This window comes from Xenopus laevis, chromosome 2L, assembly GCF_017654675.1.
Source record: "Xenopus laevis strain J_2021 chromosome 2L, Xenopus_laevis_v10.1, whole genome shotgun sequence".
Classification (NCBI taxonomy): Eukaryota; Metazoa; Chordata; class Amphibia; order Anura; family Pipidae; genus Xenopus; species Xenopus laevis.
This window is the reverse complement of record NC_054373.1, coordinates 139,237,019-139,297,966: the sequence shown is the minus strand read 5'-3', so window position 1 is coordinate 139,297,966 and position 60,948 is coordinate 139,237,019. Positions and strand designations below refer to the sequence as shown.

Here is a 60,948-nt window from a genome sequence, read left to right as displayed (position 1 = left end):
TGCCACTGTCCAGGTCGTTGCACCCTTTAAACAACTTTAAAATCATTTTTCTGGCCAGAAATGTCTTTTCTAGATGTTAAAGTTCGCCTTCCCATTGAAGTCTATGGGGTTCGCGAACCGTTCGCGAACCGCTCGCGTTTTTGCGCAAGTTCGCGAATATGTTCGCGAACTTTTTTTCCGACGTTCGCTACATCCCTATGTACCACTGTAGTTACCCATCAGCTCTTTGCATTAATTTGCTAAGCTGTAATTGGACTTATTAAAACTAGTTGCTGGTAACTGCACTGGCGCAATATAGCACCTTTGTTAGCTAATAAACATAGCAGTAGCGTAACTAGAGGGGGCCCCGCCCCCTCCGTATGGCCCGCATTTTGAGCAGGCCTGGATTTGTGGAAAGGCCACCTAGGCCCGGGCCTAGGGTGCCAGGATTTTAGGGGGGCGGCATGGTGCCCAACCACACCCACATTAGTTCAAAAACACTAGGGATGCGCTGGAGATACAATAATTTTTTACATTTCCCATGCGCTAATCCCCATTGCTCCGGTCCAGATGATGAAAATATGCACAAATAAAGGGGAGGGGACAGGGGTGACGAACAGCAGTGGGCCTAGGGGCGCCCACTATGTAAATCCAGCCCTGATTTTGAGTGGCGCACGTGCTACCGGGGGCCCTGAAGGGGTGCGGGCCCTGGCCTGCTCGCACCCCCTGCTCCCCCGGTAGTTCCGCCACTGAAAAATAGTATAAAACAGTTGGGTTTTGTACTATTGTTCACCTTCCAAACACTTTTTTTTCAGTTCAATTGTTTTCAGATTGTTCCCCAAAAATAATGACTTTTTTCAATTACAGTTCAATTTTTTTTTTGTATCAACTCTATAATTCAGCGCAGACTCTAAACCGCATTTCCTTCGTTCGAACGTTCAAAGAAAAAATCGGTCAAACGTTTAAATTCTTTGAATCAAATGTTTTTCCTTCGATCAAAAAAAGCTTGGAAAGCCTATGAGGAGCTTCCCCATAGGCTAACATTGGTGCTCGGTAGGTTTTAGGTGGCGAAGTAGGTGGTCGAAGTTTTTTTTAAAGAGACAGTACTTCGACTATCGAATGGTCGAATAGTTGAATGATTTTTAGTTTGAATCATTCGATTCGAGGTCGACGACGTAGTTGAAGGTCGAAGTAGCCAATTCGATGGCCGAAGTAGCCAAAAAAATACTTCGAAATTCGAAGTATTTTTTATTCTAATCCTTCACTCGAGCTAAGTAAATGTGCCCCATAGAATATTGAAAGTAATTGGAAAAAGTCAGTGTCGTAACTACCAGGGGAGCAGGGGGTGTGATTGGGCCAGGGTCCGCACCCCCTCAGGGCCCCGGGCAGCTTGTGCCGCCACTGATTTTGGGGGATTCCGGCCGAATAGAGGGGGCGGGGGCAGGGGTGCTTCGCCAATGAGGCGAGTTGAGGCTGTCGCCTCAGGCAGCAGCACCCCACTAGGTACCAGGGGCAGCAAAAATGCTGCTCCTGGTACTTTAAGAGCGAATTTCTGGGGTAGGGGGGCAGTCCAGCGCGAGGGCCCGTCCCCCTCTAGTTACGTTGCTGGAAAAAGTCTTTATTTCTGGTGATCTATTTAAAACCAACTGAACTGGAAAAAAGTGTTAAAAGGTGAACAAACCCTTTAACTAATACCATTGGCTGAGACAGCACATTTCTAGGGTGGGAGTGAGTGGTGCACTATGTCCACTGTGGGCTCCTGCTAAATTTTATACTTGTGAATAGAAGAAAAGGAACTAGGAAGACATTCCCTTATTAAAGGCACGGACGACAGACGACAGGTGAGGGGTGCCACTCCTATACACGTATCGCAGGCGGGACATTCCATTCAGCATAGACCCGACGCCACCCCGTTTGCGGAAAACTTGCCCGTGGGCGGAGTTTATCAACACTATCACAGACTTTCGCTTTGACTAAACAGCAAGTGCAAGATGTACGGACAGGGTGCTGCTGGGGCTGGACGCGGAGCGGAGAAGGACCGCAGATTGGACAATGGCTACCTACATGGCACCCCGCGGAACCATCCAGATGAAGGGAGGTGGGGCTCTGAGAGAATGGGGGAGCAGAATATCCCTGACACTGCTCAGCAGCCATGTCAAGATACCTCCAGGGATCCGCAGTAGTAAGTGAAGCTGTACAGAGGCCAACGATGCATAGATAATTATATAGACAGATACATGGACCACAGCTGCGCCAATAGACAGCGTTTCACATTAAAAGATCTATTTTATTATCCCTAAAGCTAAAGGACTAGTGCTGTACAGAACCCATAGACATTGCTGACTAAATCCGACTTCCACTTTCTCAGAGCTCTTCTAGTTTCGTTTCTTGAGAGCGGACTTTTCTCTCTAGCAGCACAAGCAGGCGGGGGGCGGAGTCACATGAATTGGCAGAGAACTGTATCCCTGCGCATTAAATGCCACCACATTGTTCTTCTTACTATTTATATTTATTTATATAATAATACACAAAAGCCATGAATATCTTGTAAATGATGTCCTTATAAATGGTGAGTTCTGATGTCATCAGTTATAAACAGTGAGTTCTGATGTCATCAGTTATAAACTGTGAGTTCTGATGTCATTTCTGTCACATGACTCACTGAAACTTGTGTATTATAATAAATAAAGTACCCCCAGTTGCAAAATATGAGGATATTAGAAGTTACCTCGGAGTTTCATGACCTGTATAAAAACACTCGGCCTTTGGCATCATGTTTTTATATGGTCATGAAACTCCTCAGTAACTTATAATATCCTTATATTTTACACGAGGGGGTACTTTATTCACTATATATATTTGCACCCTTGGAAACCCCCAGGGAAATGTTTGCGCCTAGATTTACGAGTGCCCGTCTGCAACTTCACTGTCTACAGTGCTGCTTTGAATATGAATCAGTTATTGTATAGAGATACACATGGGATAGTATGCAAGGAGCTCATTTAAAATAAATAAAGTACACATAAACAAGACTTAAATGCTCTGCAATAGTGGCAGATATGCTATATGCCAATAACACAAATACAGCAGAACCCCCATTTTACATTTTTCAAGGGACCAGAATAAAATCATGTAAAATCAGTGAAATGTATTATGCATAATATACAGGAGGGGCCACTAAAAAACAATGTAAACTGAGGGAAAACTTAAAATCAGGGGATGTAGTATTGAGGTTTCAATGTATGTAACTGAAGTAGAATTGCCAGCCCTCTTTCAAATCATTTGTATCTTACCCCAATTCCAATGAAACAAAACACCTTTTAACTGCAACAATACTTTTTTGTTTGGCGGGGGAGCAGTTTGGAAGGTGTGTAGGCAGTGGCGTAACTTAAAGGCGCTGGGAGCCCAACAAAAAAATCTTTGGTGGGGCCCCACGTGCACAGCGCCCCTGTATCGCCTCTCATGTGACCTGCCCACGTGCATCCCCACCTGTTGTCAGTCTTGGCAAGGGCTTTTTTGTTAGGTTTCATATGGAATTGGCATGTGTATGGCTGTCTTAAAATGCTGAGTAGTGCTAAGAGAACTGAATATACTGTATGCTTACACAATTTAGTATTTGCTTCATCCACCACCAAATAGGCACATCCCAGCACGTATATTGTTTTTTCAGCCAAATAAAAGTTGCCATTATTTAGAGTTTATGGATAATATTTCTTCCAGACTGGTGAGCGTCTGTTAAGTATTGGCAGCATAGGTGTTTTCACAGGCTTAGAGCTGGGCATACATGTTCCAATAAAATTGGTAGTGCCACTTGTATGATATCTGTCTGTTTGGTCTGCAGGCAAAAATGTCAGTTAATAACTTATCAGCCAGCACATGCTGTCTTAAATGCATATTCTTAGCCCACAACTGACCTAGCTTTCACAACCCTTTTTGACCCATTATTTATTCGGTAAACCTTCTACCACTTTAACCAACAAATGAAAAGTGAAAATATATTATTTACCTTATGCTTAAGTAAAGTGAAACTTAAAAGGGGAACTCCAGCTTCCAAGGTTCCAAAATTTGATAAAGAGGCCCACATAACATAGAAACCCCTAGTATACTCATAACAGTTACCTGTTTTTTCAAAAAGTATGAATAAATGCCATTTTCTATGCTGCAATCCAGCTGGTTAACAGTTCTTTTCTTTTTGCATCATTTAAAAATTCTGGCAGGAAAGGTGGGACTAAAACACTGATGTTACAAATTGTAACAACTTCTCCACAGCTTACAGAGAGCATACAGGAACTACATAACCCAGAATGCATTGCAGGGAATTGTGGGGGTTGGAGGATGCAGTCTAAGGACAACTGGCTGTTGATACAAAGTAACAGTAGTCAGTCAGCTCAGCAAAGTAGTCAGTCAGATTAGCAGAAGAGCATGTGGCTAGGCTTAGGGAACTGTCAGAAACCATTAAAAATCATGAAAAGTCTGCATATTTTTTAATTGATATATATTTCAAAGTTACTTGAAATTATGTTTACTTTTCAAAAAGCGTAAGTTATGTTTTTGTGGAGTTCCCCTTTAAGTACCTATGCCTACAGGGATAATGTTGATACAAAGTAACAGTAGTCAGTCAGCTCAGAAAAGCAGTCAGACAGATTAGCAGAAGAGCAGGGGGCTAGGCTTAGGGAACTGTCAGAAACTATTAAAAATCATGAAAAGTCTGCATATTTTTTAATTGATGTATATTGCAAAGTTGCTTGAAATTATGTTTGCTTTTTAAAAAGCGTAAGTTAAGTTTTTGTGGAAATCCCCTTTAAGTACCTATGCCTACTGCATTGTTTGATTAGCTTTAGGTGTTAAAAATGCTGAAAGGTAAAGGTTACATGTGTCCATACTTTTGTCTTTTAAATTATTAAAATAATATATGTAATAATATTTTTTTTTTTTGTAGCATGGGAGGCTTCAGTATGATTTTGCCAAATCAATCCAAAAGAGAAAAAACTCAGACAAGTAAGACCTATTTACATGTATTTGCTATTTACTCACAGTAAGGGGAAGTGTGTTCACAAAAGATTTAAAACATGTTTTCATTTGCCCACCACTCTCCCAAATGGAATAGAGTTTACAGAAAACAATAGGACTCATCTCGTCTGCAAATACTCAGCCTGCTAGCTTCTCTAAAACATTTTTTATTAGAGTGAAAGCCTTTCCTCGGACGGCAGTGAGCGGGCAGTTACCAGGGGCAGAAATAACCCGCCTCTGTTAAATTAAAGAGCTGTATTTAGTTTTTTAGGACTCTTACAGGACTCTTACAGACAAGCGTTTTTACCTGCACTCCCCTGCGTCCGTTTTTCTGCATTCAGCTGCAGGGGAGCGCAGGAATAGACGCATTACATTTTTTCCAATGGGGCTGTACTCACACAGGCGCGTGTAGGCGCCGAACGCAGGAAAAATGCAGCATGTTGCGTCTCAACCTGCGTTCGGCGCCTAAACGCACCTGTGTGAGTACAGCCCCATTGGAAAAAATGTAATGCGTCTATTCCTGCGCTCCCCTGTGGCTGAACGCAGAAAAACGGAACGCAGGGGAGCGCAGGTAAAAACGCTCGTCTGTAAGAGCCCTTAAAACAGAAATTCAGCTGTTTAAGTTAACAAAGCACAATAGCATTCTTTGCACTAGCGGCTCCTCTTCAACCAGCTCTGCTGCCACCTACAAAAACGCTGTTGAGAGTGAAGTGCGGGAGGGAGAGGAGCAGAGGTTTTCGTCTGAAATATGCACTTTGTACCATTGCTCTGCATTTGTAAATGAGGCTTATAGTTCTTAAATTACTGTGCTATTATGTTTGCAGGTGGTATCTGGCCTAAATCAATGAGGCTTTAATGCTGATATGTCTTTTGTAGTTGCAAAGCAAGAGCTAGAAAACTGGGAGCGTTTTAAAGAGGCTAGAAAACCAGGCCCAATTAAATTGACCCCAAAGAACCTAGGTAAGTAAAGTCATGGTTCATAACAAATCGCCATACTGTTCTGATTGAAGTTTTTGAGCTTACAGATTGCATTCCAGCCAACACTGTAGCAGAGAAAATGTCACATTATTAACATTTAGAGGTACATGTATCAAGGGTTGAAACTTGCATAAACTCCTATCAAATTCTACTAGTTGAAATGTATTAATAAAATCACATTTTTAATATTCAGATGAATGTAAATGTCCCAAAAACTCAATTTGAGTTTTTTCTCTGAAAAAAACTTGAACGTCAGGAAGGCTGCAAACATCTCCAAATTGATCCCCGCCCCTCTCCCATTGACTTAAACAGTAATTTTGCAAGTCGAATTCTAATTCTTAAAGGGCCAGCATGTGATAAATCTCGTAAATAGAATTTTTAACTCCCTAGTCGAATTTTGCAGTTTTGACCATAATACAAAATTAATTTTCAATTCAACCCTTGATAAATCTGCCCCTTAGTCTTTTAAACAAAACATTATACCAAAAATGAATAAAATTCAAGTTCAGAATAATAACTGTATGAAAATGATTCCATTTATATTTAAAATAAGAATAATGTATATGTACCTCATGAAATGTCATTGAAATTGTCTACAAATGTTTCAGCAATTTTCTTAGAGACAGTTTCAATTTAACTATAAGAGTCATTGCCATAATTTTAGTCCCAGTAGAAAGTACTGGCAAGATAGACACTTGTATATAGGTCTCTCTTTCACCAGTACTGATAAAGGAAAGAATATATGGATGCATTTCTCCATTGTTTTTATACTTTTTGTAGGTGGTGGAATAACGGAAGGTGAAGCAAGATGGAACCAACAATTGACACAGTCTCAATCCAGATACCAAAAAATGGTTTGCTATTGTTTCTTAACATTGTATGAACATTTATAAACACAGAAGGTGCATTGAACTTGCTTGTAAGGGCATATAGTTTTCAAAAGAATATAAAAAAAATGAATTTGTGACAGATTAGGATTTATGATTTGCCTGCTTGCTTTCCTGTGCACCAAGAAACAAGTATATCAAAAGAAACAAGTATAAACAAAAATAATATTTTCAGAAATGTCCTTGAAAGCAAAAGGCATGGATCAAGCAGTGTTCTTAAAGCATTTTCCTTGTTGTAGTCTGTTCTGACTTTTGGTGGCATCACTGAAACAATGCAGTTCCTTTATACATATACAGGCTTACTGGTGATGTGGCCAAACCCTGGCATTAATCTCCCAATTGCCCCAAATAAAAATAGTGGCTGGTACACTCAGCCCTGAGGCACTCAACCCAGTCCATTTTTTTACATTAGTCATATTTCGGTATCACATAGTTTCGACAGTTGGAGGTAACCTTTAGCAATTCTATGAGCAGCCTATCTGAAATCATCGAGTGGGGTTCATGAATTTTTTATATGTAGGGAACTGGAAACATTTTCATAATCCGTTATTTGGAAACCCGTTTTTCAGAAAGCTTCATATTGTGAAAATAATCCAAATTTTTAAAAATGATTTTCTTTTTCTTTGTATTAATAGAAAAGTACCTTGTACTTTATCCAAACTAGAATATAATTAAACCTTATTAGAATCAAACCCAGACTATTGGGTTTATTTAATGTTTACATGTTTTTCTACTACACTTAGAGGCCTATTTATTAAACTAATTTTTTCTTGTCGACTTTTTGAAGGGCAAAACTCAAGTTTTTAGAGGAAAAAATAGCAAAAGTTTTTGGGATTTATTAAACCCTCAGTGGTGAACTCCACGGCGTGTTGAGGACCCGATTCATCGACATCCAACTGTCGGGTAAAGACGCAGCGTACATCGTTCACATCCGACAATCGGATACATGTAGTTTGTACCTGCGACTTCTAGATCAGTCCCATTATATCCTGGACGTCCTGACACGTTGCATGTCATCTCCTGGCCATTAATCATTCCTCAACGCACCGTGGAGTTCAGCCCTAAAGCTGCTAAAAATCTGAATCCAAAATACTCCAGCTAAAACTGTCAAGGTCATGTAGAAGTCAATGGCAGATGTCCCTTTTACAATTTGAAGATGTTGTGATCTGTGCTGGTTTTCATACGACAATCTGAAAAAGTCGGGGGTTTTGAGCAACAACTTGATTCAGGTGTCAAACTTGAAAAATTTGTATGATTAGAATTGTCACAATATTTTGTTGAGACTTTTCCTTCACCCTGGATGGGAGTTAGGTCGACTTTGTTAAAATAAAAAAAATTGATAAATCTGAGTTTTACTAAATACCCCCTTAGTGTATGAATATCCAAATTATGGAAAACTCAATTATCTGGAAAACCCTAGGTCCCAAGCATTCTAGATTACAGGTCCCATACCTGTATTGTGAATACTGCATTTCTTTACTTGCAGGTGTCATTATGTCCTTGCTGATATAACAAATATTTATTTTGTTGATAATCAGATTTGTTTGAATCATACTGTCAAATCTACAGATTGTAGTCTCATAAGAAAACATTTCTTTCCTTGCAGCTCAAGAGGGAAGAGTATAAGACGAAACAAAGAGAAGAAGAAGAAGCTCAAATACAGAAAATGAAGAACATCCAAAGACAAAAGGTATTATTTATTACTGGCAAATATTACACTGGCTCACCGCTAATCATGTTTAAATGATTAGGTAGGGTTGCAATTAGGGTGTCCTCACAAAATTCATACAGACAGAAACATGAGATTCTCTGCACTGACCCCTATCAATATAATAGGGACATTTTGTGCATAAAGCTACTGAAACAAAACAGGGAAAATACAGTATATTGCAATATATTCAAGATGACCTAGGGGCAGATTTATCAAGGGTCGAAATTTAAATTGAATTTAAAAAAAAATAGATTTTCGAATTATTTTTAGTGTACTTTCAAATATCAAATAGTCCAAATTTTTGATTTGAAGTTGAAAAAAATGTGACTATCATGTATTGTCTCTTTAAAACTTCGACCAGTCGCCATCCAAAACCTGCCGACTTGCTGTTTTAGCCTATGGGGACCTCCTAGAACCTATTTGGAGTCATTTGGTGGACTTTTAAAAATCTAAGTTTTTTTGGGCAAATCCTTTGATTTAGTGATTTAGTTGGTGCTGCCTTATTTTTACAGAGAAAAGGGAAATAATTTTTGAAAATGTGAATTATTTTATTAAATGGAGTCTATGGTAGATGGCTTTCCTGGAATACAGAGCTTTCTGCATAGTGGGTTCCATATCTATATATACCATTATAGATTCTGGAGGATGGCAGTGGCATTGCAGAAGCTGAATGATAGGGTGGAGTTCTTGTGGCCATTCATAATTCTGAATAGCATTTTTTTAAAAAGTATGATTTCTCTTATATGAATGACATTTACTTACTGTATAGGTAAAACTGTTTTTAACTGCTTCCTTTCCACCAATTAGAAACCATTTAAGGAATGCTTACTTTTTATTAGACCAATATCTTTTGTTCAAAGGAGACATAACAGTATGTAAAATGTGCCTCATACTCTTTTAAATATTAAAATAATGTGCTTAAAAAAAGTGGTGTTTCTGGTTGCTTTATTGAAAATTTCTGCAAAAACTCTACTATTTCTACCCATCTGTTCCACTTCCCGCTGCCTCCTTTCCTAGGCTGTGCAGGAGAGCCGGCAGCACTCAGCACTCTAGGATAGAAACCAATCAGCAGCTAAACTGAAGCCTGCCTTTGCTTGTGTTACTGCAGGGCTGTGATTGGCTGTCCCCCTCCTACTGTGCTTCTGGCAGGAACTGTTAGGACACACCCACCTTTTAATTCAAACAGGGACAGAGACCATAGTAGATCTATAGGGAGCTCCAATGAAAGGGCCATTTTGAATTTTTAGCCCAACATAAACCAGCACCATATATTATTCATTATTGCCTACAACAATAATTTTCATGTATCCTATATGTCCCATTTCAAAAGAGACTAGATCTTTTGAAGGTAAACGCATGACTTTTAAAGAAACCTAGCTCTGGTAAAGATGGACTTTTGCATTTGCAGAGCAGATAAGCAAAGACAATTCCATAAAATCCAGGATTTCCACATTACATATACGTTTACAAATAGATAGATATTTTGATTTTACATGAAAATAACTTTTAACTGTTGTAAAGATACTAACTAGGGTTGCACCTTTATGGGTTTAAATTGGCTTTGACACTGGCTGTCTAGTTCAAACTGCCTGTCCAGATAGGACTGTCCGGATGTCCTGATTGACCCACCTTAACCTTACTGGCCTAACATCATTGTCCCAATCCCAATCCAGTGTCACCCACTCAGCCTCCTACTTCACTGCCAAACCCCACCACCCCCTGTCCCAAACATCTACTTATAAAAGGGGGCAACCATTATAGTAATAGTCAGTAACTCAAATGCAATGGACATTTGTAAAAAAAAACATTTCATTTTATTAATTAGTTATCCTGTATTATCATTCAAATATTATTGTAATTAAAATGATATGATAAAAACATTAATTTGAAATAAACAAAAGCAGGTGCATACATGTGTATTACAATATTAAAATAATTAAAAACTGTATTTTTATGTGGGATGATTAGGCTGAGAAACTTGAAGAAAAAAAGCGCCAGCAAGAGGCTCAAAGACAAATCGAATATAGTGGAGACAGGTACAGGTAAGATAAACAATGAACTAAAATACATTATTACATCACATTAAACTACATTACGGCATTACATTACATTGTTATTATTTTTTTCTAAAGTGCAAACTACAACATAATTGTTCTGAATTCTTGCACATATTCTCTGTGCTGACTCAGCAATAAATTATGAAGGAACTTGAATGTTGAATTCAGTTCAAGTTAATTGCCGGATATTCCTTAGAATGTTCAGTATTTCTGCAAATACAGTACCATTTATCTTGTTATCCTTGAATCTTGCAAACCTTTTCCTTGTATATAGTTGCTTATATAATTATGTATTATGCATTAGTGAATACTTTACAAGCTGAAAATATTTTGTTCTTGGTAAGAATTACTTCCTAATAAAATCAATAAGGATTTTAGGCAGTAATGTCCAACCTGGAATCCTTCAGCAAATGTTACATTTATTTATCAGCATTGTCTGATATCCAAAAGATGTTTACAGATTCTGGGAGTTGGAGTTCAGCAGTAGGCAGAAAGTTTCACATTGGGGTTCCCTGACATTAAGGGGCAAAATTTATCAAGGGTCAAATTGAGATTTTTTTATGGTCAAAACTGTCAAATTCGACTAGGGAGTTATCCAAATTTTATTTAGAGTTTTATTAAAAAATTTTTATTAGATTTTTGAGATTTATCATACTCTGGCCCTTTAAAAATTCAAATTTGACTATTCGCCACCTAAAACCTGCCAAATTACTGTTTAAGTCAACGGGAGAGAAACAGGGATCAATTTGGAGATGTTTGCAGCCTTCCTGACCTTCGAGTTTTTTTCGGAGAAAAAACTTGAATCGAGTTTGAACGAATTCTATTTGAATTTTCGGGTCGTTAAAATTTGTGAAAGTTGATTGATTAATACATTTCGACGAGTCGAATTTATGGGAGTTTTAAAAAACTCAGGAATTCTAAATCCGACCGTTGATGAATATGAGGGCATTTTGTACCGGATAATATATCCCCACTAACATTTACAAAATAATTAGAAATTACCTCAGAGTCCTGTGACCTTTAAAAAAGCACTCTGAGACTTCTAATAGCCTTATAAATCCATTGTATAATGCACACTCGGGGATACATTATCCCTCATACACCGTAATTAATCAAAGAAATCATCTGCTAACTGCTTTAATCCAGAATACTATTTTCCAGAGACTGATGCAATGCTTTTTTTTGTGGAAAAGCACTAGAAATGTTGTTAGATTTTTGGCATTCAAGGACTTCTACTTTGCTATATTCCATTTGACGGTATAATAAAGTTTCTCTGAATAGATATATTGCTACACTGAGACTCTTCGCCAAAACTTTTCTTAGAGCAAATAACCATGCAGTATATGTTGTAACTTGCAACATGTGAGACGGGGTTGCTTATCTGATATGGCTGGGTAAATACAGTCATATGAAAAACTTTGGGAACCCCTCTCTATGGGGTGCCGTTTGTCCAAAATACATTCTGTATACAAAACTATCCCTAATACACATAATGAATGTCTCTCATGTTATATAAGTATTTGTGACCATACACAGATAAAAAAATATACAAAAGACTTATTTCTATTAAAGAATGAGAACAAAATCTGGTTAGTGCACAAAAGGATGTCATTATATCACAAACTCCATTCTGTACAGTTTAACAAGCAAATGTATAACCTCCATGTAACGGACTCACTTGTGTGCAAAGTTATTTACAGAATGAATTATGTAAAAACAAAGTTGGACATAATATATAATAGTGTAACTAACTAGTGCTTGTCAAGCTAGATTTGACTGACAAAATAGATATCTGTGACAGAAAGCAAGATTTTATAGTACAGGATTCATTCTTTCCACAAAATGACAGTTTTGTTTCACAAAACAGATAAAATAACCATTCTGTGAAGCAACACTGTCAGTCACATTCCTGAACCAATAAGAACAAAGCTTATTACCATATACAAACAAGATGAGAAGTGGCCAGCTCTGCTCCACATGGTTAAGGCAAAGTATCTGGCATGCTATAGAGGGCGCCCTCTAATGTCCCCTGTGCTGCATAGTAATAAACATGAACAAACCTTTCCTAAAAGAGCTGCTGTTAAACACTACAGGTTCATAAATGGAAGTTTTTACAAATGGCTGAGAAATATAATGCTGCACTTATAATGATTGTAGAGAAAGAAAAGTATGCAAAACATAAATATGATCATTTTAGCTGATATGGCTATTCTTATTGTAGTAACCTGCTTGTGTGGCGATTTTGGTTAAGGGCATTCCTGCTGTTTTGCCATTATCTTATGACTTACTCCTATTCCTCTTCCTGTCTAAGCTGAACGGTTATTTTATCTGTTTTGTGAAACAAAATTGTCATTTTGTGGAAAGAATGAATCCTGTACTATAAAATCTTGCTTTCTGTCACAGATATCTACAGTATTTTGTCAGTCAAATCTAGCTTGACAAGCACTAGTTAGTTACAGTATTATATATTATGTCCAACTTTGTTTTTACATAATTCATTCTGTAAGTAACTTTGCACACAAGTGAGTCCGTTACATGGAGGTTATACATTTGTGAGACAGATTGCTTGTTAAACTGTACAGAATGGAGTTTGTGATATAATGACATCCTTTTGTACACTAACCAGATTTTGTTTTCATTCTTTAATAGAAATAAGTGTTTTGTGTATTTTTTTTTATCTGTGTATGGTCACAAATACTTATATAACATGAGAGACATTCATTCTGTGTATTAGGGATAGTTTTGTATACAGAATGTATTTGGGACAAACGGCACCCCATACCTCTCAGCCTGCATAATATTTTACTCCACTTTCAACAAAAAAACAGTGGTATGTCTTTTATTTCACAGTAACATATGAGTACTGGCGTGTTTTCTGAACAAAGATTTTTAGTGAAGCAGTATTCAGTTGTATGAAATTAAATCAAATGTGAAAAACTGGCTGTGCAAAAATTTGGGCAAAAAAATTTGTAATTTTGCTAATTTGAATGTATGTAACTGCTCAATACTGATTACTGCCAACACCAAATTGGTTGGATTAGCTTTTTAAGCCTTGAACTTCATAGGCAGGTGTTTCCAACCATGAGGTATTTAAGGTGACCAATTGCAAGTTGTGCTTCTGTTTGACTCTTTTCTAAAGAGTGACAGCATGGGATCCTCAAAGCAACTCTCAAAAGATCTGAAAACAAAGATTGTTCAGTTTTATGGTTTAGGAGAACTGTAAAGAATGTAATCAGGAAATGGAAGGCTACAGACACAGTTGCTGTAAAACCCAGGTCTGGAGGCCAAGAAAAATACTGGAGCGGCATATGCAGAGGATTGTGAGAATGGTTACAGACAACTCAAAGATCACCTCCAAAGACCTGCAAGAACATCTTGCTGCAGATGGTGTATCTGTACATCATTCTACAATTCAGCGCAATTTACACCAAGAAAATCTGTATGGCAGGGTGTTGAGAAAGAAACCCTTTCTGAACTCACGCCACAAACAGTCGCTTGTTGTATGCAAAAGCTCATTTAGACAAGCCACGTTCATTTTGGAACAAAGTGCTTTGGGCTGATGAGACAAAAATCTAGTTATTTGGCCATAACAAAAAGTTATTAGCTTGGTGGAAGAAGAACACCACATTCCAAGAAAAACATTTGCTACCACTGTCAAATTTGATGGAGGTTCCATCATGCTGTAGGGCTGTTTGGCTAATTCAGGGACTGGGAACCTTATTAAAGTCGAGGGTCGGATGACTTCAACCCGATATCAACAAATTCTTCAGGATAATGTTCAAGCATCAGTCACAAAGTTGAAGTTACACAGGGGTTGGATATTCCAACAAGACAATGACTCTAAATGCACTTCTACAAAGGCATTTATGCAGAGGGAAATATACAATATTCTGGAATGGGCGTCACAGTCCCCCGACTTGAATATCATCGAAAATCTATGGGATTATTTGAAGCAGACTGTCCATGCTCGGCAGCAATCACATTTAACTGAACTGGAGAGATTTTGTGTGGACGAATAGTCAAAAATACCACCATCCAGAATCCAGACACTCATGAAAGGCTATAGGAGACGTCTAGAGGCTGTTACATTTGCAAAAGGAGGCTCAACTAAGTATTGATGTAATATCTTTGTTGGGATGGCCTAATTTATGCACCAGTCTAATTTTGTTATAATGCATATTTTCTGTTAATCCAATAAATTTTGTCACTGCTGAAATACTACTGCTTCCATAAGGCATGTTATATATTAAAAGGAAGTTGCTACTTTGAAAGTTTAGCCAATGAGAAACAAAACTCCAAAGAATTAAGAGGGGTTCCCAAACTTTTTCTTATGACTGTACTGATATTGCCAGCTCTGGCTTTACATTTTAGGTGCTACATTAGAATTTCAGCAGGGGGACTTGGGCGGTTTGCTCCAGGGATAGGGGAATACTGATATTTTCGGAGACTTAGGGGGTTATTTACTAAAACTCAAATTTATCTCATATTTTGATTAAAACCACGATGGTATCTTATTTATCAATAAAATAAAGTTTGGTCGGGAAAAAACTTGATAAAATCGAGCGACCACTATCTTCAAATTGGGATAGGGACAATGCCATTGACTTATACATGACCTTGACAGGTTTGAGATGCTGGGTTTTCGTATTTGATCTTTTTGCAGCATCAGGGTATAATATATCTTGAAAATTTCAAGTTTTGTTTCCCACAAAGGATTCTATTTTTTTCCCCCGAAAAGCCCAGTTTTGTAAATAACCCCCTTAAAGTTTTTCTGTCTAGCTGCAGTGTAAATGGATAGTGTTTGCCACCTGAAAACTAAAATATGATTATTTGTGCTATTATAGCTATACCTTCATGCATTCACTTGTGGTTGTTAGATGTAAGATCTTCTCTTTTTTTAAACAGAAGAAACAATGAATTTCTAGACCGCCTGTCTCTAACTGAAACCAGTTATCAGAATCAGACTCAGGAATGCTCTGGAAATGCATATAAAGCCCGGGTAAGTGAATGTGGGGACTTTGCAAATGCAAATGTACATAAGTTGTACTGAAATCTCATTCAGGTTTTCCCTACCCAAGTTATACTTATTAATTTAATTTAAAATGCAATAATTTTGCAATAAAATAATTTTAACTGCAATAATGCTTGATTTTTTAAAAAGCTGAACAAATGCTCAGACACACAGGGGCACATTTACTTAGCTCGAGTGAAGGAATAGAATAAAAAATACTTCGAATTTCGAAGTATTTTTTTGGCTACTTCGACCATCGAATTGGCTACTTCGACTACGACTTCGAATCGAACGATTCGAACTAAAAATCATTTGACTATTCGACCATTGACTATTCGACTAGTCGAAGTACTGTCTCTTTAAAAAAAACTTCGACCCCCTACTTCGCCACCTAAACCTACCGAACCTCAATGTTAGCCTATAGGGAAGGTCCCCATAGGCTTTCTAGCAAATTTGTGATTGAAGGAAAATTGTTCGATCGATGGATTAAAGTCCTTCGAATCATTTGATTCGAAGGATTTAATCGTTCGATCTAACGATTATTCCTTCGATTGTTCGATATTCGAAGTCGAAGGATTTAACTTCGACAGTCGAATATCGAGGGTTAATTAACCCTCGACATTCGACCCTAAGTAAATGTGCCCCACAGTATATGGGACCTATTTATTAGTCAGATTTTAGTGGTTTTAGAAACCATAACTAAACTTACAAACTCTAAAACTACAAATGTCACTGACATTTATTAAAACATCAGAATAAAAAAGTTTGCTGAACGATTTGCCAAAAATTTTAGTTTTTGGCACATCGTAGCGGAATAAAATACAAAAACCTCTAAAAGTCGGAAATTGATATAGAGCAGTCCAAAAAGATCAGTGCAGCTCCCATTGACTTCTATAGGACCATGACAACTTTTACCTGAAGTTTTATATTAGAGGTTTTCGTTGTTTTTAGAGCTTTTTTTAAAGAAATGAGAAACCACTCATTTTTAGAGATTTGTGGAAGAAATCAAAATTCAATTGTTAGTAAATGGGGCGCATATATATATATATCTCTTTCAATCTATATCTAACAGGCGTCTTTGTTATTTGCAGATCCAGAGAGAAGAATACAAGAATAAACAAAGGGCAGAAGAAGAAGCTATGATACAGGCAAGGAAAGACATTCAAAGGCAAAAGGTAGGACTTATAAATGAGAAATAAGTATTAAGAGGTCATGTTCAGGAATTTGGGTATATACAGCACTGCAGGTTAGCAATGTCTTCAGAGATACCTGTCTGGGATATTACTTTTGGCTGAAAGCACTGTCATCAGAGAATTGCTCCTACAACTGACAGTACTGGTGCTTTTACAGTGAATTGTAGGTGGCAGGGACAGTTTGGGCTGCTTTTCCTTCCAGTTAAAATCTTTTGGGAGAAAAGCATCCAGTTCACATTTGCCCTTAGACTACTTTGGCTGAAGCTGTAAGGAACAATCCCAACAAATATGCACGTGTAGGCTCATTTAGGAACAAAGTGCAGAAAACTGTGTAAGATGCAGATAGCACTGTCAATACTATGCATGCATTTGATCCCTGTAAGGGTGCAGTTTTGCTTAGGGACCCATTAGCTTTGGCAAATAAGCCCTATTAAATTCTAGTGTCTAAACTCAAGTATCAGAGTTGACCAGGTATCTTAAATGGAGAAGATATACAATTTTCCAAGGCCGGGGTTCTTCTAGCAAGCACCACGGAGCAATCCTCTTCCTTCTTCTGCGGGGCAGACGCATGCGTAGTAGAGTGATATAGTCGGCTTTTTCATTAAAGTTCGGCTTTTCGCTCTACTGCGCATGCGCAGCCGTGAGAGGACCCAAGGAAGCTGGAAGAGGATCCAAGGAAGCTGGAAGAGGATCGCTCGGTGGTGCTCGCTAAAAGAACCCCGGACTCGTGCTGTTTTCTGCTGATATCAGCTTCGCCCAGGGTGTCAGGTAAGTAAAAGCAGTCACTTGGGGATGCCTAAGTTTTGGCACCCCCAAGTATAAAAAATGGTATTCCTTCTCATTAAAGGAGAACTAAAGTCTAACTAAAGTAGGCTAGACATGTTATGTTTTGGGCTTCTGCATCAGCCCAAGGCAACTACAGGCCTTTAGCAGGTAAGATCTGTGCCTCAAAAGTGTCCGAGTAGCTCCCCATCTTCTTTTCTGCTGATTCACTGCACATGCCCTGTGCCACTGTCACTTACTGAGCTTAGGAATTGACTCACAATATACATTACACATAAATGTCACAATATAATGCAGACACTTTCCAAGATGGTGACCACCTGTGATAAGTTTGAAATCCGGAATCATTGCTGCTATTGAGAAGGTGAAACTTTAGGCTGGTGCAGTAATTTAATTATATAAAATATGGCATTTTTAGCCACATTAATTTTTAGGGTTTAGTTCTCCTTTAATCACGCGGCTTATGTGGGCAAGCCTCTGGGTGTGAGCATTCAGGTACTAAAACACATGTGGCTTCCTAAACTCACATGCAGTTTCCACATTATTGCTGATTGTTTTTTTCCCCCAAGCAGGTTTGTTTTTTAAAAAAATTAAAAGATTGGCATCTAAAACCTGCAGAGCTTTTTATTTCTTTGTTGGGGGAAAAAACAGCAGCAGCAGCAAGCCAAGTTATTCGGATGTGAACATCATGTGTGAGTAAGTCTTGCGTGATTTTAATACCAAATGCTTAAGCCTGCATCCTTTTTGACCAATTACAGACCTCAAGACCGCTGTCATGGGAACATGTGTAGTGTATGAAATAAAATGTTGCAATTCCAAAGCAATTTTCAAATTTCAAAATATTTAACGAAACTCCAGAGCAGGTGTTAAAGCTAACCTTTGCTTAGCAATGATCAATGGAATATTTATAATGATTTTACATTCATAGCTATTTTATATATCACTTGTGATTTCAATTACATTCTCCCTTTAATGTCTAAATTAATAATTTGTTACAATAAAAGATTCTTTTACAATCACACTTTTAGGCTGCAAAGCTCGAAGAGAAAGCTCGACAACAAGAGTTAGAGAGACAAATGAAGTGGCAAGAAGATAAATACCAGTAAGAAACAATAACAATTAATATATTTATAAAGTTGAAAACATAGTACATGCTATAAGTTTGAATGTTTTGGGAGGAATATTAAATCATTAAAGTTAATATACACTATTTATTACTGTTTAGCTTTTCACACTTTGGGCCAGATTCAACTCAAGTGATGGTTTTATCACTTGAAAACTCATGGACTAGATTCAATTCTAAGAGAAAAAACACTTTTCTCCAAATTCAGTAACAGTTTTTTACCCATTTCAATTAAGTTGTCACGTGATAAACCATGAGATAAGTTTTTTTCTGAATTGAATTGCATCTTAAATGGAATCTCATCCATGAGTTTTCATCCATTTAGAAAATGTTCCATTTACCACCACTCTTTGTAATCTATCTTTTAGACAGTTTTATATCCCAGAACAAGTACTATGTTCTAGGCCAACATTTCTTAAATTAACCAGTATCCTTCTGCATGGTACTTTATCAAATGCTTTAGCAAAGCCTAAGTAGATCACATCCAAAGCCATCACAGAATCAAAGTCCCTGCTCACCTTTTTATGAAAAGAAATTAAGTCACTCTGGCAAGATCTATTATGCAAAAAAACCATGCTGGTGATAGTATTATGATTTGCAATGAAGTCCAGTATCTTATCCCTTAATAACATCATACTAAAAGTTAATTTAAAGGTGAACTACTCCTTTAAATTATAAACATATAGTTTAAACACATAGTTATATTTTTCCAAAAATACTTTTTATTGGATTTGGCCTTAGAAAATGTGTCATAAGACAAATTAGTACATAACTTCCAAGGGTTACAATTAGTCTGGGGGGGGCACCACCCCCACCCTCAGTAACGTTTTCACTATCACTTTTCAATCTATTCTCAGTCTAGAGCTGGATCTATTCATTCTTGTACCAGCCATGGTCCTCAAACTTTCTAATACAGTATTTACCTGGACACCCCCTACTCTCGTAAGTTAGATTGTGACATTGAAGAGCAGTATTTTGATTAAGGTGCAGGTTGCTTTGTTTGCATTTGCGAGTTCTCCTATGAAATCTAGTTACATACGTATACAGTAGGTGCAGTTGAAAATATGTTTCACATGTTAATCATGTTCAGAAGAAGAGACGTTTTCCAAAATAGGGAAGATTTCAAAACAACTATTGGACCAGACCCTGAATCAAGATTGTAGTATACTTATTAATAGTTGTGGTCAACAGGCCTTCTAATATGTCACAGTAGTACCCCCATATTACATTTTTCAGTGGACCAGAAAATGCATCTAGAAAATGCATTATGCATTGTATATTGACGGGACCACAAAAACATTGTAAAATTAGGGAAAACTAAAATCAGGTTACCGTATGTAAAACTGAGTTTTCACTGAACTTGCTAAAAAGGCATCCAACCTTTTCCTGAAAATATTCTAATGTGTCAATTAAATCTGGTTCAGTGAGGGATTTCTACAAATAAAACTGTTTACAGTAAAAAATGTACAATGCATATATATGTATATTTAGGGGGTTATTTATCAAAGGACTAATTTTAGAGCTTTGTAAGGTTTTTTTAGTCCTTGAATGGACTCGAATGATTTCTATTTTAAGAAAAACTCAAATGTAAAAAACTTGAATCAGTGTAGTCGAGGTGAAAAACTCAAAAACTCGAATTGATTGAGTTTTCAAGTGAAACCCACCGAAAAAAAAAAAGAACATCATGAAGGCTATTAACATGGTTCGAGGGACGTCTGCCATTGACTTCTACATGACCTCATGTAGGTGTATTTTCAGATTCAATCTATTTCCAGCTTCTGAGTACAATAAATCTCAAAAAAGTAGATTTTTTTTTAAAAAAAACTTGAGTTTTAAAAATTAGAGTTTTGACTGAAAAGTACCCTCAAAAAACTCGATTTTTTTGTGGAAAAAACAACAGACAAACCCCATTTCTTTTGAATTGCATCTTTAGTTTTTTAGTCTTCTTTTCTTTTAGCTCAATTTTTTTTTCTGTAGCTTCTTTATATAGCATTTAATATACAGATCCTTTTTATACACTTCCCCTTAGAGCCATAAGGAGACAATTGCTTTATTGTTTGACTGAAACCTGCTACAAGGGATATTTATGTTTTAGCAAAATGTAACATCAGCCAAAGCTGGTAACTGATAGAGATGATTAATATGAACACAGACCTTCTCCTCAAATCCTGAAGTACATAGTAACTCCAAAATATTTTCCTTATGTCAGATTTAGTTTGTAGTACTACCAATACCAATAAAGTTAAAGAAGATATGTGCACCCCCACCTATCTATATATTGTTGCCAGGTTTAAGGAAGGCTTACATATTTTTGAAATTCCAGTGAAGCTTTGCCAGAAAAAAAGTGATTTTGCTTTTTGGCTGTTGTGCTTACTGAAAGGTGACCATCACAAACACTGGGGCAGATTCACCAAAGGACGAAGTGGCTAGCGCAAGCGACAATTCCCCAGCGTTACCATCCGCAGGGACGTCGCCTATTCACTAACAGGCGCTGGCGTCAATTCGCTAGCAGAAGAGACCGTCGCTAGCGTTCGTTTGCACTCCATCACCAGGCGACTTTTCGCTCTGACGAAAGGTCGTTACTCCGCAAATTCAGTAAAGTGCAAATTCTACTGAACCTTACCTCTTTTGCCAGATTTGACTTTGCCACCTCAGACCATGCGAAGTGCTTAAAAGAAGCTACATCTTCCTTAATCTTCTGTCACTTACATCATCGCATCATATTCTGTGTGCCAAAAATTAAAGTTCAAAAAACGCTGGCAACTTTTCCTTTTTTTAAGCGGGATTGCCTGCAAAAGTCCTAACAAACTTTTTTTGGGTAACCGGTTTTCTCCAGACATTTTATAAAATATGGAACATTCATTTTACAGTGGGCTTATATGTAGGGTATTATACTGTATTAATTCTCTTGTCTTTATTAAGGTTCCCTGGTAACTTCAAGCATTTGCACCAACATTTATAATAAAGGCCTCTGTCATGCCAGAGTAGTATTGCGCTGGCATTGTAAAGGGTTAACACTGGAGGCATTTGGGTTTGGGCCCCCAAAGAGACCCTTAATTAGACATTTGCACAGGGCGGCTGTGCAAAGGTGTTATCCATATCTGCCTTCTGAGACAATTTGGAGTCACACCATTTGGGCAAGTAAGCTGGGCCAGTCGGTTCTTTGAACAGTTGATCAAAGAACAGAGCTGCGGACCTAGAGCAGCAGGGGGGGAATAGTTAGTAGAAAAATATGGATTATAGGAAATATTACCAAACAGGGCCAGCCTATACCCCCAGTTAGGAGGGATGGTTCCTGGGGAACTGGAACACGAGATACCCCTAGGGGCAGATCTATCAAGGGTTAAAAAACCCTCGAATTCGACCCTCGAAGTAAAAGGATTTTAGCCCAAAACGTTCGATCGAACAATAAAATCGTTCGAATCGAACGATTCGAAAGATATTTAGCGATCGTTCAAAGGATTTTTATTCTACCAAAAAAAGCTTAGAAAAGTGCTGGGGAAGGTCCCCATAGGCTAACATCGATTTTTTTTTTTTTTTAAAGAGACAGTACTTCGATTATCGAATGGTTGAATAGTCGAACGATTTTTACTTCAAATTGTTCGAATCAAAGTCGAAGGTCGTAGTAGCCTATTTGATGGTCGAAGTACCCAAAAAACTTGAAATTCAAAGTTTTTTTCATTCGAATCCTTCACTCGAGCTTAGAAAATGTGCCCCAGAGTGTAACCTCTTATAGACAAACCCAAGAGCTACATGTGGTTGAGAGTCCTGTTTTCGTGACAACCTCCATACAATTTTAAATTAACTGCCCTATGCAAATTGACCTAAGTGCAAGATCACTAGAGAATTTTCGCTAGGCACAAACAAACGCTAGTGTATCTTTGCTATTAAATGTTCGCACTGCCAAAGTAACACTAGCGAAAAGTCACCAGTGTTCGGCAGCCAGGACGAAACTTTGCATATTAGTGTATTGTGTAGTCGTATCGCATTTGCGCCTGGCTAAGTGGTGCGAGGTGTTCGAAGCTGACGTTGGCGCAAATTTGCCCGTTAGTGCATCTACCCCATTTTGTCATGATTTTTTTTCACAAATGATTCCTTCTTTTTTTTAATAAAATTATTCCTGCACTCCTTCTACCTATCATATTATCCCTGTTGCATCCTGCCAAAAGCTGAGCTTTCTAAAAATCCTGACTGATGTCAGCATTGGCTTGTTAGGCCACGAAAATCTGTCAGTGAAACCTGTTCAGTTGAGGAAGTCACAAATGGAACCTTAAATATTAAGTAAAGGTGCATTATTATTGTGCTTTCACGCTTGTTATCTTACCATTAATTAGTTCAGTAAGTTTAACTAGAGATACTGACCTCTGTATTAACAACCCCTTCCCTTCACACTATTTTGCAACTCTTTTGGTTTACAGATATCAGAAGTCCATTATCCAGGGTTATTATCTGTGCACTCCTAATCTAATTATTTACCTCATAAGGACCAGCCATGGAGTAGCTTCAGTGTCCCTGTTTGCCTTGTTTAGTAGCTCAAGAAATAACAGAAAAACCTAGATTGTTTATGATTAAAACAATGGGCAAAATTATAACTCATGTTGAACAAGGGGGTATACGGCCCCTGCAAGTTTTATAAACAATGACTTGGGGCATGTTCCAGATCTGTAGCATTGCCACATATTTAAAAATATTAGAAATATTCCATTATATTAAGTACTGTATTGAACATACATATTTAAGACATCTTTAAATATATAAAGGATAAATGTGCAGAAGGAGTCAAGATGCTTAAAGTTCATATTGGCACATTGACAGCATTACTAGGTCCAAATCTCACCCCACTTTTAATTGCATATCTAGTGCACTCAAATCTGTGTGTGTGTGTGTGTAGTAATGTCTTCTAGCAGATTTACACTGGTACAGTAGACATTGGAGAGTTTAATGCTAACAAACCTTTAGTTAGCATTGGTCATATAATAACTAGCACTTTATGTTCATCCACATCATCAGTACTGGGCTGGAACTGGCACATCAGAACTGCACACACTGGCTTGCAGAAATTGATAACGATTTCTTACCTTGAGACCGAGTTCATGGAATAATCATTGATTCTGCTCACTTGCTGTAAGAATCCATTTACTTGATATCCGTGTTCACGTGTCCATTGGGATTGGCAGCTATTCTGAAAACATCTCTGACACCATAAAGCTGCCATTGTGCATGGCAATAATAGGCTCCCGTTAGGTTTGCAGCATATCTAGTCTCAGTTTGTGAAAGCACCAAGGTAATTCTCATATTATATATACTTCCAGATGTCAGCCTTTTTTTGTATTGGACAGCAACTCACATATTGAATCTAGTTTATGGCTTAACATTTTATTTTGCAACAGTGCAGTCATACACTACAGGGAATGCAGTTATTTCTGATCATAGATATTTTATATATCTGGAAATTTTGTGCTTGTATTTTATGTGACTCCAATGGGTAAACTCATGTCACTTAATCTGTTCACACAGAACCAATAGTGCATTTCTAAACCAGATGTCATGGCCTGCAGAAAGCTATGAAGAGTATGAAGAGTATACAAACCAAAGCGATGAAGATTTGCCTACAGCTTGGGTAACATTTTTTCTATATACATTTGGTTTATAACAAGTATACTGTATATATGTCAGTCACTCATAACTAAACTGTTTCATTTTAAGGGGCCCATTATACAGTGAAACCCTTTTTTCCCCCCACATTTTGTTTTTGTGATCCCACCAGTTCATAAAACATAATGAATTTCCCTGATTTAAAATTTTCCCTTACAAACTCTAAATATTTATTTTAAATTGTCAGAGGTTTTAAAGTAAATTGCAACTGGAAGCAGTTTTTGCCTGTCCTGCTATTACTTTCTCAGTTTTGCAGACTACAGAAACAATGTATCTGAAATTCTCCACATCCAAGGCTTCAGTTCCCACTATGCTTTGCACACTTCTGTTATTTACCATTGCAGGTCTGTTAATCACAGAATCTTTTGGCTAGAGTAGAGCTGCATACCCATACAGCATCACAGTGATACAGTATAGGGTCTATTCATCATGCTGTGTAAGAAATGGAGTGAAACATTACCTGTGATAGCAACCAATCAGATCTTTGCTTTTATTTTCTAACCATTGAAATCTCATTGCTGATTGGTTGCTCTTGGCAACATCACCGGTAATGCTTCACTCCACTTTTTACACAGCATGATAAATAGGTCTCATGTGTAGTCAGAGAAAAGAGAGGAGGGAATAGTAAGAGACAGACAGAAACGACTTTCAGTTTTAATAACCTTTACAAATAACTTGAAAAAGTATTGAAAGATTGGGTGAATACATTTTGGAAAGTTGATTAGAATTACATTTTCTTTCATTATGCAATGGATGAATATCCACCTTAAAATATAGTATTTCCTAAGTATATATTCAAATTTAATTAAAGGGGCTGAAAAGAAAAATAATTTATTTGTGTGTTTCTCATGTCCAAAAATTATAGCAAATCAACTTTTTAAATAAGAGGAATAATGCTAATGGTCATTATAGCCTACAAAATCCCCCTTTAAACAGAGGGCTCATCATAAAAGGTGAGATTAGAAACATCAGACTTATCTGGGAAGATTTTTTAATGTGGGTATATTGACGAAAGGAAAAAACAACTGAGATCTTAATCTTGCATTTTTTTTTCTTTGTGCATGTTTTTATCTTGATCAGGTATTTTTGTAAAAATAAAAAGCTTGCCACCTAAAACCCGGTGATATTTTACTTTTTGAAGAGATTAAATCTGATTGAAATCACAGTTTAGCACATAATAAATCTGCCCCATCAAGCCAATGAAAACAAAATCATGGACAATTCTTCAGACAGGGATCAGAAGCAACTGATTTTAGAAAGTTTCCAAGTTAATTGTTTCATTAATGTTTCACTATGAGCCAGTGTAGGTATGTAGCGATACAGATGTCTGGTACAGGGTGCAACAAAATAGTCAGTGGGGCAAATTCACTAAAGCACGAAGCGGCTAACGTTAGCACAAATTTGCCAGCGTGACGTCATTTTGTTACTTCGCCGATTTACTAACATGTGCTGGCGTAAATTCTCTAGCGAGGTGGACCTACTCTAGCGCTATGGCGAAGGGACAAAACTACGCTAATTCACTAACTTGCGCATTTTAGTGAACGTTACCTCTTGCGCCAGACTTGCCTTTGCCACCTCAGACCAGGCAAAGTGCAATAGAGTAGATAGGACTTGCTTTAAAAAAAGTTTACATTTTTTATAAGTCCCAAAAAATGCTGGCGTCTTTTGCTTTTTTAAGGGTGATAGGCTGAAAAAGATAGAAATTTTTTTTGGGGGTACCCTCCTTCCCCCCTACATTTCCTAACATATGGCACCTAAATTATACATACATACATATGCATTTGCTGCTACATATATGTCCATTGTACTTTAACTTGGCGCTGTATGCAAATTAGGCATCGCTAGGGTAACTTTCCTTTGCTTGACGAATTAACGCTAGTGCAACTTCGCTACCTTTCGCCTCCCTGAGCGCAACTTCGGATTTTAGTGAATTAGCGGCTCCCTGGCGAAGTGCGGCAAAGCCAACGCTGGCGCAACTTCGGACGTAAGTAAATTTGCCCCACTCTCAATTGCTTAAAATGTGGGGAAACTTAGTAGTGGCAACACTGCTGCCCAAGTATTAAGAATATTTTGTTTGTCAATTACCAACTCATTGCCATTGGGATAACTTATTTTGAATTGAGACCTTTTTTAAACAATAAATAAGGCTACAAAGGATCCCTTAAAAGTAAAAACACATTTCTGTTACTGTTATAATAGAATATAGGCTCAGTTTTTGGGACTGTAGAAAGAAGTGGCTTTGTATTCTGAAGTGGCAGCATAAATGTGGGTCAGTTCCAGTGGCATAACTTTATGGGCCCAGATTCTCCTTTAGAATTTTTATTCAGGGTCACCTACTATTTTAAAATGCTTTTATTGTATACAGTCATAAACAATGATATTGATATAAGTATTCAAGCCAACATAGCCACCTTATGAAGGCTTTTTCAATAGGTTGAAAGTTGGCTTAAAGCATTGCTTAGTATGTTGGTCTCTGCGTTTATAAAGTAGGCATTTGAAACTTTTAATAATTTTGGGGGCTGTCCATTCTTATGGAATGATTCTGTGGCGACTTGTCCACAGCTACAGTTTCCTGCAATGTATTATAACTGAATTATTTCCAAGTATTTAAATGTATTATCAACGGCAAGCAATATAAGAGGCCCCTGTATGCAGGGGCCTCCTGTAACTGTAGTACTGTATTTTATATAGACTGTTACTACTGTAATAATCTGAAATAAAATCAGGGGTAGAGCTTTTTGCAAGGCATAATTCTCGTTTGCTAAAATAAATTACAAGTTGACTATAATGATGCGAGGAATATATTTCACAGTGCAGCTATTGACAATTTGTAAGGCCTCATCTATGCTGCAATAAAAAATTGTCCTGATTTATAGTAAAAATGTTCTGTTCACAGTCACCACCTGAGGGTGCTGGTCATGTAGGCACCCACTTAAGGATTTTCTTTTTTACCTGCAAAAAGAAAGGTATGTTCTTCATATTCATCATTTGTATAATCTGCTACTGGAATTGTGTTTTACAGGCATTGAACCATGACTACAGACAAGAAAAAAAAGTGCAAGAACAAAGACAGTTGGAGCAAATGAAAGAAGAGCAACGCATAATGGTACGTTGATATTCAAGAAATGGCTTAATAATAAAGGGGAACAAAGCACAACTTACTTACCTTTACATTGCTCACTCTGCTACCTTACCACTTAATTTCCAAAAATATTGCAACCATAAAATATATGTTTGTGATTTAAGTGCAGGCTAAGTTTTTTGGTCTGAAAGGAGGGAGAGGTTGTCAGAGTTACGATCATATAAACTTAAGGGGTCTGGAGGAGCATCAACATGCACAGTAATAGGGTGTGGAGCTCTGCATATGCACACCCACTTTTCTTCTTAGTTTAAACAATGTTCTAAGCTTGAAGTTCATGTTCATACATTTGCTTGCTGGCACAATTAAACTTTTGCAACTTCAATTGTTTTTATTTCACAAAGACTTCTCTCTTCCAGGGGCAGGGGTTTCCCTAATGTGCTATTTGCTTTAAGGGTGGCTTTTTCACTGAATTATCTTGGTGTCACCAAAGGATTTCATGCACGTCCACTAAATACTGCTTGATAACTTTGCTTGGTCCATATAGGAACAAGCTACATCAAACTGGGTGATGGATAGCAGAACAGCAGAGAAGGTTGTGGCTCATTCAGAGATAAATATCAGGCCAGTAGTGATAGTGTTTTATTATCTCTGCAGTGCTGAGAATTGAGCAAAGAGAATTCCAGTGATTTGCCAGTGGCCTAAATAGAGTTAAAGATTGCCACAGTCTGCAAGAGTGGAATTCCGCCATTCCTCATTAATTTCTGTGGCATTTTAAAAGGACTATTTATCAAAAGGCAAACTTTCATTTTCACCCATTAATAAATACTGTTTTAAAAATCGCATAGAAATGAATGGAGAGTAGCGGAATTTCACTCTAGTGGACTGTGGCGTTCTCTAACTTCAATCATTGATAAATCTGCCAGTTAACTCTTTAAGGTCATCACTGTGTCTTTTAATTTAGGGTAATGCACTGAACGTCTCAAGGTTTCCACTCAGTCTAGTAACCCATGGCAACCATATAGCAAGTACATGTTGGCTTTCAAACTGATGACTTATTACAACCAAAGATACTGCAGATGAATAAGTTAAGAGTGCACATAAATGCCAACAGCTGCTAGTCACAGCAAACTAGTGCTAAGAATTTTTTATCAAACACATAAATCATACCTTTGAGGCATTTTAACATTTGCTGTACAACTTTTCTTTCTTGTATATTGAAATGCGTTCCTAGAGCCTGCAGTACAGGGACTTGCCAAACAAAATTGATTAGTGTTGTTAGGTAACCTTTATTTTTCTTAGCATTTAGGAATCTGTCACAGAGGTGTGATTGCATTAACCTGTCAGCCTTTTGCATTTGCCATCGATGTTCCATTGACACTTTCTCTGCTAAATATTGCATAAAACCTTTTCGCACTTTCTTTTTCTCTGTGACATCAATCATTGTTCTTTCCTGTGATGTATCTTTTATGTAGCCTTGAAACCATTTTCCTTTTATACATTATTCTAATCATACCGCAGAGTGAATTTCACATTTGTTAAATCACCTTTTATTCTTCTGGCTGGTACATCAATATTAGATAATCCTCTGGCTATTTCCAGAATGGCATTAGGATTTCTTTGGCTTCTCTTTTAAGAAAGTAATTATATATTTCACTTACTTAATGAAGTTTTGGGACATTCTAACATCTGTTTCTGACACATCAAGGTTCCTGAGCTCCACCGAGGTAACTGCTGTTATTGGTTTCTGTCTGAATAGAACAAAGATTTGGAGATGTATCTCTTTGAGTCAAAATGTATCCTATTTAAATCTACAGATTGCTTTATATATCTACATATCTGTAGCATGAATGGGAGCTGCCATCTTATGATTAAAATAAAAACAATATAAAATTATTGTTCATAAATTCGACTGATGTTGCCCCTGAGGGTGCTGGTCATGTAGCACCCACTTAGAGATTTTCTTTCTTATCTGCAAAAAGAAAGATATGCTTCATATTTATCATTTCTATAATCTGCTACTGGTATTGTGTTTTACAGGCATTGAGCCATGCCTACAGACAAGAACAAAAAGCCCAAGAACAAAGACAGTTGCAGCAAATGAAAGAAGAGCAACGCAGAAAGGTACGTTGATATTCCACAAATGGCTTAATATTAAAGGGGAACAAAGCACAACTTACTGACCTTTACATTGCTCACTTTGCTACCTAACAGCTTAATTTCCAGAAGTGATGCCACAAAGATGGCAACAATAAAATGTTTGTGATTTAAGTGCAGGCGAAGGTTTTTGGTCTGAGCTCCACAGAGGAACAAAGAGTTGAAGATGTACAGTATTTCGTTGAGGCAAAACTGTATCCTATTTAAATCTGCAATTTACTTTTATTGTATATCCAAGTAAAAGTTTCATAGATTGCTTTATGTATTGTGACAAGCTGGCTGCCTGTACATGTAGTTTTTGGGGAAATTAGCTATGGTAGGCAGGTAAGCAGAAGATCAGGATAAAGCTATATAAATAAATGATGATGATAAGGGTACGGACACAGCATCTTCAGGCAAAAACACAGGATTGTTTAGGAAAACTCTTCCAACATAAAGTCACTACTATACAGGAACACAGTTCATTAGCGTTTTAACAGCACGCATTCAAGACTTTTCCCCACGTTGGGGTTCTCACCATATAGGTTGGTTTCCACACTCTGAAATAGGCTTCTCACTAATGCCCCTTTTACTCTCTCCTCCAAAGATATCAAACTCACTAGTCTCTGAACCTTTCTCCCCCCCCCACCAGGGATTTTGCCTCATCAGGCTCTGCAATACTCTTGCTTGTATCAAGATCCCAGGCACTGTCTCTCCTAGCAGCACCACACTTCCCTCTACTCTAGGAGGTGTCCGGAGAGCTCTAAACTGTGATAATACAGCCCCTTTACATTTCCACGTAACTCCTCTCTCACTTGATTACTTGGCTGAGGGAAAATTAATCCTACCTGTGCTGGGTATCTTTGCAACACATATCATGCAGCTAAAATGCACTCTTTTCAGTTCACTTTCCTCCCAAGGAATGGACCAAGCAAAGGTTTCTCAAACACCCTGTCACAGTATCTACATATCTGTAGCATGAATGGAAGTTGCCATTTTATAATGAAAATAAAAACAGCATACGTCAATAAAACAGTCAATAGCTTTCTTATATCATACATGTCATAAACCAGCTGACATTTAGGGTAGGACTTCACAGACGATTTATGCGCGATCTGATGTGCTGTGCAAACGCAGCTGTCACGTTGGATGCGACAGAAATAAGGTAAGTAATGGAGATGTTGGATGAAGTTGCAGCGTTGATCCGACGCATCACGACTGTCGGATGCAGATGCTGCACGCTGTGTCTGCATCCGACAGTCATGTCGCGTCGGATCAACGCTGCGATGCATTCATTTACCTTATTTCGGATCGCGCGGAAATCGTCCATGAAGTCCTACCCTTAATAACCTAAAACTACATAGCTTCCTTTTGTCCTTAACTGGTCTGTATAACAAAATCACCAAAAAATGTAAGTAATGAAAATATAATGTGCTGTCTGCACTGGTAGAATTGATACAATAGTTTCTAATATTCCAAGGATGCTGCTGAGAAATGTATCAACTAATGTAGCAAATTCAATTCAGAATCTGCATCTGGATTAGTGAGCTGCCAAACTGAAACACCAGAGACAGGAACATTAAACTTTATACTTCAGTTTTGGAATAACATAAAAAAAATGGAAAGCAATTGAAAAAAGTATGTATTTGTAGTGAACAATGTAAAGACAACTGAACTGAAAAAAGTATCTGGAAAGTGGACAACTCCTTTAATGTCCCTTGTCATAGAGGCACACAATTTGGCAAATCAGCTAAAGTACTAAAAGTATAGTTTACAGGATTACCCAATATCCAGAAAGCTCCAATTTATTGGAAGGCCATCTCCCATAAGGGCAAATTCACTAAAACTCGAAGCGCCTAACGTTATCGCAACGTAAATTCGCTAGCGAAGTGGACCTACTCTAGCACTACTTTGCACCCTTACGCCAGGCGAAGTTGCGCTATAGCGAAGGGTCAACGTAACTACGCCAATTCACTAACTTGCGCATTTTACTGAACGTTACCTCTTGCGCCAGACTTGCCTTCGCCACCTCAGGCCAGGCGAAGTGCAATAGAGTAGATAGGATTGCTTCAAAAAAAGTTTACATTTTTTCTAAGTCCCAAAAAACGCTGGCATCTTTTCCTTTTTTAAGGCTGATAGGCTGAAAAATATCATACATTTTTTTGGGGGCACCCTCCTTCCCCCCCCTACATTTCCTAACATATGGCACCTAAACTATACAGTGGGCACATGTATAGAGCAAAATAACAACTCTATTTTATTTAATAAAGCTTTCCCAGCCTTGTGTAGTGTAATGTATTTGCGGCTACATATACGTCCATTCAAATTTAACTTGGCGCCGTATGCAAATTAGGCATCACTAGCGTAACTTCGCTTTGTATGACGAATTAACGCTAAAGCAAATTCGCTACCGTTCGCCTCCCCAAGCGCAACTTCGGATTTTAGTGAATTAGCGGCGCCCTGGCGAAACTTCATCTGGCAAAGTGCGGCGAAGGCGTCGCTGCTTAGTGAATTTGCCCCATAGAGTCAAATATGATTTTCTTTTTCTCTGTAATAATCAACCATTACCTTGTATCCTTATGTGAAAACTCGTTTGGTCTATTTTGAAACACTCTTAGCACATTCAACAGACTTGACAACTGAAATCACTATCCCTGATTAATTAGGTGCAGGCTTTACATGGCAAAACATTCTCCAGAATTCCCAGCTAGCTCTGCTCCATAGTACCTGTATACTTATTCCCATACAAAACAATGCACTCATTACCATTATCATTGGATATGCTATATCAGTCTTCAGGTGGTGGAAAGACAAAGCACATCGCCTGGGTAGGAGACCTGCTTCTCTCCACCGAAATCAAATCTATCCAGTACATGCAATTTGCTTGGAACATGCCAGATGGGGAAAGCTTCACGTACTTCCAATTACACCATTTTATAAAAACAATTAATCCTTCCTTCAAAAACCATCCACCCTTGTTATTGGAAACTAGCTGTAAGCAAACAGGCAAACATAAGATGAGTCTCTTACTTCTGTATAAATTATTACTATCCCAAAACTCTGATGACCCCTAAAATATATGGTGGACTGGGAAAGAGATGTTATTATATTTATATCTAGGATATGCCCTAACACGCTATTAAATAATCAACTTATAAAGTAATGACAAGATGATATATCACTCCTGAAAGGAATTATAAAATTGGTCCCTCCACCGCTCTGACTTTCAGGGCTTTGCAGACGTCGGATACTCTCTACACACTTGGTAGCCATATTGGACTTATACTTGGTAGACATGCCCAGTGGCAATTGCACATTGGAAATACATTTTTAACATGGTTCAAAGGTATATTTGATTAACCCATACAGAAAGATATTCGCTCTATATCTCTCTCTACTAAGGATTTTAATAGTAACAAAACAAGCTTTTGCCCCAAATTTTTTAAATAAATTTAGCAAAACAATGGTTACTAAATTCCATCATGACTTATGGGATAGTAGAAAGAATAAACACAATGCCTAACTGCTTTATTAACTGACCAGATGAACAAACATACAGAAATATGGTCTCCACGGAATACCTACTACAAGTCCAAATGGTAAATATGGAGTGTGTAAAGCAAAAGGAAACTGTAACGATAGTTTCTTCTCTTAGTTACCATCAAGTACAAGGTACTGTTTTATTATTACAAAAAAATGATTTGGTTATAATGAACTTTATGGAAGAGGCCCTTCCCGTAATTCAGAGTACGGGTCCCTGGATAAGGGATCCTATACCTTTATCCTTTTATTTTATAGTTGGAGAGGAGCTATTTTTTCTTACAATATACAAGTATTTGTTAGAGGAATGATTACATGTTGAGTGTTTTATTTAATGCAGCATTTTTGATTCTGCAAGTTATTTCTTTCCTCTTTGTTTCATTATTGCCTTCTGTTTATAGTTTAATTTTGAATTTATGGGCTTTGTCATTCAGGGAGAAACATTTCTTCCAGCAGTAAGACAGTGGGAGCTGGAGCTTATATATGTCACTAGTAATGAATAAAGCATCCAGTACACCAACCAACCTCAGGGTTCCCAGTGCTCCTGTCAAATCATATTTAAACACATAAAGATTTAGGAAATTTCGATGCAGAGAGCCAGGAAGGCAGGGCTGTGCGGCAAACCTATTTATATTGAGTTCCACATGTCATACTGTACATAAACAGAAAAATGAATTACAGGGGAAAAAAATTATTAGATTTCTACAACCATAAGGTATTGGGTTTAATACCTGCATTAATATAGAATTTCTTGGGTGGGGTTAATCAGTCTTTAAGTTTTTAAGATGCAGACTTTTAAAATGATGACGCATTACAGAGAAGCTCAATAACACATATTTACAGTTCAAGTTCAAGTTCTTCCTTGACTAAACACAGGCATACAGCAGCAATTGCAGTCTATAGCCGCAATATCACTTTTGTTATATGTCTGCCCTTTTATAAATTCCCCTAAAAGCATTATATACGCTGCTGAGCCTCTGTGCTTTTCTTGCATTCTGAGCAAGCTTTTCCAAGCTGTGGGCTGAAATTTGTGTCGCTCAGGTGAACTGCATTTAGTAACTCACAGGAAAGGCTATGGTAGAACAAGATACAAGTGTCTTTTTTAATTTGTGAGGCTTTAGGAAGAGGATAATCAGGTTAATGTCAATCTGAGGGATTACTGAATGGAGAAGATCTATAATGGGTTTTGAAGAAATATGTAAAAGACCCACTCAGTGATCAAATCTAACACTAGACTAAAAGAAAAGGAACTATTTCTTCACAGCACTGTGAATAGAATTAGGAATGCACCGAATCCAGAATTCAGTTCGGAATTCTGCCTTTCTCAGCAGGATTTGGATTCACCCGAATCCAATGCCTGGCTGATCGGAATGTGAATCCTTAAAATCATGTGATTTTCGCCACAGAAACAAGGAAGTAAAAAATGTTTTCCCACACAGTCAGCACATGGTTCTTTTTCACTCTTCCTAGCCCTAATTTGCATATCCAGAATCCCATATGGTGCATCCCTAAATAGAATATATCTATTCGGCACAGCAAGTCCCTGTCGTGGTGTTTGATGCTCAGAGTTCAGTGAAGTAAAGCGCCAGGGGCACCTTGAAACTACATTTTAGTATAGTGCGACAGTGGTATAGAAAGACTGTTCATAATTTAAATTTTCATTTGGTTACTAGGGTTCCATATACCCTGACAACTAGCCAGTGGTTTGAATAGCAAACTGGAAAATGAATGAGAGAACATCTGAACAGAAGGAATGTCAAACCTGGCAAGAAGATATCATTTTTTATTTGGGGCTAGAGAAAAGTAGATTTGAAAGCTATACAGTTAAAAAAAACTAGTCATTATACAGTGAACTGCCCATGAGCACTACGAAAATACTTTTCAGGTATTTCCAACAAATGTGCCCATGACATGAAATGTGTGAAACCGTGATGTTAATCTAAATATTATATGTTATTATCTTTTTAGAGTGAATTACTAGATGTTACCAGAATTAAGCAAGAAAAGGAAAGTAGATTAACAGAGCAGGAAGAGAGAAGGCGGTAGGTATTATGTTTTTTTTTTATAATCTTTATAATACACAAAAGCCATGAATATACTGTAAATTATATCCTTATAAACGGTGAGTAGTGATGTCATCAGTTATAAACGGTGAGTAGTGATGTAATTTCTGTCACATGACTCACTAAAATTTGTGTATTATAATTAATAAAGTACCCCCAGTTGTAAAATATGAGGATATTATAAGTTACCTCGGAGTTCCATGACCTGTATAAAAACACTCGGCCTTCGGCCTCGTGTTTTTATATGGTCATGAAACTCCTCGGTAACTTATAATATCCTTATATTTTACAAGAGGGGGTACTTTATTCACTATATTATTAACTTTTGGTATTCCCTTTTGTGTCTGGCTGCAGTCATGCCTTTGGCAGGGTTATCGCTTGTCACAAAAACAAACAGCCAACTGTTTTCAGTTGTGTATTTGTGTGTATATATATACATATATATATATATATATATATATATATATATATACACTCGATTTTTTTCTAAAATCCTCTGCATCTATTCCAAAGGGTCCACTGTCAGTCTAAGGGCCATGGCTTATGGCATGATTTTATCACCATTACTTGTAGCCATAATCAGAACACCTATTTAAAACTTTACTTACATACTGAGATTTAGTCAGATCCACTATCAGATAAACAAGTATATAATTTCTATTTCTGAACTGTTAGATCAGATGGTATCCAACCATTCAATTTGGTTGTATAACACCAAAGTGATTGTGATACCAATGTATTATGCAGTGGTGTTTAGGTTTGGCCTTGAAGGTGTGGCTATGGTCTAATTTTATTGGTATACATAACCAAAATAAAAAAGAACCAGTAAAGTCAGGAACCAGTCATGTGAAGGCACACACACTAAGGGGCAGATTTATCAAGGGTTGAAGTGAAAATTCAAAGTTTGAATTTAAAAATTAGAATTTTCGAGTTTATTTTACTGTAATTCGAATAGGGAAAAGTTCAAATTCTATTCCAGTTTTCTTTAAAAATGCGTACATTAACATTATTTTTGTGCCAAAATAATAAATATGCACAATAAAATTTCATAACATGACTTCATCTGATGCCAGCACCTGGTTTGTGTCATCTTGAAACTGCAAAAATATTTGGAAGGGAAAAATCATTATTTTCTGAACCACATGCAGGAAAATTCCATTTTTCTGTCAAGGTTTTCTTTGTATTTGGCATTCATGAGGCATCCTGCAGAGTCTGTGTGTATTTCTGTATTTCCATGACAGTGTTTGATAGCACTGACACTACAATCAGCATAACGTTTCAAAAGTTTAACACTGTAAAATAAAACTTTTGCAGTTTATCTTTGTATGTTTCTTTTTTTTATAGGGTAAATAATGCTTTTTTGGACAGACTTCAAGGGAAAAACTGGGGAAACTGATGCTTTACAATATAATCATTTCAGGAGTGCAGATTTCATGGGTAAGAATTTTTTTATTTAATTTTCATATTTTTATGAATAAATCGGATTTGTAAATTAATTCAAATTAATTAAGTCAAGGCTAAAGTTTCCTACCTCTGCATTTCCTCATGCTGTCCATCACAGAACAGGCATAACTGATTTATGATAGTAGTCAGAAAATACTTTTCAGTTTGCTCTGGAATTGACTTAATCCCTGCCCAAAGTCAACAGAGGCCTAACCTTTTCTAAGACCCCAGCCAACTGATTGGAAAGGAAAGCAACAGTAAAATAAAGAACTAAAAAGCTGCAGGCTAGTCTCTGACTTCACAGTAACTTAAACCATAGATCTGCTCGGATGTCTGAAGGCCCATACATAGCATCACATAAAAAAAGCATGGAATTGCACACGCATTTTCAATGGGAACCGCATGTAGGAGTTCTTAATTTGTCATCACCAGCAAGAATGATATGCAAGTTATCTAGTATCTGAAAAAAGGAGTACATGTACATTTTGAAAGAAGTAACTGATTTTTTCTTTATGTTTCAGTTTTAAGTTCATACATGAAGAGATGTTGAAATATACCACAATGACAAGCAATCAATCTTTTGCCTACTGCACGTATTCATTGAACCCAACAAGTTATCTCTTTTTATATAACTTTGCTGTATTTTCCTCATTCTTTTTTCATTTCAGATCGACTCAGGGTACAGACTTAGATTTGTGTATAAATGTAATTTGATTTGTATTACTTCACTGATACAATTATTAGAGACAATATTCGCTTATTAGTCTTAAGAGGTATTTACTAAAACTTGAATTTATTTCATTTGTTATTAAAACAAAGCCGACCTAACTACCAGCCACAAATGTAATGAATTTATCAAGAAATCAGTTAAAAAAAAAGTCAGTGTGGGAAAAGTCTTAAAAAAATATGTGACAATCCAATTGTATGATTTTGAAATCCGAACTGTACATTTTTTTTCGACTTGTCTTTGAAAACCCAGACTTTTTTGGATTATCATACTAAAAACAGCGCAGATCACGACATCTTCAAATTGTAAAAGGGACATCTGTCATTTACTTTTACATGACCTCAACAGGTTTTAGCTGGTGTATTTTCAGATTTTTATCAGCCTTGTAGTATAATAAATATAAAAAAAAAATAAAGTTTTTTTCCCTCTAAAAATTTGAGTTTTTCCCTTTAAAAACGCAACCTGAAAAAATTAAGGTTTAATAAATTAGCCACTTAATGTTAATAATTGTATTTCTTAAGCTTTTAAATTGCAGGTTTTTCACCTATTGTATATACTCTTATATATTCTTTCTGCGTATGTGGTTGTTAATAACAGGAGTGGGTGTGAGGCAATGATGTTGATAGCAATTTAGTTGCATGGATGCTGAGCAAGCATTCAAAGACTATTGAACTATGTTCCCCTCCAGGCACCCCTGATGTTTTAGGGGAGTGGAATAAAAATTCCCTAAATATAATTGTAGCGATATTGTAGTGTCTGATGTGGTTGCCCTTAACCTCCTTTACAAGGTCAAAATTTTGTTTTCCAGATTAAGCAAAGTGACTGATATGCTAATAAATCATGTGCTGTTAAATATCATAACATTCATGATACTTTACTCCTTGTTAGGGAGGTGATAGAAGATGCCAGGAATAACAGAGATGATCTTTATGTTGTTGGCTTAGATCAAACTAAAGCATTTGATAAAGTTAATCATGCCTTTCTGTATCATACATTGAGGAAGTATGGCATACCTGATGCATTTAGCAATTGGTTAAAGGACTTATATAAAGATGCTATGAGTATTCCTTTAATTAATGGAAGTTTAGGTACATCCTTTCCTCTGAAAACTGAAGTGTGCCAGGGCTGTCCCATAAGCCTATTACTATATGTTTATAGTATTGATCCTTTAGTAAGAAAAAGGGAAGGAGGTGTGCTTAAAGGAGAATTCAACCCCTTATTAAAAAATACCCTACGTCCCTACCCTACGAAGAACCCCAGCCTAGCTGCTACCCCGGGTAAATGCTCCTAACTTTTTACTTACCCCTCGGTGCAGATTCAGAGCATTGGCATTCACGGCAGGCATCTTCTTCAGTAATCTTCGGGTCTTCTTCCGGCGCTTCAACAATTTCCGTGAGTTTTGGCGCATGTACAGTTGTTTGGGACCGGCAGACTGCTCCAACTGCGCATGCGCCGATGCGGCACTTACTTCCCTTAGATTACCGAAGAGAAGAAGATGGCGCCTGTGAACTCCAACCCCCTGAATCTGCACCAAGGGGTATGTAAAAAAAAGTTAGGGCCATTTACCCGGGGTAGCAGCTACAGATTACTTGAAAAATATGGATTGTCTTTTCTGTTTTAAGATTTATTGACGTGAATTATTTGTTTTTGTAATTTGGAAAAAAAAATGTCCTCCTTTACAAGGTTTATTTGTTTGAAGTCACCATCATGTTCCAGACTGCCTTCCAGGGGGCAGGCCAAGCCATCCAGGCGCCTTAGTCAACCTCGCCCCCCCCATGCATGCTTGCGCACATGTAGTGACATCACAGGAGGGACGAGCGGAGTTGAGGAGAGCCAGCAGCAGCAAGAAATCCCATACTAGTTCCAGCCCTGCTGCCTTCTTGTTCAAAGGAACAAAGAGAGAATACCGCTAACCAACACCAAAAAGGAGGGAGACAATCCCTTACTTAAGTGACAGGGTAGTACATGACCTTCCAGAATTTTGGGGTTGACTGAAACAATCATCTGATAGAGCCAGCAAGAGAACATCTTGAATAGCCCAATGCACACCTTTGTAAGTTTAGTTCACCATGGTAAATGCAAAAATGCTTTCAAGTATTTACAATATACAGTACATATACTACCCGTGGCACAGTGCAAATTAGCAAATATATTAAAGCAAACACATTATGTAAATAGGTGAGACTTGTTAAAGAAAAACTCCTTTCTCAAGGTGAGCTAGCAAGAGAGCATAGAGTGTATACTGGAGCTCTCTCGTAACAACTACAGTCTGGAAAATATGAAATCAGCTGAGGAGCCCATAAGGGATCACCTGGTAAGGTCAATTTTCAGTATTACCCACTGCAATTTCTACTGCTTTGGATTGCTAGCAATTTTGTTTTGTCACACGATCGTAAGCAGCTTGGAGATGAGAGTGGGGACAGCCATTATTACTCCAATTCCCAATCTTGCTCACATTCAATGCCCATAGCAACAAAATCCATCCCTATATATTGGCTCTGATCTCAAAATACACTCTTTCACACAGCCTATGCTTTGCTTCTGACCTTCACCTTTCTTCTCATCATTCATCCCATTCACAAATAAATAGCTTCCTTCCAGTTTCTGCATGACTGTAATTCCCTTTCACATTTTATTAGACCCTCCCATTCCCTCCAAAGCTTAAAATACTCCCTAAAAACCTACTTTTTAATTTTTGATTTTTATGTATTATGAGCGCAATGATTATTAATGTCAATGGAATATTCTGTATTATTTCATTTGGAGAAACCAGGTTTCTCATGTTTTACAAAAAATAGCTGAAAATTTGCATTTTACTAGAGAAGAATAAAATCCCTTGGGTTTCTGAGATCATGCGCAAAAATGACACCAGGTACTGTATATCTCTCTTTAAAACACTAGTGTTTGTTGGTAACATGCATTGTTTTACTCTGAACAATAATTACAAAACAGACCTCGGCATCAAAGCGTGTTTTCTAGGTTTGTGCTTCCAAATTTTTCTTATGTCTTAAAGGACCATGTTGAGACTAAACAAAATGTGGAGTAGGTTGCCCAGCTGTCAGTAACCATTCTTTAAAAATTATAAATATATATAGTCTTAATAATGGAAGATAAATTGTACAGTAACTAACCACTTGGAAGGAGTTGTATTCATATTCCAGAAAGCAAATCTTAAGCAGCACCTAAAAATCCCTCTTGATGAATAATCAACTTGATTATTGGGGCATTTTCTAGAAGAGAAGTGTTACATCAAGCTTACGGAAATGTAATTGTTGGTGACCCATCTTCTTACCCACTGTATTGTTTCTGTCTACATCAAAAATGAACAGTAGAAAGACCACAGGCAACAAAAGCAAATCAGTGCAGTGGTGATCCAAAATCATACATGTGGTTATATACATATATATATATCTATATATATATATATATATATATATATATATATATATATTCATTCAAGACACCAAAAAGCCTCAGGCAGGAGTAATTATCAGAACCCTGTATCAGAAATCTACACATACTGTATACAAAGGCCCTTTTAGTTAAACAGCAGCACTTTAATAGTGAATAGTATTATTTCAAGGGGTGGTTAACATTTGGTATGATGTAGACCGTGGTATTCTAAAAACAATTTTTTTTATTTTTGTCATTATTTTTGAATTCAGGCTTGGAACTGCATCATCTATCTGTATAGTTGGGTCCAAAGTACCCTAGCAACCAGAATAATCTAGAATATGAATAGGAAAGGTGAATTGTATCCTCGCTAAGCAATAGTTTATTGGCTGCCATAAAGGACCCTATTTGAAGCTGGAAAAGGGAGTGGAAGAAGAGGGCAAATAACTCAAAAACTGACATGTACAGTATATAGGATACAGTATCTATATTATGCTGAAAGCTAATGTAAAGGTGAACTACCACTTTAAATAGGAGGAATTATTTAGTGATAAGTAAAGGTTGCCATACACTATAAGATCCGCTCGTTTGGCAAGGCCCCCATACACGGGCTTTAATCTGCCCGTGAATGGCCACTTTAAAGAGATACTGACATCAGAAATTTAACCTTTTTTTACATCTACCATAAAACTGACTTTGCATGCTTCTTATAATTTTGCCATAAAGTATTTGCCGAATGCTTTTACATTACCCATCTGACTCCCATCATGAGGGGGCTGCCATATTTGTGCAGCAGGAGTCCGTTAGCATTAGAAACTTTTACTGACAAGCTGAGATGGGACGGTCAGGTTGGCAAAACAGTCAGGAACTTCAACTAACAATTACTTACAAAAACAAACCTCTCAGCAAAAAATCAGCATGACCTATAGGTAAAATGTACATTCATATTTTAAAAAGTAGTTTTTAGTGTCAGGATCACTTTAAGTATCATAATGGCAGAATGCTAACCGTTCTTCTTTACCAAGACATGCAGTTTAGAAGACAGTTTAATAGCTGCTGTACCATAGATATTTAACAGGTTTTATTTTAATACTCTGTATTAATACTTTATTCCTGTGAGACGTTTCTTAGAAACATCTTGATTGACTCAAACCCTTGATTGTCCCAATGCAGCCAATGGTTTTGAAAAAAAAAGTTAGAGCGGATCATTTCGCGTAGTTGTGGTTTCTTTTTTTAATAAGGCGTAAGTCTGTTACTGTCTGTTAAATATACCTTAGTGCATTGGCTATTTGGATTCATGCCCATTATACCAATCCAATAACCAGCTACCGTTTTAACACACTTTTACAAAAGGCATCCAATTTTACATTCCAGTACCTTTCCCTTTGAAAACATATACAATTGTGGTGCCTGCAAATTACATTTTGTCATGATGCAAGCTGCCTTGTAACTGTTTCCTGAGCAGTTGCATTCGGTGTCCAAATATCAACGTGCATGTAGCTGTAAAGATGCCCTGAGATGAATAGCCTCGGGGAACTTTGGAATTAGCCTTGCCAAGAATTGACCCTGGATAAGATTTTGCAGAGTAAATATGAGACGTTCAAGACATTACCGAAATTACAGCTGTTCTGTTACAAGGCAGGTGACAGTCCTGTCCATAGTTTTATGATGATTAGGTATTCTTCTGCCAAGAAAATCACTCCAGGGTATTTTTCCTACAGATACTTTTTTACTAATAAAACTATCAAGCCAGCAGAAGCATAAAACTAGATTAGGCAACTGGTAACAAATGCAAATAAAGATAGAAATGGCACACAAATTTACAGCTAAGGAATAATATAAACAAATTAAATTGGAGCCTGGGATTAGCACATAAGAAAGAACACTGCTTCGTTATCTTCCCTTATAATGAAACTGTAATTCATAAGGAACTGTATGTTACTGCATTTTCAGGGCTGCCCTTCATTCCTAAGGCTATGACATATTGTGTTCTATAGCACACAATGTGTCTAAGGATTTAGAAGAAAATAACAACAGAAATAAATGTTCCAGAGACATAAAGTTACACTGGGTAAAGAGGTTACTGTTCATGTATAAATGTTATTACTGCAGTCTGCCCTGAAATAGTTGCACTTTATTACTGTAATTTCACTAAGCCTTTATTTCTGTGAGAAATTACTTTGAAAGGTTTGACAGGTACAGTGTATATATCTGCATCTTTCCTTAGTGCTTTATGTATTGTTAAAGACAACTTATGGGCAGCGACATTGTCTATTTGTACATATGTTCCAATAATTTGTAGGAGTCCCTTAGCTCATAAAATGACAGACATATAAAACTAGACTAGCTAATCAAAAATATCACCTTGTAATGATTTATGGGGCACCCTAAACCAAATGTTTAACCACAAAGGACACTTGAATTCCAAATATCAAGAAGACCACTGCTCTGTAGACTGCAGAATGCAAACTATACAATTATGGGGTTCATAAAAATGTTATATAGCATTTTGGGACTTAGTTGAAATAACAGACTATGTTAACCAAATGCAATATTTTGAAGCAACATTTAAAAGCAAAGACAAATATAATGTGATGCCCCTTTCATTCAACATCATTTATTCATATAGCTCAAGCAAGTTCCAAACAAGGGCTATAGAATTAAAATGGGATCAAAGGGCCCTGCTCACAAGAGCTTACAGTCTAATTGTTTTTGGCCCTTAAAGGAGAATTAAATCCTAAATGAATATGGCTAAAAATTCCACGTTTTATAAACTGAATTTATTTCACCAGCTTCTCAATAGCAGCAATGATCCAGGACTTGTCACAGTGGGTCACCATCTTGGAAACTGTCTGTGACACTCACATGCCCAGTGGGCTCTGAAAGCTGTTGAGAAGCTAAGCTTAGAGGTTGTCGCAAATTATCAAGCAGAAAATTGAGATTTGTCCTGTAATATAAGATGATGATACAGGGCTGATTATTAAATTATGAAGCTAGTTGCACTGGCATATGTGCTCCCATGTAGTAATTATCTATATCAAGTACTAAGCCTTATACTGTGACATTGTCTATTCTATGCGTACTGTATATTGTGAGTGGGTCCCTAAGCTCAGTAAGTGACAGCAGCACAAGATGGGGTGCTACAGAGGCATCTTTGGAGACACAGATCTTTACTGCTAAAGGCCTGTGGTTGCCTTGGGCTGGTATAGAAGCCCAACAGATAATGTACAACATTTCTACTCACATCTTTAGTTAAGCTTTAGTTCTCATTTAAGCACAGCAGCAACGATCACCTGATTACCATGATCCAGCCCCATGTTCATCTCCTGCTTCTTAGATAATATACTGTGTTGCATTCAGAGTTCTAAACATAAAAAGAAAAACTCTACTCAGCCAGGGTCACCATCAATTAACAATGGGGCCTCATACTACTTAGATGGCAGGGCAATATCCCCAGAGGCCCAGGTTACAATCCTACTGCACCATCTTGCTATGCTCAAAAACATCCAGATGTACCCTAAACCCTGTCCACTACTAAGAAGCTCTCAGCAGTCACATCTCCAGCATTACATAAGCAGGAGATTGGACATTTAAATGTCATATGATTATCCAGTGGCAACGGCACCATAAGGGTTGTGATTTTATAGGAATTTATTTTTTTCCAGGTCACAGTTGATAACCTTTGTGCATCCCAACTCCCTGTACAATAAGCAACTGACCATCTGATGCCATTTTATCCATATCAAGGAAGAGCTATCCTATACTCCAGTGTAAACTGCGCTTCGCAAAGTTCAACCGCAGATGGAAGTTTCTGTTGTTTTCAGAGCTGAAAGTCCATTTATGTTTACTGAATAAAATGGTTTATTCTTGGAAAAAAATGCCCTTTTAAAAGATTAACATTGCAGGGGCTCCTATGGGGCATTTATGAGAAAAATGCTCAAAGACATAACATTTATTGATGCTCCTGCTAATTTCCTCTCCTCTGTTTGGAACATAAAAGCAGAAACAAATGGGCTGCCTGACAGGATGATTTTTAGCCCTGATGGAATTAACAGCTACGGATTTTTACAAAACCAAGACTGTGATAAATTTAAGCTAAAGCAAAAGCGTTAAGATTTACCAACTTCAAAACAAAGCTGTAGAGTTTAGCTGCACTATTTCTTTTGCCTTGGAATATAAGAGACAAAATTGAATTTTAAAAATGATTTGCTGCTTGTGGGATGAAATCAGTTCCAATATTTCAGGGGATAGCCCCTCACCCCATGCACTCCAATTAAACCAGAATATTTAAAAAAGTGTAAAAATTTAATTGAATACACCAAACTATGTGGTATGCTGTGTAAACCGTGTCAATATTGTCTGACGCCAAAAGATGTGTTGCCACATATTTCACAGTATTTTACACCACTTTTCAAATCAAATATTCTTCCTGATATGGAAAACGTACCCTAGATAGCATGTTTGTATGCTTATGATGGGAAAGTCGCATTCCCTGAGGGGCTCTGGCCAACGCATGGGTCTGAAGGGACCTTACAGTGCTACCCTACCTGCCAGCCAATGCTTTTTGCAGCTCACTAGATCCAATTAATTTTTGGACTAAATCAAAGATGGCCATGTGTTCCACTGTGGAATTCACTGCCTATTAGATGTTTTTTTGTACAAGGCAAAGAGAGACAAGCAGTGTTGGGAAAGAATTGTATTGGCATGTCTGAGGATAATGGAGTGCTTATTAGTCATTTCTGAATTGATTTTACCGGCAAGGCTGGGGTTAGTGGCTCATTGACCATTTCTTTATCTTACTGGCAAGAAATACAGGTGCCACCATGTGGTGTAAATACTTGGGGCCTCACTAGGTCATTACATAGTGAGGGCCACTGTATTCTGTTGCACGTTGTGATTCTGATGCTGCCATTACAAACATGGAAAAGGGTATTATAAAATGGGAATGGCATTTTAGGGCATGGCTAGACACAGCAGATCATTGTTTTTCAATGTTTTTTTTTTATCAAAGTGTTGAAGCTATGCATCTGCTAGTCAGTGTGAATCATTAGCCCAGGGCTCTCCCCCTCTAGTTACACCACTTGTGGGGAGAATTAGTCTGGAAGAGCCACTAAAGAAGGCAAGGAGGAACAGTCTGATGGGAATGAAATGGAACCCACACTGGCCCTCATGTGGATCATCTAATACCCCAACCAGAAATAAAATTTTTTAATGTTTTTACTGTCATGATAATGATCTGCTCGGGGCATTGGTTAGAACTTATGTCTTTATTTAGAGTAGTGATGTGGCTTGGTTTGCTTCAGCTAAAATTCTGAGAAGGCATTTTAGCTCTGCAATATCATAGACATTGACATTGCCCTACCTTTTTAGAGAAGCTCTATGCTATAACTGTTCTTCATAAACAGAGCCAGCCTGACCAAATAAATGTTTTTAATCTGAAACCTAAATTAGTTTTCCCCCAGAGCTTTGCCATTTTTTTATGTGCACAGCAGCTTCATCATCATCATCAGCATTAGCAACAGGCATAGTAGTACTAGAAGTTCACAGTATGTCATAAACTGGAAATTTGCCTTTCAGCATTTTAAGAAGAATGTCTAGAATGACTATTAGAACAAACATCTCCAGCTGTACTAAAAGCTTTTCTTAATAAAAAAAAGTTAAAAAGCTTTTCACTTTGACCTTATGTAGGTGGGTCAGTTTTTGCTACATTTGGGAAAATAATTTTATTTCTTTTCCACCACTAAACAGGATCTTCTGAGGAACCAATATCTGGATATACTGTAGGTAGAAAGCATTCATTTTATAGTGGGCATAGGTTATTTTTGTTGCCAAACTTTTCCACCCAATTATTCCAAATGTCTTTGCAATTTTTTAGGTTGTGATGGATCTCTGTCTGCCCTACCTGGTGATTTTGAACCCTGCTTAGTTTTTCACATCATGGCTTTTCGGAGGAATACCACCACCACTGCCACTATCAGTTATGACTACTGCCATCTTCAAAGGCTGGGTCAGCATTAAGTACAGTTGCAACCACCTCTTGAACTAATAATTTTGCTCTACATCTTTGTGTTTCTGCTTTCCAAAGTTTTACTTTATATCTGGGGTCTAATGCTGTAGCAACAACTAAGAGACTATTCTCTTCTAGACCCTGGAATCTTGACTGAATGTATGATAGTATAAGATTTTTCATATGCTTGATACCAGCCTCTGCCTAGATCAGTGCTTATATAATGCTTTAGCATTGCCACTGCTTAGTGCTGCCCAACTGGTGGCCCATGACCCCCCCCCCTTGTGTGGCCCCCAACATAAAAGTCTGCCTGCTGAAATTTACACCATGTGTAAGATTTAAAAGGTATCAGTACTGGCCCCTGCATTGTTTACACCTCAAATTCAGACTGTAAACACCAGCATTGTTCACACTTATAATCCCCCTGCATTGTTCACACTCCTCTACTGTTAACACCTGCAAAGCCCTGTACTGTTTAAACCTCATATCTAGGCTGGAAGTACCCACATTGTTCACCTCTTCACTCATCAGACAAAATTGCTGGAGGGCCATAAGCATTGTGTCACTGTATGTGGCACAGTACAAACTGTCTTAGAGTGGTCCTGATAGGTTTCCCTGTCTCCTGCTTTATTCTGCCTACCCTATGCTCCCTGTGTGTACCATACTCTGCCTGCCCTATGCCCCCTGTGTGTGCCATACTCTGCTTTCCCTATCCTCCCTGTGTGTGCCATACTCTGCCTGCCCTATGTTCTCTGGGTGTCCATACTCTGCTTGCCTCTGCTCCCTGTCTGTTCCATACTCTGCCTTCCCTGTGTGTTCCATACTCTGCCTGTACTATGCTTCCGGGTGTGCCATACTCTGCCTTCTCTATGCTCCCTGTGTGTACCATACTCTGCCTGCCCTATGCTTCCTGTGTGTCCATACTCTGCCTGTCCTATGCTCCCTGTGTGTGCCATACTCTGCCTGCCTGACACCTTACATTCTGGCATGTCCAAAGTTGCTAGATCTACCAATCAGGGGGGAAACATGACAATTTACACTATTTACCGCTTTTTACATAGCACCAGCATAATCATTTACACCTGTAATGGTAAACAACAGGTTTCACCCATCAAACACTTCTACTTCATCAAACACTTCACCCATCAAACATTTGATACATTGTTTCATTAAAATATTTGATTTTGGCACAATAGTCACTTACAATAACCTTATAGGAAAGTGGGGAAAATGTAACAGATTTCTTTCAGGACATTCCATATGACTTTTAAATACTCTGTCCCTATGTAAATACAAAACTTGGTCTACTCACAAATGGCAGATCATAAAAATGTCTATAGGCAGGCCCCAATGTTTCCCGTTTAGCTACAGTTCTTCAATATTTCCAGTTTCGCTACAGTTCTTCTATATTCTTCTATTGTCCAAAAAAAGAAAATTCATTCAACTTTAGAATTTCTGAGCAGAACAAATCATTTTCGAGAGGAACTCAGTGCCATCTGCTGGTTTGTATAGTAAAATGCAAGGGCTGATGATATCAAAAAGTTTTTAGTTTCTTGAGGTAGTACAGAAGCTAAGAAAGAATTCCGTGTTTCCATTGTTGTTTCTACATGTAAAACAATATCAGAATAAGATTATGGGATTTATAAGGGACGACATACACAAACATACACAATATTTTCAAACCTGAATACAACAGAGATCTATTATAAGCTACAATGTTATGGAGCAAAGGAAACAATGAATACACATCCTACTGGATAGAATAGTTTGTGCCACATCCAGACGGCAGACTCTTTTACACATACAACATCCAAGAAAAATGAATTTGTAAATATGAAATAGAGTATAATTAAAAAGTTTAGAAATGTACCCAAATGGAGACAGATTTGGCAGTGAAAAAAATCTGGTGCTTTCCAGCTAGCTAATTTTTTTGTTTTAGCCTCAGTGCATAAGCCCCAGCCCTCTTCTGAAATGCTTCACCACTACAAGCCCCAAATTTAACTGTACCTCCTGAACTGCAGTGCTGCACAGTCATGGTGACTCCATTTTATTGTCATTTCCTATAATGAGCATGTGACACTGTTAGCTGACCCGAGGTCTTGTGCACAGACTGTGACCGTATAACAACAGTGGGATATATATTAAAGAGTTACAAAGTGTCTGAACCATTGCTGTTTGAAAATGTGTATTTGATTATTCGTATCTCTTTTAGGTACAACTAAGAATCTTCATATGAATACCTTATCCATCTATTTCTTTACATTTGCACAGAGAAAAAAAAAACCCATTATGGCAGTGCATTTGGAGCAAGAAAAAATATGGTGAAAAACTCCTATTGACCTCAGTGCATTTGGCAAGAGAAAAAAGTGGTCTCATTCAGCCATACAGCTTTGTATCAACAAGGGAGGAAGGCAGTTGCTAAAGGCCAACAAAAATTATACCATGATCATTTTTTTAAATACATTTCAAATTTATGGGTTCAGGTCAAATGGCTTAATTGGACTTCCTGTGGTGCCATTAAGGCAGGTGAGTTACTAGGTCCTGCTTGGAGGTTTGTAACATTTTCCCTTCTATAATTATATTTTTGTATTTGGATTAGTAGCATGAATTCACTTTATTACTCTACTTTGCATCTAAAAAAAATAATGGAGCTTGACCTATCCAAATGATCCTATTGTAAATAGATATTATAAAGGTAGGATATGTTCCATGCAAAAATAAGCAATATTAAAACAGAAAAACTTGCAGCTGACGATGTCAGCCTGCTAAAATGTAAATAACAATCATCTGTTACCTCTGAAACTGTACACATAAATTAATTCAAGGTAATAAGCTAAAATTGCAATAATTGCTCCCCCCTATTTATTTTGCAGATCGTTTTTTATCCGTAGACAGATCAGTGGGAAGGACAAGGTGAAATAATTAAAGGGAGAAAATGCTAACAGAATTAAACTAATGAGAGCATTTGGATGTCTTTTACATATTCCCAAGCCTGTAGTATTCAGCTCATTAGGAAGTATGTACTAAGTGAAGCCACTGCCAATTTGAGCTATTTTCCTAAAGGCACACCAATAAATTTGCATCTGATCTGCGAGCAGGAAGCTTGTTATTTGAGACGTTCATCTGGTCCCAGCCAAAACAGGCTGATTGAACCTCTGGCTTCAACAACTGAATTGATGAGGCTAAGCTCAATCAGTCATAACAAAGAGAATATAAATATGAATTCAGGGAAAATGGTAATGGGGAGAGCTTCTGCAGGACAATATGGTCACAAGCACAACACAGCATTATGCATGTACATCAGTTATTCTATGCTAGACATTTATCATTATTATTTTCCTCAATAATAAAAAGTAAAACATAATTTCAAGCAGCTTTGAAATATACATCATTTAAAAAATATGCAGACTTTTCATGATTTTTAATGGTTTCTGACAGTTCCCTAAGCTTGGCCACCTACTTGCCTGCTGATCTCTCTGACTACTTTGCTGAGCTGGCTGACTACTATTACTTTTCAACAGCCAGCTGTCCTCAGCCTGCATCCTCCAAACCCCACAATTCCCTGCATACGTGCACATCATAGTGCAATGCTTTGTGAGTTATGTAGATATGTAGTTCCTGCATGCTGTATGTAAGCTGTGGAGTAGTTGTTACAATTTGTAACATCAGTGTTTTAGTCCCTCCTTCCATGCCAGGATTTCAAATGATGCAGAAAAAGGAGAACTGTTAAACAGCTGCATTTCAGCATAGAAAATGGAATTTATTCATACTTTTAAAGAAACAGGTAACTGTGATGGGTATGTAGGGAAGTGAAAATTTAGACACCCTTTCACATTACAGACAGGCACATCCCTAGTAATATGGACACCTAGTGGGTCCTTATGGGGACCTTGTGCTTATGTACCCCCTATAGTTCTCACAGTGTACACCAGATGGCACTGTGCAGTAGTATAAAGGTCTTGGGAACCATGAGGTCTGGGTCCATTGTTTTAGCCCAACCAAGCAGGCTGGAAGGGAATGGGTAAATGCCGATCCTAGGCGCATTGGCCCTAGTAATTAGATAGCATACTCTTTTATAGATCACTCTAGGAGTGATAGAGAGGTTATTTAGTTGAGCAGCTCAAGGCTCCGCCAAGGATATTAGAGGGATTAAGAACCCAGGGTATTACTGACCCGGAGTAGGGACTAACGTGTTGAGACTAGGGATGATAGGAATTCCCCTAGACTGCCACTGAAAGAGATCCTGAAAACTGGGTAATACCCCTCACAAGCTTCCACACTCTCTGCTGTATATTCCCTGGCCTGCAGGGATTCAGCCTATACTGGTTCTGTGAGTATATGCTACCTTTATGCTGTCTGATTTTTCTATACTGCATTGTGGATATCTGATATGTGCTATGTTGAATAAAGACAGTTCATTATTTAAGAGTTAAAGAACTACTGGCGCCCATCATTGTGCTATTCACCTGGTTACAGTTGCACTACACCCTGCCTCCACCCCACTGCAGAGGCTTACCCCTGAGAGAGAGGGCCTCATATGTGGTATAACCACACACTGATAGTAGCTTAAACTGACCAAAACAAAGTCAGTTTACTATAGCACTACAGGTATATGAGGCATTGCTGTGTTATGTGGGCCTCTTTATCAAATTTTGGTTTGGAAGCTGGAGTTCCCCTTTAATTCATGAATAAATGCTTGATTGGAGAACTAAAAGAAAATTCAAAGCAATCTACCGTATATACTCGAGTATAAGCCGAGTTTTTCAGCATCCAAAATGTGCTGAAAAAATCTACCTCAGCTTATACTCGAGTCAGTGGGCAGTAGCTGAGATTGCAGTCACTTTTAATCATTCCTATACCAACAGTTCGCTTGGGGAGAGACTGCAATATCCCACAGCTCCCTCTGTAGAATAACAGTGCGCCCTCTGTTGGTTTTATGAAAGAATAACAGTAACTGCAACATCACACAGCGCCATCTGTTGGTTATATGAAAGACTAACAGTGACTGCAATATCACACAGCACCCTCTGTTGGTTATATGAAAGAATAACAGTGCGCCCTCTGTTGGTTATATGAAAGAATAACAGTGACTACAATATCACACAGCGCCATCTGTTGGTTATATGAAAGAATAACAGTGCGCCCTCTGTTGGTTATATGAAAGATTAACAGTGACTGCAATATCACACAGCGCCATCTGTTGGTTATATGAAAGAATAACAGTGCACCCTCTGTTGGTTATATGAAAGAATAACAGTGACTGCAATATTACACAGCGCCCTCTGTTGGTTATATGAAGGATTAACAGTGATGGCAATATCACACAGTGCCCTCTGTTGGTTATACGAAAGATTAACAGTGATGGCAATATCACACATCACCCTCTGTTGGTTATACGAAAGATTAACAGTGATGGCAATATCACACAGCACCCTCTGCACATGGTAGTGAGACAGTGGGACAATGCACACAGTAATCCGTTTGGCAATTCTCTGTCACCATCAACTTTGCAAAGAAGTCCGGTTGATCGCTGGGGGGGTCGCTTTGGCGGAATGTGCGCTGCTGGGAGACAGGGTTGTAGTTGTGTCTAGGCTTATACTCGAGTCAATAAGTTTTCCCAGTTTTCGTAGGTAAAATTGGGTACCTCGGCTTATACTCGGGTCGGCTTATACTCAAGTATATAAGGTACATTATGCACTCATTATATACTATACACACATTTATTATGCATTTTTTTATGTCATTTGTAATTGAAGTTGAAAGCAGCATTTGTTTATCCCTTCTGTTCTCTGGGATGACTCTTAAAATCCATGTAACAGGAGCAAGGTCTCTGCCAGGGATTTTAATCAGTTTTTCTTCGCTTGCAACATTGCCTCAGGAGTCAGAGCCAGGAGTGCAGCAAATGTAAACTCCCAGGCAGACACTGGTATGAATAGCAGCTAAATTTACAAATAACATTAAAACCACTGAAAAAATTTTAATAAATTAGGGATCCACCAAATCCAGGATTTGGTTCGCAATTCGGCCAGGATTCAAACTTTTTCAGCAGGATTCGGATTTGGCCGAATCAAATCCAAATCCTAATTTGCATTAGTAGATTAGGGATAAAAAGGGAAATTACGTAACTTGTCACAAAACAAGAAAGTAAAAAAAATGTTTTCACTTTTTGCTTTCATGCCCCTAATTTACATATGCAAATTAGGATTCAGTTCTGTATTTGGACAAATATTTCACGAAGAATTCGGGGATTCGTCCGAATCCCAAATAGTGGATTCAGTGCTTACCTAGAATATATATGTATTGCGAAGTTGCTTAGAATTACATTTTCTCTCCTTATGCAAAAATTTGTTTCTTTGGAGCAGGATTCCTTTAAACAAGAGCTTGTACTGTATCTTCTTCAACCATTAGTGTTACTATATTAATTCATTGTTATTAGTTATACACTGCTGTTAAGTTTGTGATCACTTAGAAATGTGTAAGGCTTTTCCCAACATCATGCATTGTCCTGTGGTCATGATGTACAAATTTCACCATGCAGCAGGACAACATTAAGAAGCATGCGTCTGACCTATACAAAACTTATCTGGAGAAAAAAACAGGAAGCCAGAGTATTTGATGGATGCACACCAAACAATCCTACTAAGCTCTTGTGGCAAGAGCTTCACTGTTAAGTCAGAGAATAATGCCCTACATGCAAGTTGCACCTTGGAGAAGAGCTCCAAAAGACATGGGTGATACCTCTCATTGAGGCATTAAACTGCAGAAGAGGAGAAACATTATGTGGCACATAACTTACAGTCCTCACCCAGAATAAAATCTACACCAAATGGCAACTTGGGCAATTAGAAGTTGCCTATACACCATATGTATCTTCTACACTTTCTTCCTACAGTTGCAGCTGGTTAATGTAATGCCATTTAAATGGGCCGTTCACTTTTAAGCTGCCATTTAGAATGTTATAGACTGGCCAATTCTAAGCAATTTTTCAATTTGTCTTCATTATTTATTATGTATAGTTTTTGCATTAGTTGTCATCTTCTTCTGACTCATTCCAGCTTTCAAATGGGGGTCACTAAGCCTATCTAAAAAACAAATGCTTTGTAAGGATTTAAAGGACCTGTAAAGCCCAAACATGAATTATCTTTAAAAAAGCAGCTGTGTTACTAAAAGTCTGCTGGTGTGTTACATGTACCTCTGTGTGCTTTCTTGTAGCAGCTCTGTTGATCCGTTTCCTCTGATAGAGTAGAGTAGGAGAAGCGTTTTTCCCAGCATGCCTATCTTCCCATTGCAACTCACGACATGGATCATGCGCAGTTCCTCTCTGTAGTACTGCTGAGCATGCGCATATTGAGCAGCTTCTTCCCTGCTTACGTCGTTACTGACCTCTGTTCTGCCCTCCCTCTTTGTTAGAGCAGCTAATCACGCTGCAGGATACGGGTTGCCATAGCAACAACCGTTTCTAAATGGGAGAGCAGAGCTGTGCAGCTTGCTGACCAGATTTGCTATATGTAAAACGGATTGAAGGAACTGTTCCTTTTTTCAAAACGGATTATCTTCAGTACAGGCATGTTATGTGTAATTACAGCTCTGCACTTTATCTTGAAATGAGTTTCAATTTCGTATGTACAGAGTAATTTTATAGATAGGAATCACACTGCAGAGAAACGGGTTGCCATAGCAACACTCGTTTTTTAAATTTTAAAAATAGACGCATGCGCATTTTACTAAAAACGAAGGAGGAAGTGATGTCGGCGGATTTCAAATGGCCGCCGCGAAGGAAGAAATAGCGTCGGTACTTTGAGAAGTTGGACACCGAATATGGCAGCGCTTAAAAACTTATTAATATGGCGGTTGGGGAGGCACAGATGTGGCTAATCTAATGAAGGTTAGCCAATTTGAACCCTTTACTTTTCCTTTAAGTGTTATTTACTAAACCTCAAATTTTTCTGATCAAGCTTTTTGGGGCAAAAACTCAAACTTGTTGTGGAAAAAAAAACCAGAGAATTATTATACTGATTATTTATTATTATAATGATTTATTGTACTGATTATTTTGCTGCAAAAAGCTTGAATCTGAAAATCTGCCAATGGGAGATGCACCTATCCCAAATTGTGGTCTGCGCTGGGTTTTGCCCAAAAATCCTACTTTTTCTGGGTTTTCTGGTAAAAACAATTTTTTTGATTTAAATCAAGTTAATTTTTAATACAGGGGCCCCAACCGCCGGACCGTGGCCCACTACTGGGCCGCAGACATAATTGAACTGGGACGCGGAACCAAGTCCGAATTTTGACTTGCCTGAATTCAAAGCAGATCACATAAGATTTGACACTGACACGCCCACGAGCGGTTGATGCCCCCCCCAGTCCTTGCAAAAATTTGGGCTTTACACCTGTCCCTGGGGAAAAAAAGGTTGGGGACCGCAGTTTTAATAAATAAGGCAAAATGGGGCACATGAGTTTGGTCAAGCTTTTTTTATTGGGATAAGATAGATTTGGATTTTAGTAAACAACCTCCTAATTGTTATTGCTGCTTTTTATTAGTCTTTTTATTCAAATCAATGCATGGTTGCTAGGCTAATTAGGACACTAACAACCAGATTGCGGAAAGTGCAAACTGGAGTGCTGCTGAATAAAAAGCTAATAACTCAAATGTTAAATGTTTTACTATTGAGTGTTGTTCTTAGATCTACCAGGCAGTTGTTATCTTGTGTTAGGGAGCTGCTATCTGGTTACCTTCCCATTGTTCTTTTGTTTGGCTGCTGGGGGGAAAGGGAGGGGGTGATATCACTCTAACTTGCAGTACAGCAGTAAAGAGTGATTGAAGTTTATCAGAGCACAAGTCACATGACTTGGGGCAGCTGAGAAATTGACAATATGTCTAGCCCCATGTCAGATTTCAAAATTTAATATAAAAAAATCTGTTTGCTCTTTTGAGAAATGGATTCAGTGCAGAATTCTGCTGGAGTAGCAATATTAACTGTTTCATTTTGAAAAAAAATTACATACAAAAATAAACTATTCAAGGAACAGTAGACCATAGGTTTATATGCCCAACACAAATGGAACACAATGTTGTTGGAAATAAAAAAAATATATATTTATGGACTCTTGAATTACAAAAGATAATTAGCACTTCTAGTCTAGTCTGGATAAAGCACAACATTTCCATTTCCATTATGCATTGTCCAGACATCCAAGGTTATAAGCTATCAGTTTTTTCCTAGGGATTCAAATAAATTCCTCTGAAATGTGCTTTATGCACACAGGACACAGGACGTGGGTAGAGTAAAAAAAGAAATACATACTTATGTAGGCATAGTACCCAGAGGCAGTTTGGTTAAGGAGATTAATGGAGGTCCTGAAAAGGGCATTAGTGTTCATGAATAATTTACCGTAAGCCCCCTCTTTACCAAAGGGGGGCTTTGGCAGCCAACATATTAGCAGCCACTGTAAAATAGTGAGAGGCTGAAAGTACAATACATTTGTTTCAATCCATTCCACCATTTGTTAGTGGGAACATATTCTGATGGACCAAAGTGTACAAAAGGTTAGTAAGAAAGACAAAGATAAACCATTGCCTGTGAAAAAAAACTGCAAGCAGACAGTGCTTTAGCCTTAAATGAAGTACTACAATATATAAATATCAATCATTCCTATTTTTGTCTCTGTGTATTCACATCGGGAACTTATTTCACATAGCGCATATCTGGATATTTCAATGCCTCACACAAACTAAAGTACTTTTGCAGGGCAAAGTTCAATATATTCACAAGGTATTATATTTCTAACATCCGCAAGAAATGCTTAAAGAAAGCAATGCATTAGACAGATAACAGACAACCTGTCCTTATGTTGTCTTTATTTGTTTTATTGTCAGTTTGGTATTTGTATTTTAAGAGGGAGTAAAGTAAGTAAATCTTCTTAAAGTGGCATGTATCTCAAAGTAAGATGGCAAGTAAAGCATATACAGAAAAAAGATAATATTAAAGGAACACTTTACCCTCAAATGATAATTGGTTCATGTGACGCACGTATATTATTATGAAAATGATTTACATGAAGCTCTTTTATGCAATGTTTTATGCAATGTACTGTATTTTTTACATTGTTTGGGGTATAGTTTTCCTTTGCTTACATGGCTAGCAGATCTGAACCCAGTCGGAATCCTTAAAGTCATGCGACTTCAAGTTTTAGCTGATGATTCATGTAATTCTTTCATTTTTTCAAATCTCAATATGCATATTAGGGTTTGGATTCAGATTGGTATTCTGATTCAGTATTTGGATTAATTAGAAGACTATGGATTCAGAGCATTGGAGAAATAGTTTGGAGTTTATCTGTAAATGTAAGCTGGGCGATGTTAAAGAGAGATTTGTAGCAAAGGGTCAGACAGTGATGTAAGAATTTAGGGGGCAGATTTATCAAGGGTCTAATTTCGAAGTAGAAAAAGCTTTGAAATTCGACCATCGAATTGGAATACTACGACTTCGAATATCGAAGTCGAAGTTTTTTTACATTGAATTTGGCCATTTGCGATCGAAGTAAAACCGGTCGAATCTAACGATTTCATCCATCGGTCAAACGATTTATCTCCGACTTCAAAAACCTTAGTAAAATGTTAAATTTAAAGTTAAATCTGGTCTGGCAGTAGTGACTCTGTCTGCCTGGTGTCGGGCAGTGTCAGGTTGTACAAATATATCTTAATGGTATTTGTTAAAGAACTGGAATAATTCACCAAATCATTTGAGAATCCATGACATTGTGGGGCCAATTCATTAACTTCGAGTGAAGGAATAGAAGAAAAAAAACTTCGAATTTGGAAGTGTTTTTTTGGCTACTTCGACCATCGAATGGGCTACTTCGACCTTCGGCTACAACTTCAACTTCGAATCGAAGGATTCAAAGTAAAAATTGTTCGACTATTCGACCATTCAATAGTCAAGTACTGTCTCTTTAAGAAAAACCTTCGACCCCCTAGTTCGCCACCTAAAAGCTACCGAACCCAATGTTAGCCTATGGGGAAGGTCCCCATAGGCTTGCCTAACTTTTTTTGGTCGAAGGATAATCCTTCGATCGTTGGATTATAATCCTTCGAATCGTTCGATTCGAAGGATTTAATCGTTCGATCGAACGATTATTCCTTCGATCGTTCGTTCGAAGTATTTGTGCAAAATCCTTCGACTTCAATATTCGAAGTCGAAGGATTTTCATTCCCCATTCGAATATCGAGGGTAAATTAACCCTCGATATTCGACCCTTGATGAATTTGCCCCTGTGTGTATGGAGTGTATGGGCAGCAACAGATGCAATTTCAGTACTGATAACATATTTACAGGGTTTAGTCTTGAAGTGGATGCTCAGTTCCCCTGGTGAATCCCCAATGAAAAATTACATTAAGATTAAGTTGCCAATTTATCAGGCTGTGTAAAACACTGAAGAAAAACATCACCGTGATCTTGACCATAGTAACCAATCAGCTTGTTGCCTGTATCTTAATGTACTTCACAAGAATAAGAATACCATGAGGTCACAGAGACACTGCGGATTGTGCTCTCCTTGTAAAAGACTTGCCCCAGCTAATAGAACCTTGAAATACCTTGCATATCTGACAAAAGTCTGTGCCCCCCAGCATGCCAGATATGTATCTTTTGCAAGGCTTCAATTTATACATAAAATATATAAATGCGAAGGCTTATTTTCATTCCTATAACTTGCCGACTGGGGGGAATCATAACACTTATAAGGAAAGTCCTGCCTTTCTTTCCCATCTGCACATTTAATTTAGCATTTTATGACTCAAAATTTCTCCCTTCTATTACAGGAAACAAAAGACAAACATCTCATTATACCAATTGTTATAATGGCCCACTATCTACAAGGATGATACAGTATTTGTCAGCTTTTGATCCATCAGTACCCATAATCACTTGCTTCAAGCCACAACCTCTCTTACTCTGGGTCCCACAATACACAGAAGATTCAAGATGATTTTCTATTGGAATATCGCTATGTGGCAATGGAACTTTTCGGTAGGATAGTCCAGAATGATGTACATGATATGCCATTAATAACTATAAGAAACTTCTTTTATGTGATGACTATTAAATCCATTGTAGATAGCTTTATTTTCTTTAAAGAAGTTTTTCTTTTGTTACTATTTATGATTGACAACAGTCTGCCATTCAAAAACAATGTTCCATGATTCTGCATTACAGTGTTTGACCATGAGATGGCACCCATTTCATCATTAAATAACATTTTAAGCATTTGTTCAGCTTATTCAGGCTCAGAGTTTTGCTCAGCATCATTTTAGTCTGTGCTTGTCCTAATGATGCTTTGAATACGGTAATAACTGCTGGCAAACGAATACAATGCAGTTGTGCAAGAATAATGGTTGCTGTTATTATTTTAACCTTATTGAGCCAGTAGACTAGAGGCTGATTGCTTGTTGGCTGCTATTAATTACAAACCTTGTACAGGTTTTGCATAACCCCCCAGCCATAACTTCTAACATTTTAAAATAAGAAAGTGAGACATAGTGAACCTCCACATGTAACGTGGCAGCAACATTTTGACCAGGCCCATCTTCTAGCCACACCGCAAATAACTTGACCATAAAACAAAACCATAAGAAGAAATACAGCCAGTGTGCACTCGCATAACTTCAAGGTGACTTTTGACATGGCCAGATTTTTTAACAGGGGGATATACATTATTTTTGCAGGCATGTATCAAATGAATCTCAAAGTAGAGCTTTATATAAGATATATTTACAGGCCTTTGTGTATTCAACATATATGTACATGTGAGGATTTAGGTATCACAAAGTACTATTTGACTGAATGGCTAGTGAGTGATCCGGCTATATCAGTGGTTGTCTGTATTTCCAGTTTGAGATTGAAAGTTTTGTCAGGGCTCCCCTTTAAAGGAGAAGGAAAGGCTTGCAAGCTCTTGGGGGTGCCAAATATGAGGCACCCCAAGTGATTGTATTGACTTACCAGAAATCCCGGCCGGTGCTCCTATCAGCAGAAAACTGCACCGGGTTATACCAGTGAGCACCACGGAGCGATCCACTTCTTCAAATTTCCCGGGTCAAATGCATGCGTAGTTGAACAAAATAGCCAACTTTTTCGTTAAAGTTCGGCTTTTCGATCTAATTCGCATGTGCAGCCGCGCGAAGAAGGGGGAAGACGGAAGAGGATCGCTCCGTGGTGCTCACTGGTATAAACCCGGGCCAGTGTCGTTTTTTGCTGATAGGAGCACCGGCCCGGGGTTTCAGGTAAGTGAATAAGTCAAGTGCTGCAAGCCAACATAAATTAATGCATCAGCCATAATTCCAATAATATAAAAAACACCATATAAGTGTTCTTCAATCTCACAGGACTCATATACCAATGAACTAAAGTACAACAATAAAGGATAGGAACAGAACAAAGAGAGAAAGTAAGACATATATGAACATGCCGTAGTTGCCTGTCCAACAACAAAGTATTTCTTTCAAAAGCAAGGGCATAGAGAAACCTTGTATGAAGCCTCAGATAAACTTCTCTCTCTGGCCAGTGAAACAAGTGAAGTGCCCATGTTTTTTTTTCTCATAAAACAGTAGCAACAAAGCACAAGGACTTGGTATAATATCTTTACTTTTTGATTTATAGGAATCATTAGTTTTATGGTAAAAGTGCAAGAGAATTACCCAGAATTGCTTTGGTTAATGTTTTCAGGCGTTAGTTACTCACATCTGCTAGAAGATTATTTCCTGGCGAGTGTCTCATTGTTTTCTTTCTTTCCATTCTCCTGAGGTAAATATGGCTATACATACACTGGCTGTTAGGTATTCAGTAAATAGTAAACACTGTCACTGCCTAATTAATACAGCCCACTAAAGTAACATATGCCTCTTCATAAACTAGCTAACTACACTCGTTAATAATTATTCTGTCACAGGCAACTAATATGACAATTTATACTTTTGCTGACAAACTCATTATACCAGGTTGAAATTAAGGGATGCAAGTGTTCACTGGGTATATTTGTTTGAGTGTTGAGCTAGTAAAGGGATGAAGTGCATGTATAATAATGTAATCATGGCTGTATTTATATATAGGCAACTGAGGGCCGTGCAGCTTTAAGGGGGTTGCCCTTGGGTGCCTATATATTCACTTTTTATTAAAAG

The 60,948-nt window shown here is 37.7% G+C and overlaps 1 protein-coding gene across 2 annotated transcripts; it reads left to right on the top strand.

Annotated features, from left to right (window-relative positions):
- The first annotated feature begins 1,909 nt into the window (after positions 1-1,909).
- Positions 1,910-37,266, top strand: LOC108708519 (epithelial-stromal interaction protein 1). Of its 2 annotated transcripts, none has more exons than XM_041582470.1 (15): positions 1,910-2,161; positions 4,919-4,977; positions 5,866-5,949; positions 6,748-6,821; positions 8,461-8,544; positions 10,534-10,607; positions 15,528-15,621; positions 16,725-16,781; positions 18,638-18,711; positions 24,250-24,352; positions 27,410-27,493; positions 29,507-29,590; positions 35,111-35,184; positions 36,550-36,642; positions 37,170-37,266. In XM_041582470.1, exons 1-14 carry the CDS (start codon positions 1,971-1,973, stop codon positions 36,599-36,601), a joined length of 1,188 nt encoding a protein of 395 aa, XP_041438404.1. In that variant the 5' UTR covers positions 1,910-1,970; the 3' UTR covers positions 36,602-36,642; positions 37,170-37,266. The 2 variants fall into 2 exon arrangements, with proteins under 2 accessions (XP_041438404.1, XP_018102800.1); XM_018247311.2 differs by having other exon boundaries at positions 1,911-2,161; positions 16,725-16,808.
- Positions 37,267-60,948: the final 23,682 nt, after the last annotated feature.

Coding starts and splice junctions, on each gene's coding strand:
- LOC108708519 (XM_018247311.2), top strand. CDS start 1,971: ATGTACGGACAGGGTGCTGCTGGGGCTGGACGCGGAGCGGAGAAGGAC. Junction 10,608..15,527: donor TATAGTGGAGACAGGTACAG/GTAAGATAAACA, acceptor TTTTTTAAACAG/AAGAAACAATGAATTTCTAG. Junction 27,494..29,506: donor AAGAAGAGCAACGCATAATG/GTACGTTGATAT, acceptor TGTGTTTTACAG/GCATTGAGCCATGCCTACAG.